The sequence below is a fragment of the Natrix helvetica genome (assembly GCF_964273705.1).
Source record: "Natrix helvetica genome assembly, chromosome: 2".
Taxonomy (NCBI): Eukaryota; Metazoa; Chordata; class Lepidosauria; order Squamata; family Natricidae; genus Natrix; species Natrix helvetica.
Window position 1 is genome coordinate 262,792,254 of NC_138552.1, and position 72,089 is coordinate 262,864,342.

The window sequence follows — 72,089 nt, forward strand, 5'->3', positions numbered from 1 at the left end:
TGTACTGTCCTATTCATGTATCTGCAGGCCCAACACATATACACATCCATCCACCCAATACAATCGGTGTGCATGCGCACACGCACTTTACTAGTACTCATACTTGCCCACCCCTTCAATCACCACTTGCTTCACCAATATCATGTTACAATGAGACTGCCAGCAGTCTTTAGAGCATTTCCCCCCATTGGTACAATGGTGACAGAATCAAGGCTGCTAAATGGGATAAGTTGCTACCACAGCAAGATGTGTGATTAATTGGAGGGAATGGTTGATCTTGCTCCAGCAATTGTGGCCCAGGGCCAACAAAGCACAGGACTTTCCATGTTTCCCTTGTGCAGCCTGTCCTGCCCTAGGCAGAAAGCTCAGTGGAGATCTCTGAATTTTATGCAAGCTCAACATTTTTGTGCTGCTAGCAAAATCCAGTAAGCCAAGTAGTTAGCATATTTAATAAAATCTAGGGGAATTTCAGCTTGAATTCCCCATTGAGACACTATGTTTTGAATCAGTAAGCTCAATTTGACAGAGTTTTTATGAGGAAAGGCAGAACGGGGTAAAGGAAAGAAGGGGAAAACAGCATATATATTTCTCTGTGTTTCCTGAAAGCTGGGTGGAATATCATGCAATCTTTTTTCCACACCCAGCACAAGGAGATGTTTTGCAATACCCTGTCCTTCTCAGGGATATGCCACCTTTTATTTAGAAAATTAAAAAGGGTTTTTTTATGTCATATTCCACTAAATGCTGGGAAGGCGACTTCTTAGAGGCAGTGGTCGCACCACTTCGGGAGAACTAGTTGTTAAGTTTCTGAGCAGTTTGGTGAACTGGGTGTTGGAACAAATCATTAGAGCTGACAACCAGTTGTTAAATTATTTTAATCCCACCACCGCTTAGAGGCCAGGGACACACTTAACATTTTGGGGAGGATAAAGCCCAAGAGGGATGATGCAAAGGAGTATCAATACAAGTCAAAACAAACAAACAAATAAATTCAAGATGGCAAGCACAACTTCACAATTAAAGTCACCTCTTTTCTTTTTCTCAAATGCATCACACATGCAACATATGTATAAAAAATGGCGGGGTGTGATCATGTGGTTGAGGCTGTCAACCTGGGGTTTTTGAACCCCTTCCCAGCAGATATTCCTAAACACAAAAGTGATCAGTCCCTGTCTTTCTGCAAATGTGGGGTATTGGCAAGCTTTAGTTTTTTAGGATTTATGCAATGTTTATGCATGTTTCCTTTTTCAAAGGGTGAGAAACAATGGCACTGATTTTGAGCAGCTGTAGTGAGGGGGGGTCTCTAGGGTCTGCAGAAAATGGGAATGAGACTAGGTATCAAGTTGTTTTGAAATGCATCCTTCAAGCACTCTGTCCTTCAAGAACCAAGATACTGGAATAACTAGCAAGCATTGGATGATAAAAATGTATGGTTTTATAAAAATTATATTATTAAAATTTACAATAGGAAGTTTCATTAATTAAGCAATGTCATCTAGTAGGAGCCATGAAGCCGGCCTCCTCTGCTACAGTGCTTACCCTCTGGAAGAGTATCTTCCCCGGTAAAAATGCATTTGGTTCCCATCTATTCTTCTTCAAGAGAATTCAATGCATATGGCTTTTCTTTGGGCCTTGGTGGTTAGCTAGCCCCTTTCTTGTTCCCTTGGGATAATCAGGCTTTTTAATATCAAGGGTTTTTTCTGTTTTTAAATTTATGAAGCCACCTAGAATTATTTATGGAGCTGGGTGGCCTATACATTAGATAATCAATCAGTTGTATTCTGTTTCAATGAATCAATATTTTGTACTTCAAAACATCTATACACAAGTTTAAACCAAATTAAGTCTAACTAAACATGCCATGAAAAAGTCCTTCCTTCCTTATTATCAGCCAACGTATTTGGGTTCAGCTGCTGTATCTAATAGGGCTTCAGAGGTACTCTGAATGATTAAAGGGTCATTGGTAGGAATAGAGAAATGGGAGAGGAAGATCTTTTTTTACTGTTGCATTAAAGAATTTAAAGTTTTTTATACTACTCTTGTTGTCACTGTTCCTTTTTTTTTAATTTCATGCTTTCCCTCCAGGAGCTGAAGGTGGTACATATGTATTAGTTCCTGCAACATTATCTACACAACAACTATCTTGTGAGGCAGGTTCTTCTCAGAGATACTATTTAGCTTTAACTCTGTGAAGTTAAATGGCTCAGTGAGGACTTGAATCTGAGCCTGTAACTACTATGCTAAACATCCTAGTTCAGTTTATATGAGTCAATAACAAAGAGGAAGATATGTCAGTCTAATTCAGGTCTGTGCCCTATTTCCATGTATTTGTTCACATATATATATTCCATCCCATTTCTGCATTTTTTGTCTATGATTATTTTTAAAACAAACACAAACTTTAGTACCTAATTATATACTTGAAAATCTATTTGTAAACATTTTCCTCTGAAAATAGAAAATATTTCACTTTAAAGTACACACTTCTAAATCTATTCTGAACTCATTTTTCCACACACACACACACAAAAGCTTTAGTTACATTCCAAGCCATGCATTGGTCTAGCAATTACAGAATCATAGACTCAGACCCTACATTAGTTGAAATTAGATTCCTCAGGTGCAAATCTTCCTAATGAAATCAAACATATTTTCATTTTCATAAAATATCCGAAAAGATTTGACAATCTGTGGGACATTGTTGGGTTATTTCAGTTGGTTGTCTCTCATTAAAGAAGAAAGTAAGGAATGTGGGAGAGTAGGGGTTTTTTTAAACAAAAACCCTTTTGCGGAACTTGTAAACTGCCTTTGTTAAATGGGCAGCATATAACTTGAATGAATGAATGAATGAAAGAATGAATGAATGAAACTTTACATTCTTTATGCAGCACCTATTTCCAAAATTGGTCAGCCTCATTCTTTCTGTGGCTCAACTGCTACCTATCCAGAAATAAACCACTGAAATAGCCATTTTCCAAGTACTCTTGAAATCACTCATAATTAATAGCAATAGCACTTAGACTTATATACTGCTTCACAGTGCTTTACAGCCCTCACTATGTGGTTTACAGAATCAGCATATTTCCCCCACCAATATGGGTCCTCATTTTACCCATCTTGGAAGGTTGGAAGGCTGAGTCAACCTTCAGCTGATGAGACCCAATCTGCCAAACTGCTGGCAGCCGGTGATCAGCAGAAGCAGCCTGCAGTACTGCACTGCGGTGCACTCTGTGCCACCACGGCTCAGTGTTATTAATGATATTTAATGTTAATGTACTATGTAATGTTATTAAAATGTGAGCTTGTTGCAATTTATAGTAACCTGGCTTACTTATTTGTTTCTTTGATTGATTGATTGATTGATTGATTGATTGATTGATTGATTTCTATAGCTGCTCATCCCAACAAGTGAGTCTGAGTGGAATACATCACGAAACATAAAAATAATTAAAATAATTAAAATAGTGCAATATATATATCCAAACCATCCAGACAGAAACCCATATTTTTATTTTTAATGTTGCCTTTTTATATTTGTGTTGTATTTGTGCTGATAAATAAATAAAGGGAGACTAGTATAGATCCATTTCGAGCTATTTAGCTCTCATCAGCTAGCCATACCCAGGTTCAAATCCCAGTAACGGTATGGCTAGCTGATGAGAGCTAAATAGCTCGAAATGGATCTATACTAGTCTCCCTTTATTTATTTATCAGCACAAATACAACACACACACACACACACACACACACACACACACACACATACACACATATATATGCCAGGAAATGTGACCCTTAACACACTATGGCCCCAGACCCAGGCACACAACCAAGCCTTAACAGCAAAAGGCTAACAGGATCCAGATGATTGGGATCATCTGGATCACTGAAAGAAGAATATTCCAGAAGCCAGGAGCTACCACAGATAAGGCACATCTTCCGATTTCCATCTAGCTGACGCTCTTTGGCTGGTGGTCCCACACACCTAACCTAACCTGCTTGACCAAATTGGATGATTAGAACCAAGTGGGAGAGGACAATCTTGGCTTTACAAGAGAAGGGTGTACCAAAATATGGCCTTTTAAAAAGTTGCTTCTTTTTTCAGTGATGTCACTTTTATACAGCAGATGTCACATTTTTATACCACTGAACTCTGGTGTGTCTACCGTTGTGCCAAATTTCCATACATTATAATAGGTCAATGGAACCTCTGCAAATTTAAAGACAGAAACGTCATTGCCATTCTTGTAAGTCAGCAGAAGTATCCCAGCGGAATAAAATCAAAAGTGTGTTTTGCCTAATCCATATGGCAATGTGTGAATTGTATAGAGATGTTAAAGAATCAGAACCAAAGCAAGAAAGCTTTGAATGTTTCCTGAGAAACACGTCAGGCTGCCATTTACTGGTCCCTCTAAGTTACTTTTCTCTATACTAACACCACCTTTTCAGGAGTTGAAGACATCTGTAGCCAAAGACTAAACCTGTGATCTTCTTTTGAAAACGGTAGCTCTTGAACTACTGAGTTAGAGCACTTCTAGAGTGAAGTTGTTTAGCATTGCTGGAGCAATGAGTCAGAAGAGGGATTAAAGCTGAGCTTCCACTCAGCACTTGATATATCACTGTGCCATGCAGTGATATTCTTTCCCATGGTCAAATTTCCAAACTACATTCCACTAAGGAAGTGGCTGTAACATTTTTTTAATGTCAGGAAAGGGCCTGAATGAACTTCTGTAAGGGATTACATCAGATGTATTTATTTATTGTTGATATTGTTAGCAGTAGTAATATATTTTGTTCTGAAGAATGCTCAGAAAATGCTGTTAATTTAGGGTCAGTTCAAGCTTTATCCCAATGCTTATTAATTGTCAAACTACTACTTTAATATATATGCATCTAAGACAATGATAATAATCATTAACTATGATCTTCAAACAGTTCATAAATGGGGAGAACATGAAGGCAACAAGTGTACATGATACATCTTGCTCCTTGTCAAATCTCCCATTCCTAATCAAATAAAAGTAATAAACAAGATAAATTGCCAAAAAGAATTTCCTTCTGTTTAATTACCACAGAAGCCATACTGTGATGGGCCTGTCCACAAAATCTGGTCTACCACTCCAAATTCATTTGATTTGAAGAACAGGCTGGAATATCCTCCAGGTATGGTTAAAAAAAGTTAACGTGGTAGCCATGATACTGCAACACAGATGAAAAATGGGTAGAATTTGATCAGTTATTGTCCTGCCATCTTAATATTTATGATTGCACCCTGCAGATGCATCTGACCATAAGTAAGATCTAGAAAAAAAGGAAACAGGCAAAATAAATAAACTATGTAACACTGTGACCCTCTAAAACAGGGGTGTCAAACTCACATCATCACAGCACTATCATGTGATGTATCCCCTTCACTAAACCAGGTGTGGGCATGGCCAACACGTGACGCATCCGGTCCATGGGGCCATGAGTTTGACAGCCCTGCTCTAAGACAATAAAAGGGACCGTACTTGATGAATAAAATTGGCCTGTATTTTAAGAAGTCAACTTATTAAGGAGATTTGTTGGCATTATTCCATGGATTCAGGGACATGGCTTATCAGCAGAGACAAGACATGGATGCCATTGTGGTGGAAAAGGCACCATTCAGAAGTGTCTTTAAAAAGGTATGCCAGACTGCCCTCAAGTGCCTTGCCAAAGTCTGAGTAGGATTCATTTCAGCTATTAATCTTATCTTGTTGGAGGATTATGCTCTGGAAAACCCGTCTTTCCATTCTCATCAACAAAGAGACTAAGGGAGTGACACAAACAAGAAGATTTAGGGTTTGCCCTCCTACTGTCACTGTCTTTTACCAACAACTAGCTAACCATTTCTTTTCCTTGAGCTGTTTGCTACAGCAGCTTCAAGGAAAAAAAAGAAAAAAAAGATAAATTGGCATTAAATCACTACCTGGAACCTGGAACCAACCAGGAGCATCTCTGACTGTAGCAAACTGGTTTACAAACCACATGACAAATTGGCTTGATTGCTAAGTATTCCTAAGCAAGTGGATCTTAGCCTTGAGCTAAAATTAAGGCAGAAAAAACCCAGATGCCCATGAAGTTAGAAAAACAAAAGTTTTCATAATTCATTGGATTTCTTCAGATTTAGGAGAGAAACCAACAAGGATCACCAATGAGAACCAAACTGCACTAGTTGTATTCACCCCCTCCCCAGTTAACTTCATTTGGGAAGTTGGGAAAAGGTGTTGGGGATCACCACTCTAGAGATCCTTGATCTGAGATGGAAGGATATATTAGGAGGATGGGTTTTAACTCTTCTAGATGGTAGTTTTTTGATATCCTAGGACACCAGAATGAAAACACATACCCATTTTTACTCTCGAATGAAGGAAGTAAATCACTTAGCTCTGGGAGTAAGTTACCTATTTATCAGATTTGGAAGGATAGCCATTTTTGGCAGTGAACAATATTAAAGAAACAGTGAAAAAATAATGGATGCCTGAAAGAAATAAAAGCAATGTATCTCAAACATACCGTACGTTGTTTTTCAAACTCGGCAACTTTGGCATAAATGGTATGGATGGATGTCAAACTTTGAAAATTTGGGCTGGCTGGGAGAAGTCAACATATCCACTTTAAGAAGTTGCTAAATCTGAAAAACATTGATCTACACCAGTGTTTCTCAACCTTGGCGACTTTAAGTCCTGTGGACTTCAACTCCCAGAATCCCCCAGCCAACTGGCTGGGGGAATTCTGGGAGTTGAAGTCCACAGGACTTAAAGTCGCCAAGGTTGAGAAACACTGATCTATACTAATCCAGAAGTGGGGGGAGCTAGGTTTTAAGGGCCCTTTTGATTGACCAAGGTAAAAGAAAGTATGAATTATGGTGGGTGAAAATGCTGTTCTAGAGAGCAGATGTGCGATAAAGAAGGTTTGTTTCCTGGGTCCTATCAATCAAAGGTCCCTAGAGCATGTCAATGGGCCAAGTATTACTCACCTCTCATTGCTCCTCCAGTCTGCTGGCAACAGCAACCCTCCTTTAAATAGTCTCCTTCCCCTGTATTGCCTTGGACTTCAGCTGGTGGAATTGCTTTGCTCTGCATCCCTGCAAAGTGTCCATGTAGCCCAATGCAATTGTAGCCCTGGCCTTAACAGATCGGAGAGGTGAAATGGTCGCTTGCCCTGGGAAAGTAGAAAGTATGAAAAAGAGACTCAGAATGGCCCCACCTTGACTTTGCTGTCCTTAAAAAGAGGCAATGAAGGTTTGAGATAGGATTTCGAGTTTCTGTTAAATACTCCACCACAATAAGTAGCATTTCTGGAATCTGTTTTTGATCTGATTTACCTCAGAGATTGACATTTATAAACAAAGGGTGCCTTTAAGGCGGCCTGCTTGGCAGTTCTGCCCTGGGAGTATGCGGAGTGAGGCTGACCTTATGGATTTTTCTAGGATAAAGGATATTGACTTTGGATAACATGAATAGGAGGTGGGTGGGTACAAACCCAAAGTCTCTATGTTTGGCTAGGGTAGGTTTTACATATACAAGAACCCTACAATTGAAGCCATCTTCAAATTTCACACATAGAGAGAAAGAGCCATAGCCCATGGTTAAGAAGCCCTGATAGAAATCATAATATATGATAAATTAATCTGAAATCCAGGACTGCAGTAGGCTAACTTAATATAATATGGATGTTTCGTTCAATGTGATCTAGCAACAGCAGAAAAAAAAATCAGAGGAAAAATCCAGCCCTGAATTCAACACACACACACACCAATTTCCCACATGATGCTCACTGAGGGCATTTGAGCTAAGTGTTGCCTCTTAAACCAACCCTTTTTAGAGGGTGAGACTGAGACTAAAATGGTGCTGGGCCTGTATAAACTATCCATACAGGTTACTTGGAAAATAAGTAAGGAGAGTTTGATAGATTTCTACTAGTATGTGTGAGTAAACTCTCTTTAGAAAATCAACTTTTCCTCCCTAATCCCTCTGAAGCAAAAGACAACAATTCTTTGTGGCCATGATAATCCTGGATAAAGATTTTTTTTTCAATCCAGTGGAAGAACCAGTATATAGTCTGAAGTAGTTTCCTCACTGCGGAGGGGGTAGGAAAACCGAGGCTGCTCAGAAATGTCACTTCAAGCTTGAACAAGTCCATGCTGCTAGCTGCAGAGCTTGTCAGAACACAGTGAGGGAGAAGCTGACAGCCATAAATCAAGTTCAAGACCTAAGAATATACCACTAAATAAGGCCTCAGTCACAACTGCTTTAGAGGGGTGCACTATCCCTGTGACAACCATCAAACTCCCTATAACTTTCTGAAAGCAGAGAACATATCCATGCCTCACCCTTTATTCTCTTCCATTCCCCTTTCAAAGTTGGATGTGCTCCAGATTCCCCCTCCCCACTTTCTTTCTTTCTTTTTCTTTCCATGCCAAAAAGCCTTTCTTCTCATTCCCTCTTCTGTGTCAAAGAAACCAGCTGAGAAGTGCTGGCTATTGATTTTTCTATTAAATAGTTCTAGTAAACATTTTGACTAGCCATGCTAACCCAATACAGATGCTCTCTTTTGCCAAAGCACTGTGTGAACAGGTCATAATGTAGTTTAAAAGAGTTCCCTGACTACGATGGAGCTTCAAACTGAACACAAAAGATCACTGTTTGCTTGCAGCGAGAGCCACCAAGTCTTTTAATCAGATTACAGGATTGGCTGGTGGGACCTATAAACAAAGCATAAAGAACACAGCTCTCCCCTGTCCTTTGTCCCCCATGTGATGTCTTACAGTTGGGAACCCTGTTTTTCTCAAATGGAAACAACCACTTCTCTTGAAACTGAATTTTCTATTACTTTAAGGATGTTATTTATTTTGTCAGAAAGTGTTCCTGTTAGGCACAAGTGACTGGGTCTATCAAGTGCCCAGAAAAGCCTTGCTGGTCCAAGATGCTGAAGCCCTCACCTTGGTGAGGATCTCTTAAAATCAAGCTGTGGTCCACCTACTGTTACAGATATGCCCTGCATTGCCTTTCTATCACCACCACCATAGCAGTACAATAGTAGAGGCTCACTTCCTGTATTCCGAGTTGGCTCAGAAATTTTAGTTTGGATCAAAGCAACAATGGGATGGGAATGGGTATCAGGAAGCCCATCTAAGGAAAGGTGATTTTGCTGCAAGTTAAGTTTATTACCCACCCTTTTAGCTGTGTGCATGACTTTTTACAGAGTGCAAGAGCCCTCTGTATACTTACAATCTGGTTCGCACATTCTGATAAGCCCTGCTTACTAAATGCATCACAAATATTCACACAACATGCTAAACTAAAAGCAAGTCAGGGCTCCTTGATGCTCCCTAAGCTTGGTTGTTTTCTTGAAGACATTTTATTACCCAAACTAGGTTATAGCAATAGCACTTAGACTTATATACCACTTTACAGTGCTTTACAGCCCCCTCCAAGAAGTTTACAGTGTCGGCATATTGCCCCCAACAATTTTGGTCCTCATTTTACCTGCCTTGGAAGTATGGAAGTCTGAGTCAACCTTGAGCCTGATGAGTTTTGAACTGCCAAATTGCAGGCGTCAGTCAGCAGAAGTAGCCTGCACTACTGCACTGTAACCACTGTGCCACTATTGCTTATCTACTTAGAATTTAGAATAACAGAGTTGGAAGGGACCTTGGAGATCTTCTAGTCCAACTCCCTGCTTAGGCAGAATACCCTACACCATTTCAGACAAATGGTTATTCAACCTTTTCTTTAAAACATCCAGTGTTGGAGCCTTTACAACTTCTGGAGGCAAGTTGTGGTAACATCATCCGTCATCACTAGCACTGATGACCTAGTTATGGTAATGAAACATCTGCAAGAAAACAGCCAAGCTCAGAGAGCACCCCTCATTTCAACCCTGAGCTACAAATATTCTGCTATAGTGGTAAAACCAAGTCACATTGGTTATGTTTGCAGAGTATACTCATTTATTTATTTATTTATTTATTATTCACACTTATAGACCGCCCCCTCTCCCGGAGAGGACTCGGGGCGGTGTACAGTCACTAAAATACATTATAAAATACATACATAAACAATTAAATTAATACTGGTGAAGGAGGTTATGAGACTGTAATCGAATAATAAATATAATACGTTAAAAGCCTATAAAACCCTTAAAACCCAATTAAAATAAATAAATCCCGGGAGGTAAAACTAAGACAGTGCCAGGCCAGCTGATTGAAATAGGTGAGTCTTTAACTTTTGCCGGAAGGAGCGGAGGTCGGTGGTGGTTCGAATGTCTGGGGGGAGGTCATTCCAGAGGGTTGGGCCCATCACAGAGAAGGATCTACTCCTAGGTGTCGCCCGCTGGCATTGCCTAGCAGACGGCACCAGGAGGAGCCCCTCCCTGTGTGAGCGGATAGGTCGCAGGGACGTGTGTGGTAGGATGCGATCCTGCAGATAACTAGGTCCTCTGCCATGGAGCGCTTTAAAGATGGTAATCAATACCTTGAAACGCACCCGAAAGGCTACAGGTAGCCAGTGCAGCTCGCGCAGGAGAGGTGTTACGTGGGAGTAACGAGTACTTCCCATAATAACCCGCGCGGCTGCGTTCTGAACTAGCTGCAGTCTCCGGATGCGTCCCAAGGGAAGCCCCATGTAGAGGGCATTGCAGTAGTCCAGGCAAGACGTCACCAGCGCATGAGTGACCGTGCGCAGGGCACTCCGGTCCAGTAGGGGGCGCAATTGGCGCACCAGGCGAACCTGGTGGAATGCCCCCCTTGCCACGGCTGTCACATGGTCCTCCATTGACAGCCGGGCATCAAGGAGGACACCCAAATTGCGCGCCCGCTCCACAGGGGACAACTGTTCGCCCCCTATGGCCAGCGATGGAGTCAGCTGGCTGAACCGAGGTGCCGGCAACCACAGCCACTCGGTCTTGGAGGGGTTGAGTTTGAGTCTGTTGTCCCCCATCCAGACCCCGACGGCCTCCAAACACCGGGACATCACTTCGACAGCCTCGTTGGGGTGGTTTGGGGTTGAAATATACAGCTGAGTATCATCAGCGTAGAGGTGGTATTCAACCCCAAAACCACGGATGATCTCACCCAGCGGCTTCACATATGCGTTGAACAGGAGAGGCGAGAGGGCCGACCCCTGTGGCACCCCACAAGTGAGTGGCCTCAGGGACGACCTCTGTCCCCCTGTCAACACACATTGCTTCCGGTCAGAGAGGTAGGAGCCGAACCACCGCAAAACGGTGCCTCCGACTCCCATCCCCTCCAACCGGCGCAATAGGATACCATGGTCGATGGTATCAAAAGCCGCCGAGAGGTCTAATAGGACCAGGATAGAGGAGCAGCCCCTATCTCTGGCCCTCCAGAGATCATCGACCAACGCGACCAAGGCTGTCTCGGTGCTGTGCCCGGGTCGGAAGCCGGACTGGCGTGGGTCTAGATAATCGGATTCGTCTAGGTGTCGCGGGAGCTGCTGCGCCACCACATTCTCAACAACCTTCGCCACGAAGGGAAGGTTGGAGACTGGACGATAGTTAGCTAGCTCCATTGGGTCGAGTGAAGGCCTCTTGAGCAAGGGTCTCACCACCGCCTCTTTCAAGGCGGTTGGTAAGTAACCCTCACCAAATGATGCGCTCACCAGGCCCAGGAGCCAGCCTCGTGTCACCTCCCAGGCTGCCAGTACCAGCCAGGAGGGGCACGGGTCCGTTAAACAAGTGGTGGGTCGCAGCCGTCCACGCAACCTGTCCAAATCCTCGGGGGCAACAGAGTCAAACTCCTCCCAGAGTGGTCTCTCAAGACTCGCTGTTGGCGGCTCGTCTGGTCCACTGACGGAGGTCCACCCGCTCCGGATCTGATCGATTTTGTCCTGAAGATATTCCCCAAACTCCTCTGCTCTACCCTGATAGGGTGTCTCCCGCACCCTCTGCGATAGAAGGGAGCGAGTCACCCTAAACAGGGCGGCAGGGCGGTTATCCGCGGACGCAATAAGAGCAGCACAATGTCTACGTTTGGCCGCTCTTATTGCCACAAGGTAAGTCCGCAAATAGGCTCTTACCTGTGTTCGGTCAGATTCGGAGTGTGAGGACCTCCACCTGCTCTCTAGACGTCTCCTGTGGCGCTTCATCACCCTAAGCTCCTCAGTAAACCAAGGAGCCCGGGTGGGTCGATGCCGCAGGAGAGGTCGCAAAGGCGCAACCCGGTCCAAGGCCCCAGTCGTCGCCCTATTCCAGGCGGTCACTAGGTCCTCGGAGCGGGAGCGGGACAAGGCTACAGGAATTGGCCCAAGCTCCGTCTGGAATCTATCAGATTCCATCAGGTGCCTGGGGCGGTACCAGTTTATAGGGTCTGGTTCCGCCTCCTCGCGGTGGGGGATAGCGCCAGGGAAGTCCAGCCGGAGGGATGAGTGGTCTGACCATGACAGGGGCGTGATGACTAAATCCCCTATTCCCAGATCACTCGTCCACTGTTCAGATACAAAAATGAGGTCCAGTGTGTGGCCCCCTTCGTGAGTGGGGCCCTGCACTAATTGGGTCAGGTCCATGGCCGTCATGGAAGCCATGAACTCCCGAGCCGCCTCGGAAGCCGCTCCCATTGACGGCAAGTTGAAGTCCCCCATGACCAAGAGTCTGGGAGTCTCAACTGCCGTCGCAGAGATTAGCTCGAGGAGCTCGGGCAGGGCTGCTGATGCATAGCGAGGAGCCAAGTATACAATCAGCAAGCCCCACTGCCTCCCTGGGCCCCAGTTCACACCAAGGGACTCACACCCGGGTATCTGAGGAACAGTGAACTCCCTCGGCTCTAAGCATTCCCGCATAACCACCGCCACCCCTCCACCCCTCCACCCTTACTCATCTTTAACAAAGGCTTACAAATTACAGCAGAGGGACTGACACGAAACATGTTACTCTAAAGAAGTAAATCTGGTTTATATATCCCACTGTAGCCTAACCTAGTGTGTCATTAAGTCTCAGTGTGATCTGTGAACCCAAGCACTGAAAACAACGTTGAAGCACAGAAAATGGCAGATACACCAATTATCAATATGATTTATATACGCCTGCTTTTCAAATATAAGCAACTTCTTTTAAAACCAGCAGTTAAACCAAAAAATTAAATGTACAGAATATTTTACTGTTGTCTTATTTAAATGTAAAATCTTAAGAAAACTCAAATGTAACACAAGCTGTCCAAAATCACTGATGATTTCCTTCTCCTAATTTTGCATTGTTGCTCATCTTTTTTGCTGTACTTTTTCAGCTATCCCATCAGGTACCAGCTCTTCTTTATTCAAACAGCCTCATCTTCAAGTAATTACATTTGTTGGGTATATGGTTGGTACGTAAACAAAGTAGAGGAAGTAATGGAAAGACATCTGGGCATATTTGCTGAACAATCCAATTGCACTAAAAGATTTTTAAAAGATCCACTCTAATAAGAAATATGCATAAATAAAGTGCAGCAAGATGAATAAAGCGAACTTGGTTTTACTTTATTTGATGTCATTTGTATAGTGCTTTAACACATCGTCTGTCGTATGTCACCATTTGGTCTTTTTATCTTTCATTCTTCTAGCCTGGTGGTTTGGGTTTCATATGCAGCTTTACAGCATTATTTGCTGTGCAAATGGAATAGATTTTCCTTTTTGTCTTTAAAAAAAGCCTATTACATGGCTGAAAGCAATAATGAATAAAACCAATCCAAAGGTATAGGCTGATGTTTGGGGGACTAAGTAAACTAAAAGGGGGGATGCAAGGGCAAATCTATAATTAAATTATATGCAAATTAGTAGGCAAATGTATTTTCTTTAGTGCATTAAAATCTATTATCGCTATATGTGACTCCAGTAGAATCAGGATTATACATTATAAAGCAGTGATAACAAACCTTATTCCTATGGCGTGCCAAAAGTGTGTGTGTGCGCTATTGCACCTGCATGTGTGCCCACACCAATTCAATCTCCCCCACGCACTCCCCCCCCTCCAAGCTCCGGAGGCTTTCCTGAAGCCTAGAGAGGGTAAAAAAGACCTTTCCCGTGATCCCGGAAGCCAAAAACAGATTGTTTCTGAATTCGGGTTAGCCCATTGGAGCCGTTTTTCACCCTCCCCAGCCTCCAGAAGGCTGAAAATCAGCTAGCCAGTGTGCGCATGCATGCGCATCACAGTTATAAAGCAGTGATGGGTTTCAAAAAAGTTTAGAACCTCTTCTGTAGGTGTAGCCTGCTTTGCGGGAGTGGCTTGCTGGCCATGTGACTGGGTGGGAGTGGCTTGACAGTCATGTGACTGGGTGGGCATGGCCAACTTGTAAAATGTGGTGAAACTCACTTAACAACGCTCTTGCTTAGCAACCAAAATGTTGGCTCATAAACTCTGGCATTTGACGCACAGAAGTCTTAAAGCTGTCAAGTTACAAGATTCTTGCACCCCTAACCCTTTAGAAAAAAAAACCCCAAGGGTACAAACTTGACAGCTTTAAGATTTGTGGACTTCAACTCCCAGAATTCCTCCTCCAGTCATGTTGGCTGAGGAACTCTGGCACTGAATTGTGCAAGTCTTAAAGCTCTCAAGTTACAAGAGACTTGAAACCCTAACCATTTAGAAAAAAACCCAGGGGTGTTCAAACTTGACAGCTTTAAGACTTTAAGGTTTAGATAGGACTCTTAGAGGTGGGCGGGGCAATTGGTGAGCCAGCCAATCAGTGAGTGGTGGGTGGGGGAAGGAAGGTGGAACCAGTTCTAAACGGCACGATACATTTGTGGAACCTCTTCTAAAGAAGAGGTTACAACTAGCAGGAACCCACCCCTGCTATAAAGGAACAAAAGATTAGAGTGTCCCTATCAACAGCCAAAGAGAGCATCCCAATCCTGATTAGATTCCATGTACTTTCATAAAAAAATTAGTAAGAAATAATAAGATGTAGCTGCTACATTTTCTGTAATATCTCCTTTTAACAAGACATTTGAGTGAATGGTACTCAATTCTATTAATGAATTATGCATTGTACAAAGAAGTCCTGTCTACATTTTTCTACAGCCAATCATTCTCATTGAATGACTAAAAGTTTAGAAGGGAAGTTTTTTCCTCTTTGTCCATGCCATTCACAATTGTATAAACCTATCTTGTACATGACTTCAATCATCACATGCTTTTTTTTGTTTTTTTAAAAAATCATAACAATAAAAGGTGGAGTCCACATTTAAGCAGTATATGACTAAGAAGTCCTCAAGGCAATGATTCAGTATGAGAATATGTAAAAAGCAGGCAAAATACTGATGAGAAATCAGCATGGTAAGCAATCAGAGCCTGCTGGAAATGTATAAAATTAACATTTTACAAATCTTTTCAAACACTGCCTTGTGACATTCAACTGGCAGCACCTGGATAGGATAATTTCTGTACATTTTGACAACCAACCAGCCACATCCCAACAAATTAGGATAGCTTTGTTCTCATGTTAGTCCTCTATATAGCTCTGAAGAGATACAAGAGAAGGATTCTGACTCTTGTAATGATCTTTCTGGTATGGTGCACTGTGTTTGAGACACATTAGCCTGTTTCCATCTTTGCCATGTAGTTCTTGTGGTTGAAGATTCTCTCTCTTTTGGATCATATATAAGCAGCTTCTGAGTGTTTGGTGACCCCTTCCTTGTGATTTCATGATTAGCAGCCCCTTCTGAGAGTGACAATGGATGTGTAGGAGATTGATTAGAAGGGTTAGGTGGTTGTCAGACTTTTCTTTTATTGAAGTAAAATCTACTAGCAGGTAGGAGCTAGCAGCTTTCCTCCAACTAGGTGAAGTGATTGTTCATCATTATCCAACAGGTTATTTTGTATATCAGAATCCAAATCCAAATCAATATCAGGGGCAAGAGAAAATGTTGCCTTTTGAGGAATATACCGCTCCAATTCTTGGCTCTTGCTTTAGGTCTAAAATGGGTTTCCTCTTGAACCACGTTGAATAGGTAAGTTGGAAAGAAGTTACACTTTCCTCTAAGTTGTTGGCAGTTAGGTCCCTCTGAAGGATAAAAGATGTCAAGGAGGGAGATTTGTTGTTTTAAAATCTGTAGTCTGTTCTAAAGCTCTATTAACTGAACATAAAATGAGTCATTGAGGGAGAGAGAAGGACGATTGCATTCTGTCTGCACTGAAGCATTAGTTTCTGTAGTAATTATCCTCTGCTCTTGGCAGGAGGCTCTAGCCTTAAGCAAGCGAGGGGAGTGAAGCTGAATCGGGGCTGGACTGGGGTATCTTTAAAAATTCTGGAAGGGAAAACACTTATTTTTGTTGAAAAGTTTTGGCCATCCTAAATATTTTATGTAAATTATATGGCTAATAAAAAAGAAGAAAGATTCCTTTAAACCCTAAACAAACTAGGCAAAATGTGATGTGTATCCAAATCAATAGGAGTTTGCTTAGCAGTTTTATTACTGCTTTCCCATGTACAAGATCCCTAGTAAACAACTATTGGTACTAGCACCAGGTTTATTAGAGCTTGAATAACTTAATCAAGTTTGGATTGGATGTCATTTAGGAGCAAAATAGCAATAGCAATAGCACTTAGACTTGTATACCGCTTCACACTGCTTTACAACCCCACTCTAAGTGGGGCTTATGAGTCAGCACATTGCCCCCAACAATCTGGGTTTCATTGGGGAATGAAACAACTGCAAGAAAACAAGCAAGCTCAGAGAGCACCAAGGACCCCTCAAATCTGGGTCTTCATTTACCAACCTCAGAAAGATGGAAGGCTAGTACCATTCTTGAACCAGTCAGAGTCAAAATGCTGGCAGTCGGCAGAATTAGCCTACGGCTCAAATGACCACAGCTGTGGAACCTGTGATTAGTTATCCTAGAGCTTTTAGAATAGTTTCTGAAGAATGAATATCATGTGATCTATCTTTTCTATTCCCTACAAAATTTATAGCAACTAAGGCTATCATAAATCTTTTTGAATGATTATGAAGGTGGGCAAATGTTGTCTTTCCTCACTCTTCTTCAGAGAGGAAGTAGATCCTTTGCTCATAGCAGCAAGCTTGGTTCTTATATAAAGGAGTATTGTACTTGAAGCTCTATGGATATCATGATGTGGTAGGAATTTTTGTTGTTTCATTGCCTTTGGTTTTTTTGTGTGTGTGTGTGTGTGTGTGCTGTTGAATACTGTCTGGGCTGTTTCTTAGTCACTTCTTACCCTTGGTGGTCATTTCCAAAGCTTTAATTTTTTTAAAATTCTTGACTTGGCTTTTTGTTTCTTTTACAGTGTGATCCTCTAAATGGAGGCTTCTACTGGGATAATTTATCATCCATTTGAGAGGAGCAACATAAATATTTGGAACACAAAGAATTGAAGCCCAAAAGATATTATCTAGATGAGTAGAAGAGATCTCAAGCCTAGGTATCTATCTGTAACCACAGACACCACAAGGATGAAACCTGTGTTGGGACATCAATCTGCAAACTACACCTGATACTACTTGCATTACAATATCACATACAAGTACATAATGGGCCAAGTTGCAAGGTGAGATTGTGATACATGTTCACTTGTCCTCCTTGCCAACTATGCCCTCTTTTTTTTGCTTACGGTAACTTTGTTTTCAGGAGATATATATATTTGTTTTCGTAGATTTTCACGGGTGTAGGTATGCTGGTTTTGTTGTATTCCTGCCGAATCGTTGAGATTGTCTTGGCAATGTTTCAGCGAGGTCTCACTTGCCATCTTCAGGCTGGGTTTTGGCCTTAAAGCTTATTCATGTTAACCCTTTGGATTAGGTTGGTAAAGAAAAACAATTACCAACTTAATCCAAAGAGAGACTCCCCCAAAAAACCAAGACACAGAACAGGACAATGGCATCACCTTCCTCCATCACATTAAAGGCACCACAGATAAAATCAGCAAAATTCTCCACAAACACAGTATCAAGACAGCCTTCAACACTGACCAAAAAATAGCCAACATCTTAAGAAACCCCAAAGACAAAATCCAGCTAGAAAACCAAGGAGTCTACAAAATACCATGCAAAATCTGCTCTGCAACATACATAGGACAAACGAACAGGAGAATAAATGCATGCATTGCAGAACACAAGAACGCAATAAGAAAAAAAGAAAACACTTCCTCCCTTTTCCAGCACCTTAAAGCTACAGGACATGAAATTAATTTTGAAGGAACCAGGTTAATCTCCAAAACAGAATACTTCAACAAGAGAATAATTATGGAAGCTATTGAAATAGAGAAATACCCCCACAACATGAATAAACGTGATGATACCTCCCACCTACCAAACATCTGGAAACCAGCCCTAGTCAACAAACGAGCCCCACCCACCACCCAGGCCGTTACAACACAAATCAGCAGCAATCTACCAATCATGATACAACCACACAACCAATCAGTCCACTTACTGAAACAAAGCCGGCACTCCATACCTCCCCCCACCAAGATTTATAGAAAGATGGCAGCTCCAATTACACTGTAAGCCCAAAACCCAGCCTGAAGATGGCGAGTGAGACCTCGCTGAAAAGATGCCAAGACAATCTCAATCTTTCATGGGAAAAGACCTGGTTTAAGGGTGGGAGGATGTGGCCGTGGGATGGGGCAGGCGCCGCCCCACCGCAGGTAGCAAAGGCCTGGTGGGAGGGGAGGAGAGAGAGGGGAGGGGGAGGCTGAAAGGTGGAAATGGCGAAGCTCGCCAGAGGAGGGGCGGAAAGGGGAAAGGTGCAGGCGCAGCCCAGCCACACATATAAAGGGACCGTCAGGACGAAGCTGGAGAGAGGCCAAACTGTTCCGCATATACTATACTCAAGAAATGAACACTATGGTATAGCATGTGTTGCTTTTACGTCCAGCAGACGGTGCTAGTTTTCAAAACAGCATGTTTTTACAAAAGAGCATGTTTTTACCTGTCACAGGTTTGACATCTATATAATATACATGTATAGAAACATGCACGTAGTCGAATGCAATGTTGTGTCAAAATTTCAAAGCAATTGGTGAAGAACTTTCAGAGATTTGAGATTTTGAACAAACAAACATTACATTTTTATTTTTATACACACATACACACAAACACACACATACAATACAGAATATATAGATTGAGAAGCATGTTACTACTTGTAGCAAGGATAAATCAAAAGAGGGTGCCTTTTGAATTGTGTATCAATTCAATATTTCCCAAAATATTGTTTTGATTTAAAATTTCCCCCTTCATGAAGGGAAAGGGGAGGGGTAGAAATCAATTTACCTTAAACAGGAAAGTGTTGCCCTTAATAGGTTGGCCCCAAATCTTAACAATAATTCAAGAGGAGGAGAGGAAGCCATCTTAAGGCTGTTAATTTGTTTGTATTTATTGTACCTATATGTGCTTGCTCAGAGATGCCACAAATGTTTCACTGTGCCTTCTTCTGTTTTATATTAACTAATAACCATATTAATACACCTGGCCTCATCAGGGCTAGATGATTACTTGCTGTGAAAGAAGAAGGAATAAGAAAACTTCATAAACTTGCTAAAGCAAAGTACCTTGTTCTCCCCATCCTCTGATTAGCATGAGGGAGGAAAGATCTGCTTACTCTCTTTCATATGCTTACAAACACCAGGAGAGCAGCCATAATCCTCTTCTTTCTAAGTGAATAAAGATCACCTGACTTTGCATGGTCAGCTAATCACTATTTATTAACAAAAATAGTATTTGGAGAGCTCCCATTCTTCTCACAAGGACATGTAACAGGAGCTTTTTCAGATAGAAAATAAGGGGGGAAGTTGAAGTAAGTACCCTCACCTCCAGATTCCATTCACTACCTGCAAAAATAGGGGAGAGAAGTCCATCCTTTTGCCTATGATTGTGGCTCTCATGAATGTTATGGCTTTGAGTCAGTCTGAGATTAATTATTACAAATGAATTTAGAGCAGACAAACCCTGCTGGGAAAGATGGAAAGAAAGAGAAGAGGGTGACCAAGAGCAAGGTGGAAAAACTTAGTTACAATACCAATGGGTGCTTCAGTGGCAGAGGATCAGGTTGGGGAAGAGATTATTTTGGAGGAAGTTCATCTATGTGGTTACTGCAAATCAATACCAATTTGATGACACATAATCAGTTAGTCAAAGCTATATAAGATACTCTTGGCCAGGAATCCTTGAAGCAATTCAGTAGGCCTCATTGTAAGAACTTGTTTGATACTGAGGAAAATACCCAAAGCTGTACTAATATGAAGCTTCTTCCTGGCATTCTGGATTAAAATCAGTTTAACAGTACATAATAGTTCAGGAACACCTATTAAGTAATTTAATATAGAAAAGCTACAAAATCATGAATAAAAATTCCAGTAAATGCTGTGACTCAAAAACATTTATTAGTAAAATCAAAATTTTTATCTTTGAACTTCTTCCTCCCACTTGAACTGTGCAATGAGTTAGATAGTTGTTTCACTTGGGCAAGCAACCTGATTATCAATTTTCTTTTATTTTAGCAATGATCAGATCTGATAATAGGTTGTCTTCAACTGTGTGAGATTCACCTCTGGTGAAGGGAGAGTTAGGATCAGATAGTAAGCATGGCCAGCTGCTTGCCAGCTATCCAAAGCCCATCCACGCAGTGTGCTTACAACAGTGTGAAGACATTGCAGAGTTTCTTGAGTTCATGTCACACAATGAAGCATCCACCTCATGGACAGTTTGCTGCTGGGGTAAATTGAAGCTGATCCAAGGGATTCCCCCATAAAGTAATGCGATCAGGGATGGACATTTCCCATTCAGATAATCCTTGGTGACTAAAGGAGGAGATTTGAGGTGATGCACTTGGGGGCAGAGATCTGCTTTCTTTGACAGGTTGGTCATTCTGTTGTGGATCCACTTCCTGCTATCTGGACTTGGTACCACTTGTGCAGTGTTTCTTGGATGTGAAGGATGTTAGAACCCTGGCTTCCAGAACCAGTAAAAATTAATTAGCTGATCAACCTAAAAAGTATGACGCTGTGATGTGGACTACCCCAACCCCTGCTGAACACAAATCATCGAATGTGTGAGTGAAAGAACTCTATTTTTGGGCCTCTGTGGTTTGCATGATAAAGCAGTTCTTTTACAGTTGGCCTTTGCTCCAGTGATGGGATTCAAAAAAAAATTATTACCAGTTCTGTGGGTGTGGCTTTGTGGGCATTGTGTGGCTTTGTGGGTGTGGCAGGGGAAGGATGCTGCAAAATCCCCATTCCCTCCCCACCTCACTAACCTGTTTTCCAGCTCTGTTCTCCTATTCAAGGAAACAAAAGAAGATCAGCTGGGAGGCAGCGGGGGCAGGGGCAGCCTATTTGCTGGTTCGCCAAACTACTCAAAATTTCTGCTAGCGGTTCTCCAAATGATCTCTGGAGGGCCAAAGATAGGGGTTGTTCCTCTATCCTGGTCCTATTAGACCTCTCGGCGGCTTTTGATACCATCGACCATGGTATCCTGTTGCGCCGACTGGAGGGGCTGGGGGTCCGGGGCACCGTTTTGCGGTGGTTCAGCTCCTATCTTTCCGGTCGGATGCAACGTGTGTTGGCAGGGGAGCAGAGGTCGACCCTAAGCCCCCTTACGTGTGGGGTGCCACAGGGGTCGGTCCTCTCGCCACTCCTGTTCAACACATATATGAAGCCGTTGAGTGAGATCATCCATGGTTTTGGGGTGGGATATCATCTGTACGCTGATGATACTCAGCTGTACATTTCCACCCCGAACCACCCCAACGAGGCCGTCGAAGTGATGTCCCGGTGTGTGGAGGCCGTACGGGTCTGGATGGATGACAACCGACTCAAACTCAACCCCTCCAAGACGGAGTGGCTGTGGGTACCGGCTCCCCGGTTCAGCCAATTAGTTCCATCCTTGGCCATCGGGGGCGTTCAACTTGCCCCCGTGGAGCGGGCGCGCAATTTGGGTGTCCTCCTGGATGCCCGGCTGTCCATGGACGACCATGTGACAGCCGTGGCAAGGGGGGCGTTCCACCAGGTTCGCCTGGTGCGCCAATTGCGCCCCCTACTGGACCGGGACACCTTACGCACAGTCACTCACGCGCTGGTGACGTCTTGCCTGGACTACTGTAACGCTCTCTACGTGGGGCTTCCCTTGAAATGTACCCGGAGGCTACAGCTGGTCCAGAACGCAGCCGCGCGGGTAATTATGGGGAGTACTAGGTACTCCCATGTGACACCTTTCCTGTGCGAGCTGCACTGGCTTCCTGTGGTCTATCGGGTGCGTTTCAAGGTTTTGATAACTATCTTTAAAGCGCTCCATGGCTCAGGACCTAGTTACTTGCGGGATCGTATTCTGCCCCATACATCCCTGCGACCAATTCGCTCGCACAGAGAGGGACTCCTCCAGGTGCCGTCCACCAGACAGTGTCGAGGGGCGGCGCCTAGGAGTAGAGCCTTCTCTGTGGCGGGCCCAGCCCTGTGGAATGACCTCCATCCAGATATTAGGACTACGTCTGACCTACGCTCCTTCAGAGTTAAGCTCAAGACCCACCTATTCCAAGTAGCTGGCCTGGCTCAACCATGATCTAACTATATCGCTCCTGACGGGTTTTTATTAGTGTAATTCAATTGAATTTATTTATTGGGGTTTTTAAATATTGTGACTTTTTAATTGTTTTTTATCTATCAGCCTACCTCCTCCTTGTATACGTCTTATATACGTCTTTGTTATATGTTTGTCCTGTCCAGATTTGTATTTGTATTTTGTATTTTATTTGTTTTATTGTACGCCGCCCCAAGTCCTTCGGGAGAGGGTGCGGCTAAGAAATAAATATTCTATTCTATTCTATTCTAACCTGTCAGAACTACCACCTCTGCTTTGCTCTTCACGGAAAATCCTTTTTTGGAAAAAAAAATGCAATTCGTTACAATAAGGAACTCAATACAAAATTTCAGCTATAATTTTTGCAGCAACATTGAGCGACTGCATTTGGCTATGCAAATCCTAAGCACAGAGGGCAGTCAAGAGAGACAAACACTCAGGGTCACCTAGTGGTCTATAAGAGAATATAACAATTGATCAAAAGATCAGCAATCGTCTTGGAAAAAATTATGTGGATGAACTCAAAGGCCCCTGCCAGTGGAACACTTCTCTCACACAGACCAACATTAGTTTCTTGATTTCTTGCTCCAAAATACTTATGAATGTGATTTACACCAATCCAGGCTACCAGTATTTTGCAGCTAAGAAAGTTAAACTCTTTGCTGCCATCTGGTGATTGCTAAGTCAATAGGTTGGCAATCCCCTTGGGGGGAGGAGAGAATAATTGATTGGAGGAGTGCACATAGCTTGCAAGCACTCCCAGTAGACATTCTGTATGGCACTAGGGGGCAGCTTTTCCCAGGGTTGATGACATTCAAATTTCAGCAAGAGAAAGCCCAATGACTGTTCTCTTGGTATCCTATGGAGGAACTGAACAGATAGCACAGCATGGTCCCATTTCAGATGCATATTGAAGGCAGCTGTGGGGCAGTGGTGGGATACGACCGGTATGCGCTGGTACGGGCATACTGGTGCCTGCTGGGAGCATCAGGTACCATTACGGTATGGTGCTCCGGAGGGCCCACCCACCTGCCCGCTCTCCTTACCGCTATTTGAGCCTATTGGGGCTTTTGTGCATGCACACAGATCATATGGCACCTGCACAATGCTCTGCCAAGTAGTTGGAGCACCACGGGTGGTAAGTACGCATGCATGTGCTGTGCGCATGCGGCACAGGTTCACATGGTGAATGCCGGGCCCTGTTGCAGCATACCGGTTGCAACGGGATCTGGAACCCACCACTGCTGCGGGGTTAAGCATGATTTATATTGAGATGATTTTCTCCTACCTCTGGGGCAAGAGGAAAGCTCGTGAGCCTTAATCAAGACAGCTTGCAGATGGAATAGAAATGTCATTTCTGGGCTGCAAAAATCTGAAGCCACCACTAGATGACAACAAACAGAGTTCTCTATATCTTTTTGTTGCCATCTAGTGGTTGTCAGGCCTTACCAATACAAAAATAAAGGCCTTGGTTGCAATGGCATTTATACTATAATAAATAATTATATTCAAGTGAATAAAAGTGACATACTAAATTTACTTTTAAAATCTGTTCTTATGGGAAGCCAGAATTCACTCTGATGCTCTGTTACAGCTGATCCTAATCTTGCTATGATACCAAACTTTGCTTGGAGTGCTTCTCTAAATTTCAGAGAAACCTGCAGAATTTTGCCTCATTCTGTTGCAATAGAAGGATTGCAGTGGGTGCTACTCAGTGGTCCATTCAGGATTAATTCTTTTTGCAGCTTGAATATTAGATACTAATGGGTTAAATCAAAGCAAACTGAGGTTTCTCAGAATATGAAATATGAGGAGTTTGGGGAAAGGCAGAAGAATTTTAATATCTTCCGAAATATTTTTTTGCAGCTATGTGTGCGTTGCACATCTCCTTGTGATCTTTAACACTTAACAGGGAATTTGCACAGACAAGCCTGACACGCCACCCATTGCCCCAAAACGAATGTGTCTTAATTCCATTTCTTACAGATTTTCAAAAAAATATTTTGCAAAACAAGGACAAAGTTCATACTTTCATCATCCGGAAAATAAGAGGAAATTTGTCAAATCTACTGTGTCTAGCTCAAGGTAAAACTCAAGAGGTCTTATCTATCAATCTTTGGCAGGTCTCAAATCCCATTTTAGGATTTGCTAATTTATTTATTCTTTAATCCAGACAATTTCTAAGATTCTGCTGTTGGGCCTCAACTCAGAACAACCTGAACCAGAACTGCAAGTCAAAACAAGAAAACTAACTCTTTCTTATTTCTCACACACCACCTGGCCTGAACTACACCCACCAGACTACCAAAGAACAGCACGACAAGCCTCAGCTTGTGACCAACTAGTGAAGTGTCTCATTCTTATGAATGACATGGATATTTGAGAAATATTTTAGCAAATGCAAAGTAGCAGCATGGCAAAGTAAGGGAATGTTGGAGTTGCCAAATAAAATGTTTGTGACAAATCTTGGGTTTCTGCTTTTAGAAAATATATGCACAACTTTTGAAGAAAGTAAGCAATTCTTCCAATATAGGGGAAATTATCAGGGAGGGAGGACATTCACCTGTAGTGAATTAGCCTATCTGCAGAAAGAGTAAACAAATTACTATTTGAAACAAAATCCTCCAATTTGTGAGGATTCACAATGCTGCTAAATAATCATGCATAGCAAATCATAGCAAAACAAAAGTACGGAACAATGAAAACAGAAAAGACTACATTGAATCAGCAATAAATAGCACCATCTTGTATGGAAAGCTTCTGTTCTTGCTGAGTTTTTCGTTTTATTGATCGCAAGTTTCATCCTATTCCATTCTGCTTGAACTGGCAGAAAAAGTTTATGCAAATATTTATAGGCATCATTATGTGTACTTCTAATATGCTTGCTTTTGAATGCAATTTCCTAATTCTACACATTTTTGGAAGCAATTGTGCTCTCAGGTATACTTTTTTTGGATAGACATTTTTCTGGTCTGTGCTACAATGAGCCTCCCCCCCCCCCTTCTCCCTGCCCCTGTTCAAGATCTTGAGTACAACTGAAGTTTTAATATTCTACCTCTCAGTGACTACAAAAGAAGTGATCCAGGATGACATGGTATAGGTGTATCTGGAGAAGGGATCTGGATGATGTCCACTAGTATGAAAAGTGAGTATTTGAGAGGTATTGGCCACAGGACCAGCACAGCCCCCCCAAAAAAGTATGTATGGCAGTATGGTCAAAGGACAGCCCTCCAAGACAGCTTCAACAAGATCTAGAGGAAGAGTGGAGTGCAAACGTCTGAATGAGAGGTATAGATAGCAAGGAATGGTTTGCCAACTACAACATTGAAAAAGTGCCTGAAGAAGCACCAGAGAGAGGTGGGCAAATAGCAACCATGGTCATGTCAACAATGAAAGAAGAGAGTTAAAAGATACCAAAGGGCCTGAAAATTCTTAAGATTGGCAGTGGCCAGCAAACTCGTCATCTGAAAGGTGTCCATTGGGATGCCCCAAAGTCTCCAAAATCTAAGCACCCCCTTTTTGTGGGTGTGGCAAGTGCAACATGTAAAACAGATGCAGGGCTTTGGAATTATAGTTGTGGCTGACATTTTACCCTTTTTAAAACAAATTACAGGCTGACAGGATTCCCTGTTTTTTCTAGTAGAAGGCCCAAGCAAGAAAGAACACCTAGAAAGTTGCTTTTGCTATTTGAAAACCTAACAGGAGATGGAAATATACTCAGAAAAAATAGAATATGGATTCAGAGGACAGATAATAGTTACAGAAATATAAAGGTAAAGTATAAAGAAAGAAATAAGACATAAGAAATATTGAAATGAAATATATAGATATAATGATAAGAATAATCTAAAAATCAAAGGACATTGGTAAAATAAGTCCAATAAATTTCCCCTCTTGTCTGTGGTCTATACCATCCTATTTTTGTGCTTCGCATTTGCCCTTATCATTAAGGGCACATTGGTATAGACGGCATATATGCCCCATTCTAATTTCAGCAGCAAACCAGCAAATTATAATTGTACTATTTCCCGCCAGTTGTTATCTTGAAGGAAAATGAAATGGGTAGATCAAATCTCCAAGAGGCTTAGCCCACTTATATAAAAATTAAACAAAAAATATAGAAGAGAGGAGAAATCATCACACCCAGACACTTCCAGAAATATCATAACATCACCTCCTATCTACTCTATTTAGAAACTCTCCCTCCGTGAAAAATTGGGCAAGGCTGACAGTTCATTTTTCAAGCACAGCATCTTCTGGTACATTTCATTGAGTCCTGACCATGTTAGGATCTGTAATGACAGTGGTTAGATTCATACATCACAATCAGAATAATGTGAGCTTGGTCTTGGCTTGAACGTAGCCACACTCAACAAATTATGCTAAAAGCAGCCTTGGTTTATTATCTCATGTAATTCCAACCAAAGGGGAAATGAATCCACTGAGAAATGACAGACTATTTGTAACCTCTTACAATATCTAAAGACAACTGAAAATGACAATACTTTGGGGGTGCTTCTACCCTTGTCAGCTATGAAGTTTCACCATGTCTTCTGCAGCATCCATTCATTACGAGACAATTTCAAATGCAACTTGCTTTTACATTCTTCTTAAGAGCCTGTTCATAGCAATATATGATTAAAAACCTTGAAGGTGAACTTTGATTAGAAATATTCCTGAATTAAATGAATGGATATATTATTCAAACGTTAATGTATCCTGTTGTGTGGATCTTTTCCCTAATTTTATATGAGAAGAAACATTATACAGAAAGAGATATTTCCAAGAAAGGTGCTCTGAACTCATAGGATGCAATATTATCTTTAACTCAGTATATAATTGTGCTTCCATTCAAAAATCAACCATGGGAATAAGGAATCCAACTCATTTTATGCATTGCTGCCTGAAGCCTTTCTCCTTAAAACAAATTACAGCAACTTCTATGCAACTCACACTCAAAAGCTAATTCTAACCCTATAGCTAAACTCTGAAATTAAACTTTAATCTAGGATATAAATAATTTTTTGCTTGTGATCGGGTTTAGTGAGTCCAGGATATAAATAATTTTGTGCTTGTGATCGGTATTAGTGAATTTCTTCAGTCTTCTCTTTGTTGTTGGATTTCTCCTCCTCCCATACAAAATTGGAAAAAGACAATTTTAATTTGTGTCTTGGCTTAATACTAGAAAAAAGAAAAGAAGAAAAAATGAAAATGTCATTGCACAGTGCACAGTACATTTTTCCTTCACTTAGACCTAAAAATAATAACTTACCTGTGCTTTTTCCCTCCATTTTTCCAGGAAATTAGGAAACAAAGGGTTTGGTGGGGCAGGTTGGGGAGGTGGGATGAGTCCTTTTGCAATTTAATCCAAATTAATTAGGCAGCATATCATTAACAAACAGAAGGGAGAAAATAAGTGCATTCAACAGGCCTTTTTTTTTTTTGTCTGCCTGGAATCTACACTGTATATCAGACATTAATACGATAGAGTGGGTCCAGAGATATTTCATGAGAAGAGTACTCCACTCCTCTGCTCACAATAAAATCCTTTATGCCACCAGGCTCGAAATTTTGGGCTTGGACAATCTGGAACTGTGCTGCCTGCGGTCAGATTTACACATAGTACACAACATTGTCTGCTACAATGTCCTACCTGTAAACGATTACTTCAGCTTCAACCTCAATAATACATGGGCAAACAATTGATACAAACTCAAGGTAAACCACTCCAAACTCAATTGCAGAAAATGCAACTTCAGCAACAGAGGGGTCAATGCCTGGAATGTTCTTCCCAACTCCGTTGTTACATCCTCAAATCCCCACAGCTTCAATCTCAAACTGTATACCGTGGACTTCACCCCATTCCTAAGAGGTCCTTAAAGGGGGAGTGCATAAGCGCACAAGCATGCCTACCATCCCTGTCTTAGTGTCCCCATTTAACTGCATCTACTTCCTTTGTTCATGTTTATGTTCACACCTATTCCTGATACCTTGTACATGTTTGACAAACAAATAAATAAAAATAAAAAATAAGGAGAAGCATTCACCAATTTATTTATTTGCTTCCATCGAAACATTTGATACAGCATGAAAAATCATAAAGAAAAAAATGGCTTTATATCAAGTGGGATTAAAGATCCAGGATGAGGAATATTTTTTTGCAGGTAAGGATGACAATAATGATTTCCCAAAGTCTTCAGGGAACATAGCAATACCACTGTTCATTGAAATGCATGGATCAGATATTTTGGATACATTTTTCACATTGGGAAGACCTTTTAAAGGAAACAGTAGGAGGCATAACTTAACTTGTTTTTCTTCTTTCCCAGTGCTTATTTCTACATATTGTTCCCAATTTCAAGTTTATGATCATATCAGACATCAGGAACTGCAAAAACAGGACTGGGGAGCTGTGTGAGGCTTGTGTTTTCCAAATCTGATTTTGTTTCCCACTGAATGACCCACAGAATGAGTGGCTTTCCAGCATAAAAATATTTTCAAACTCAATCAAGAAGCGACTTGTCTCCTGTGTTACATAGTGATTTAGTTTTGGAAAATTGTAATTTGTACTCCTTTTTTTCAAATTCTTTGCATTGATACAAGTTATATTTGCAAATTATTGTATCCTTAAACAGTACATTTCAGTACCATTTCAGGCTGTTATTGTATAATAAACACAATGATGCATTACAGATTTTCTTTCTTCAAGCAGAATCACACTCATACTATTTTCTAATTGCATTTGAAGAAAAGAGAGATATAATGTAACATCCATCAAACTTAACTTCCTGATTTCATCTATAAATATAAAAGCCAAATACCACTCACTCATCATCACAAAATCTCCAGAACCGTAAAGTCTACAAACTTGAAATTTGGCACATATGTTCCTCTTGGCTTCTAGGTACTTGCTAAGAAAGGATTTTTCGAAATGACCATCAGATCATTAATATTTCTTATACAGTAATTAACATGCTCTGATGCTAAGGAGTTCTACTCTCCCTCCCCACATGAAAAGAACTCTGTTCCAACTGCCAGTTGCCTCACATTCCATTACCTCAGTTCAAACTGACAAACATTCCATTCCTTCACTCAGGAGTGGTCTGGGACTCCTTACAAAACTAAACGTTGGTACCTCACCAAAATGTCTACACCTTTCACCTATGGAACTGCTTCTGGACTCAAGGTGGCAGGAGCAATATTTCGTTATGAGTTTCAATCAATGACCACCACTAAGCCAATTGAACCAGAGTGAACCAGATTTCTCCTGCATTGCCTGATTACATAGTTTCGTCGCGAAGCACGGGTATCCAGCTAGTGCAATATAATGCAGAGGTCAGGCTATAATAAGAAACAAAAGTAGCAATATAATCAGAATTCACCTATTCCATTCCTCTATTTTAGAGTTTTTCAAATTTGTCAATTTTAGTTTGTGTGGACTTTAACTTTTAAAATTCCCCAGCCAAAATTTTTGGAAATTGAAATCCACAAATCATAAAATTCACAAGTTTGAAAAACATTGCTCAATTTCCATCACCTAGAAGCACCAAAGCAAATGAGGCCAGAAATAACCATTCTACATTGAGCTCAGATATGAGGGATCCTTGATGCTCTCTCAGTTTCCTTGTTTTCTTGCAGACGTTTCATTACTCAAAATAGGTAACCTCATCAGTGCTTGTAAGGAGGGTAGTTTGCTGTCAATTTATATTCTGCCCTTAGAGATTCTTTGGTAGGGCTGTTTGCTGTTGGCTTCTTTCAGTTTATTGATTGGGGTATTGTTCACTTGATTGTTGGTCTAATATTAATCCTGGAGTTAATCTATGCTGATCTGGGTACCGATTGCAAGTGGAGAGATGCTCAGGTCTTTTTGTTTCCTTTTTGGCTGGTTGATTGTTTCATTTGCATAGTCCATAGATGTTGTTAATATTTATGTGTCTGTTGATGGCTTCTAGATATTCCCTGGCATTTTTGGACTTGGCTTGGTCTACCCCAATCAAAAAACTGCCAAAGAAGCCAACAGTAAACTGCCCAACCAATGTTGGAAAATTTTCTTTTTCTTTCTTTCTTTTTCTTTTTCTTTTTAGTCCTAAGTGCCCTTTTTTAAAAAAATGTGGGGCAAAGCCTTTGAGAAAGTTTTTTTTCTTCTCCTCAATATTTACTTTTATAAACTTTCTGTTATATTTCCACTTTCTCCCCATTTCCCATAAACAAAGTGTTGTCATTATGTTTGGTGGCATGGTCAGCTAGATGTATAGACTGGATTTGCATTTTTATCAATCTCTTGAGTCCTTCTCAAGGACCTGGGATATGCAAATGTTGATGTTTGAGGGTGTTAAAGGCATCATCATAGGATGCAAACTGTTGCAAGTAAAGCTACCTTTTGCAATTGATTGGTGATTTTGTCAATGCTGACATTATTATTATTATTCCAAATGAAAAATCTCAGATTTAAAGCCTTGCATATCTGCATTGTATTGTAGATTCCTTTTAAAACTTAACTGCTTATTTTTACATTAAGTGAAGTGACGTAATCAAATGGTTTGGAACTGTAATATTCTCAATAAAGGAGAATCATGTTTCGATGTATTTTATATACAATTATTTTATGATAAATAGTGAAGTATTGTAATGGGAAATGATACTATTACTGTCATTAACCAACTTACAGCAAAATGCCTTTTTTGTTGTTTGATGTTCTTGTTTACAAGATGAATGAAGCTTTCAATATAATTCAGAATTCAACCACCTTTGTCAAATCCCTGGTTGTGATATAAATCAGATTGAATATTAGAAATAAATGGGAGGTGTATAGCATTTGTGAATATCTAGAAAATCTTATAGTAGATTAAAATACAAACAAGTCTTTGTATATCAACCGTGCTCAACAATTGTTACAGTGTATTAAAAACAGCAATAGAAGTGATACTTAAGAAAAATAGAATAAACTACACTGTGAAAGTCACAATTTCCATTGTTTTCAGAATTCTGTTTGTAAATTAAAAATGTGAGAATCTGAAGGAACATTTCTCCATGCACACATCCTGAGCATAGTCATTTTCCCCACTGCCACTAAACCCCGGAGGTTTGCGCAGTAGTTGTCTCCCAGTGGGAGCGACAGATCTCCTGCACAGATCACATTTGCTGTGTTCTTCCAAAGAAACGGGCAGGCTGCCATACCATTAAAGCAATTATTCGTACTCTCTTCGATATGAAAGCATTAGATTCTGTCCCTTGGAATGGTGTACCTCGAGGGATCAAAAATATAACAGCTCTATCTAGACAGAGAGGGGGAGGAAGGGAGGAAGTGTTGAGGAGGGAGGGAAAGGGAGAAGACTATGAGACAAAAGTCACTGGTCTGTAAAGAGTTATCAAAGTTCAAAGTGTGCAGAACTGTATCTTGCAAAGTTGATGCAGCAATTCTGCCATCTTGCAAGAACCTGTTCAAGATGCTCTGATAAGTCAGAATTCATGGGAGATTACCATACAGCCCCTGCCAAGCTGCACTGCAGCACGTGTAATAGATACGCTCCAGTACTAAATCCTAAAAGGCTCCTGCTACATCTGTCAAGCATGCCCTGGAAAAGCACCTTCAGTTCAGATGTTATCACTGTTCTGCCTGCATCACAAGATTTAGTGTCCACCCTGGAGGTTGCTTTGGCTGCGCAGTTTTCAGGGGCAAAACAACAAAGAAGAAAGATGAGAGGAGATTGGGGGGGGGGGAGAAAGAGATGGAAGAGAGGAGAAAAGAGGTAGGAAGGGAGCGAATAGAAAATTATTTTTGCTTATAGCAAATGGAATAAGATGAAGCACTGGTGGATGGACTAGGTTCCCTTTTCTCCCTTGCAGAGAAAATTCACAAGTCTCGATTTTGCAGGTGTTCTCAGATCTTTAACTAGGACATCTCAGAACTATGAAAGAAGGAAAATAATTTGTGCCAAATAGCTCTTTCTTCCAAAGATAAGGAAAACCTCCAAAATGAAACATAACTAACAGTAGATTTACAGATGAGGATCATATATGATCAAATATTAACATTTGATAACTCACTAGGAAACAGGCTGAAAATAGTCTTGGAAGAAGGAAAAAGGGAGATGGTGTCTAAGATCTGTTTGAGAACAGCAACATTTTCATCATGAAGCAGTCAGGCAATGCTGGACTTCAATCAAGGGATCAGATAGCAGGAAGTAGATGTGGTGATAACAATATCATGTTTTACCTTTTTTCCTCACTCTTGTGTTCATTTCTATGTTCATATCACAGCCTTCCACACTACTTCAATGTTGTACTATAACAAGTAATGTACGTGAATGGGCTTGTGACTTTCAAAAAATCAGTTGTAGTGAAATCTCTCCATACCTGGATGTGGTCCTGTGTAATCTTTGGTAATAACACATCATGGGAATTCCCCCAAATGTAATCCTAAACATATCCTAAAATATTGACGGCATTCATTTTCAGTCAGAAAAGAAATCAGGAAAACTAGGTACTGCTTAAGTAGAAACTACAACAAATATGAAGGTAAAATAGTGCAAAGTAGATATGATTAATTATGCAAGAAGATCAAACATTGGCAACATTATTGCTAAATCTCTGGAGGAAGGTCTAGGATTCTACATGCAATTCTGGTGCTGTATTTATATACAGTCTAGCCATCAGCAAAGCCAGCAATTACTTTATCTTTCTTTCTTTCTTTCTTTCTTTCTTTCTTTCTTTCTTTCTTTCTTTCTTTCTTTTCCCAGATGCCTCTGAACCCCTATATCAGGGGTGTCAAATTCAAGGCCCATGGGCCTGATCCAACCTATGGGGTGCATAGATCTAGCCCGCAGGGCGTCCTAGCAACAGCGAATGACCCGCCCATGGTGCCTCTGCATGCAGCCCTCCCCAGCTCTGTTTTCAGCCACAGAGACAAAATGGCCTCCTGCAGCTCTCTGCCAGACAAAACAGAGCTCCCCGCTGGCAGAGGCCTGCAGGAGGCCATTGTGTCTCTGTAGCTGAAAACAGAGTCTTGATGAGCCGTTCACAGCCTCCCCCAGCTCCATTTTCACTGGCAGAAGGATGTAGGAGCCTCGACAAGTGAAATCGAGCTGGCCACACCCACCCCATCTATACCCAACCTGGCCACGCCCATCCCCAGCCACCCAAGGTCAAACACAATCCTTATGTGGGCTCAATGAAATTGAATTTGATACCCCTGCCCTATATGATTGAAATAAAGATAGAGCATTAAGAAGGAAAGAACGTCTGCAACTTTATCCTACAATGTGCCCTGAGTTTTGTTTTTGCTGGTGTTCAGAGAAACGATTATACAACTAACAGATGGTTATTTTGAATGAAGGAGCAATGCTGAGTAAGGAGCAAGCAAGAGAAGAAATTCAGTAGTGTGTCCACATGGTTGTTCAAGAAAGCACCAAAGGAGATCTCACCTCTCAGGAGAATGCAATGCTGTTGTAAGTATGCAAGATATTTTTGCTCTAAAAAAAAAGTAAGTCAAGGGGCCATGGCCACTCTTATGTTTTTAAAAATGAGCCCATGGGGGGAGGGGGTTGTGCAGAAAAGGGGAGAGAAGGACAAATGGCAACGTCCCTGTAAATGGCTTTCACAGTCTTAGCTCTGAGCCTCCAAGAAGCAAAACATACCTGTATATGTTTTAGATTTTGAAAATATACATCTAAAATAAGCCTCAATCAAGTACTTTCAAAATCTATGCAAAAGAAAACTTATCCCCACAAGGCCCTCTGGCCCTTGCATTCATAAGTTATTTCTGCATGTTTGCTCGGCTTGATGCTGACATAAATCTTCAACTAGTTCAAAAATGAAAGGACTTTGATTCTGACCTTCTGCTGTCAAAAACGGCTACTGTCAAGAATAATCTAAAACAGCTTCATAAGGGCTGTTTTAACTGATTAATCTCTGAAGGTCACACAATCTGTTTAGACTATCACACATCGAAGCCACTTGCTGAATATCTGAAGTTGTCAAGTCCTTGTTGGCTTTGCACTGGAAAGCTCTAGAGAGCAGCTATAAATAATTAGCAGAGTTAAAAGTTCAGTTACTTTAGGTAGCTGTTTTCTACATCTTCCAAGGATGAGTTGTGAAAGCACTGATATATAGCCATTGTATCTCTTAAATAATCTAAAAACAGTGGCCACAGTAACTATGGCATAAAATAGAAAAATTGAACAAAAAAAGTGCTTTTTCCATGTGTCTCTGGACCTCACGATATGGAAGAAAGTTGGGACTATTTTGTTTGGTCTATAACAGGGACGTCAAACTCAAGTTGTCAAGGTGGTGTCATGTGACATCTTAATTTCCAGACTCACCCTAGTTGAACAACAGAAAAGATGATCTAAAATTATGGCAACCAGAAAGGTCTCGTGTCCAAACCTAAACATAAGCAAATGCTTCTTACAGCTGAAAAAGCTTTCATTTCTAAGGCACCACATAAAAGAACACGATCTGAGCCCACATTCAAAAAAGGTGGAAGCTATTATAAGGCTACACCTCCTAAAATTCTTTTTAACTTGAGAATTTTGTATTATAATTGTACTAAGTGGCAGAGATGTTGCATTCTTGAAATAAGTTGATTAAAAGAGATCCCACTTGACATAAAATTGCCCTATCATAGAATACGCTAAGTCTAAACTCTTTTTTAGTGAAGAAATCTAAACTAGAATTTATCCGATAGATGGATATCTAGCTTCTCCACATATAAATTCAATGAAGAAGAGACTGACACCTCTCTGGGCAATACATTCTACAAGGTCTGTTAGGTCAGAAGGATCTCAACAGACTTGAACATTGGGCTCTATATAACAAAATGAAATTCAGTAGTGAGAAAAGCAAAGTTTTTCACCAAGGCAAGAAAAATCAATTGTACAGGTACCGACTAGGTGAAACCTGGCTCAGTGGCAATAACTGTGAGAGGGATTTTGGAATCCAAGTGGACAATCACTTAAATATGAGCCAATAGTGTGTGGCAGCAGCCAAAAAAAGCCAATGCAATCCAAGTCTGCGTTAACAGAGGGATAGAATCAAGATCACGTGAAATATTAGTACTGTTTTACAAAGACTTGGAATACTGCATCCAGTTTTGGTCACCACAATATAAAAAAGATGTTGAGACTCTGGAAAGAGTGCAGAAAGAGAAACAAGAATGATTAGTGGGTTAGAGGCTAAGATATGAAGAACAATTGCATGAATTGGGTATGTCTAGTGAAAAGAAGAACTAGGGGAGACATAATTGTAGTGTTCCAATATTTGAAGGGCTGTCACAAAGATGAGGGGGTCAAACTATTTTCCAAAGCAAGACAGGAAACAATGGATGGGAACTAATCAAAGACAGAAGCAACCTAGAACTAAAGAGAAATTTCCTAACAGTGAGAACAATTAACCAGTGAAACAACTTGCCTTCAGAAGTTGTGGGTGCTCCATCACTGGAGGCTTTTAAGAAGAGACTAGACAGACATTTGTCTCAAAAAGTATAGGGTCTCCTCCTCGAGCAAGGGATTGGACTAAATGACCTCCAAGATCCCTTCCAATTCTGTTATTCTATGACTTCCAGGAGGTCCCCTGTCTTAAATGTAGTCATCCAATTCACCTGATGGGACCTTGGAGGTATGCTTTTTCAGTGGTCAACTCAGCCCTTTGAAATAGCTGAGGGATCCCTGACTTTTGGCCTTCTGGATCTGGCTCTTAACCCAAATATTGGTCTAAAACGGGCATTGAACAGGGAGGCTATTGATTTGCCAATGAGGGAGGAAGGAAGAATGTGGCTTTATTTTAATTTTGTTTATATCACTTGCTGTGTACCACCCAATGCTAACAGGTATGGTATGTCTTGAGTGTTGTTTCACAAACATGAAAGATAACACAGATCCAAAAATTGTTCCATCTCAACTGAGAGTATGCCACAACAGAACAGACAAATAAACAATTCTCAGCATATGTTTATGGAATTAAATCCATAGAGCCATTGAATGAAACATTGGGTTGGATCTAAAGGCAAGTCAGTCCACAGAGAGGACCATCATGCAAACCAGTTCCCGAAGTTAGAAATCTATTCAAAGTTAGGGGTGTTTAAACACAGCATTGAAATAAAACAATCAAGCTAGTGTAAGCACATAGAACATACCCTACTACTTTGCATTCAGTTTGGTGAAAGAGTCTTTGCTTTACAAATTCTTTCAAAGGTTTTTTGCATTTTTGAATTTTGAAGACCTCCCCCTCCTCCCGTGATTCAGTTAACTTTCGAAGAAACCTTAATAGAAAGGTCCTCCTATTTGTCTTTTCTAATAGTGATGCTTCTATTAGTGATGCCCTTGAGAAACATTGGGGCATTTTTTGTCCTTTCCCTGAGAAATTTAGAAACATTGTTCTCCTGATTATCTCACCACAAATTGGATGGAGAATTTCAAAAGGACATTTTTGCCCAAGACTACTAATAGCACAATCCAGAGCATTGCTAGAATCTGGCATTGCTTTGGTGTGACCTGGAGATGATAGGAAAGCCAGAAGATTAGCCAATATAATTGTCAGAGGGAGACCCATACCAGAGTTTGGTAGAAGAATATTACACCATCTTTTGGTACTCAACAGAATTACGTTGCTTGCCACAAAGGGAATTAATACACAGATCAGGTTCTCATATAAATCTCAGCTGACCTTGACAGCTTAACAGTCACCATGAGAACTTGTCATGCAGCAAGACATGCTGTATGAGAAAAATAAGTATGAAATCTCCAAAGTCATTGTCTTCCTAGTAAGAGCATGCTGTTTGGTTCTGAACTAATATGACTGAAAACATCTACAGTAGACTTGTAGTGACCATCAGTAGCAAGTTGGGGGAACAGCCCATTTTGTTCACCAGCTTTTGTTTATTGTTGAAATCCCAAGAAGAGGAAACAGAAGATGATCTGTGTCACCCTGGCATATTAACAACATTAAAAGCTTTTGTCTGCATGACAGCCAAATGAACATATAGTGTTGTGGACTGGAACAGTTACATTGTAATGGCTTACAATGCCCCCCTGTGAGGAGAGAATGCGTCATTTTTTAGAACTATTTGATTCACTTAATATATACAGGCTGATGCAAACTGTATATTAAAAACATGTAAAATAGCTTCAATAAATTTCAAAGCAAACTGCCAATTTCCCTCCTCCTTTCCTTATTTTTTTTTAACTTGTCTTCTATGAAAGACTGGTTTTAAAAAATGAGCTATGTTAATGACACGTGTAAGCTTAGTGCATACAAAATATTTTTTTCTTTCCCTTTTTTTTTAATGGCCTACAGAAGAATTTTTTTTGCATCCACACAATGCTTCACAAGCTTAACGCTGTTCGGTTGCTATGAATCATCCCTGCTAATATATTCACAACAGACGCAGACCAACTGCTGCTATCAAAGGACCTGCTTGAATAACTGTAATAACTGGAAAATTATTTTGATAGCCTGAAACAATCTTATATATCACAGAACTTTATTAAAATAATATCAAATCAAATTAGCCTGTATCCCCATAATGAATTAAGTAACAGGTTATGCTGATATTAATCTCAGTTAGCTTGCAGGCATTGTAGCTGGAACACTTAATAAGTTGGTCCCCATTGCGCGGAACAGGGAAAAAATCCTCGAATACTCTGTGCTTATTCACAGAAAAATACATCAAAAGGCTCTCTCTAAATAATATGCCCATTTTGTGCCTTTGGTAAAATTATTCATAAGGCAAAAAGGGGGAAAAAAATATTCAGCAAATCTCCTGAGAATTCTGATTAGCTGTTGACCTGTAGAGGAAGCTGTTTTTCATAATCCCCTAAACACTGTCTAATTCTTGCCTCAATCAGTTCTGGAAATGTTGGATTTACCTTAAAATAATGTGATGATATTTTCTTATCATCTTTAAGTGAATCAGGCAGTTACAAGATGCTTATGCTTCCTACTTTGCTACATTCTGTAGCCTACCTCAGATTTACACCACCGCCCCTTTCAATCTTTGATCCAAGGCAATTTATGGATGTGCTGGTATGTGGGCTATGTAGAAGATGTCATTCTACACACTTGGGTATGTGTATGTGCATGTTTTCTTAATGAAAAACTTCTGTGTGTGTGTGTGTGTGTGTATGTATGTGTGTGTGTGTGTTTTAAGGCATGCAGCATCATTGAATTATGTGTTTTTTTCCTAGATCAGAGAAATATGGGACACAGGCTTTTAAAAAATATATTTATTTTCCAAATATGATAATTTCGATGTTGCTTGACACTGATGTAACTATAGTGATGCAGCTGGATAATTTTAGATTCTGAACTTAATTTTCTCCTAGGTAGCTCCTTCCGTTCTTCTTTCAATTTTAAGCGGTAACTGTCACTTGCTACAATATGCGGTCTTTTTATATTTGGGGATACCTCTAGCCTTTTTTATAATGATATCATTATTGATACATATATATTCCTAGATTAATTTAAAAATAACAGGAAAATCCAGAGGTCATATGGGGACTGATTGATTGCAAGTATTTATATACTATATATTTCTTTCCTTGTAGGTAGCAAGAATAAAAACAGGGAGAAAAAAATAAAACATATAAAACCCATCACAACCCATCACTGCTCTTCAAATTACTATCATTTGGGCTATTCCTCACTGAAGGCCCTACAGATCTATTGGCATCAGAAGGGTTCTATACCAATTGTAATTCCATTATGCTTTGATTCCTTCTGTATCTTCTATCAAATTCATCTTTCTACCATATCCAGCCCACACAGCTTGTAGGTACCAGATCAAGAGATGATATACATGTAGATGATATAGATATAGACAAATAGAGATGATAGAAATAGAGGAGAGGAGAGGAGAGGAAGAGAGGGAGGGAGGGAGGGAGAGAGAGAGAGAGAGAGAGAGAGAGAGAGAGAGAGAGAGAGAGATTACAACATATTGATGTTGTAATCATCCCAAACAGATTATTTTTGTTAAAAAATTTCTCCCAATAACTTCATGTACATTAGATGTTAAAGAGAATAGAATAGGAGACAGGAGTGAGACTAGGGCACCTAACATTAAAGTGTTCAAGGGTTTGAATTCTCCAATCAACTAGAACTGCCCACTCAGGAAGGAGCAAAGCTACATCATTGCACCCAGTCCCCAGTCTTCGTTGGCAGTCCAAAAGGATGTTATATCTATACTTAAATATGCATATTCAGATTTTATACATGGAAATAAATTCCATTCCAACTTGGCTTTTCTTGCTAAGTGAAATTCAGGTAATGATATTTGATATACCTGTTAGGGATGTAACCCTAGGCTTGGCTTGGCAATGTATATTAAGCTATGATTATGTTACTGTTACTTTAAATGCTTAAGAGATATAATTGGTTTGTTACCTCAAGCAGCTATAAGAGGGAGCCAGAATGGCTGTTAGTTCTCTCTCTGTTTTGTTAGAAGCTAATCAGGTGTATTTTGAGGCATTGTGGTTTGTTACTGTTAGCTACTTTGTGTGCTAGACTGACTATCTTGATAACTGAATTACTGAACCATGTATGACTTGGACTGTTAACCAGACTCTGAATTCTTCTATATTTCTACATAGTAAACTACTATATTTTATACTATTCAGTGTCTCTGTATGCTGGTTTGTGCGTGTTATTCCATATCACTCTCATTACACTTCTCTACATACTCACTCTTCTAACGGGGAGCTTAATTACTTAACAATACCGATAAATATGTTGGCCATTTTATTCTTTTTTCAGCTTGCCTTTTTTCTGTAGACTCATGGAGAGTTACAATACGTTCACTGAAAACAATCTATCAGTGCACACTATGGGCTCAGAAGTCAATTATCAGTGTAAGAATTTATTCAAGATAATTGGTGAAGAGCAGGGAGCAGTGATTACAAATACAAATCCTGATCAAATCTGTATGAATAGACACATATTTGAGATTTAATCACTGAGGAAAAGATCATGAAAGAAGTAACACTTTTGACTAATACTTTGTTTGCTTGTAGTTAACTGTATTTTACTTCCATCAATTTATTATTAATTTACAGCCCTCTCTTGCTCTTAAATGTAAAATACTATAATAATTCAGACTCACAATAATCCTATAAAATTGAATAGGTCACTTAGCCACATGAACCTTTGAGTCTACCTTTCCAAGACCAAGCAGATGCTAGAACTGCATTTTTCTGTTAATATTTTAGCTGTCTTAAAGAATATTTATGGTCATGACCTCTGGAATCTTAAAGAGGATCCAAATATTCTAATATCAAATCACAATGGACTTTCATTTATTGATCTCCAATCCAAGCACTAAAATATGACAGATTAATCTAAAATTTATCCAGGGGAGATTATAACTCATACATCTAGTCAAAATCCAGCAATCTATTTTATTCAGCTGCAACTTGTCAGAAATCAAGCAGAGGAAGTTTGGATAGATCATTAAAATGTAGCAAAACCAAGTCTACAAGTGAAGATTAGTAAAAGTTAATTTGTGACGATATAAATGATGTTACCGGAACTCATAGAGAAAACTCCTTTTCTCTAGATAACTCTAATGTTTGTGAACAGTTTAAAAAATCAAAAATTCTGTATAGATTCTAATAATTTAGAAATGTTCCTTTCTGGAACTAGCTGAAATAGCTGAGGATTTTCACTATGTAGAAAGGTTTTGTATACTATAGTGCTGGGATGGCAAACCTATGGCACACGTGGCAGAGGTGGTATGGAGAGCCCTTTCTGTGGCACATGCAGTCACCAGCTGCTCTTCCAGGTTCTGTTGCACACATGGGCACCGGGCAGTTGGTCACTTTTGAGTTCTGTCCAGTGCACATGCACACAATGGAACCCGGAAGAGCATCTGGCCTCTGCGTGTATGCGCACCAGCCAGCTACTTTCTTCAAGATTCTGGCACTCCAGCGTGCGTGCATGTGCGCTCCACTTTTGACACTCAATGCCGTAAAGGTTAATCATCACTGCTATAATGGGACAAAGAAATTTGATAATGTTTTACAGGTTTCACCTGTACAGGTACAAAATTTGGAAGTGTTACAGGTATCACCTCAGCTAGGTCAGGCAATTGAAGGAGGCAATGACATTTCTGCAGAATTCATAAGCTTTCAGAGGTTTCTATAAACACAAAGAGCTAAACTGATCCCAAATCAAGGTCTCATCTTTATATTCCTGTGATGACAGGTGTCTCCCAGAATTCTGTTGCCAAGTTGAGCTGATCAACCTCTATCTCAGAAGTTACTGCAAAATAAAAGAGACGGTAGGTGGTTTTTCATCAGTGGGAATTCATGCTTTGCTTATTGCATTCCAATTATTTCCCATATTTCTCCATATTCCCAGGATGATCACAACAGAAACTTTGCTATTCCATCTTGCATGCCATTTTTTTAACTCATTGGAAAAATAAATGCAAAGAAACAATATGTGGTGGACTAAAACCTGCTAGAATCTTGATTTTTGCATTGGTCAATTGACCACAGATCTGATTTTCATCCTTATCCATTTGCATGTTTACCTTCAGGAAGTAGCAGTGAGTTCCCAAGACAATGTGAGCATGTTTTTTGAGGTTGGTTAGTAAAATCCATGGCTGTATATAAGTGCTCAGACTTGAGCTTGAGTCATCATTCAATTCTATCACACTGGCCATATGTGGCTATCCTAATGTCTGATTTGATTTCATTATTCTTTGGCATAGTTTCAACTATTATGGATCACAGTATTGGTAGAAATGCATCTATCCCTATTGGGGATCCTTTATACAGCATCTCTAGAAGATAGAAGTCCTCAAATATTACCTCCATAATTCTCAATAGAGAAAATAAAAACAGAAAAATAAAATGGGCCTTATCCAACAAAATGAAATTTAATGTGGAGAAAAGCAAGTTTTACACTTAGGCAGGAAAAACAAAAGGTACAAGTACAGATTAGGCAAAACCAGGCTCAAAAACAGTAACTGTGGACAATCCTAGTGGACAATCACTTAAATATGAACCAGCAATGTGAGGGAGCAGCCAAAAAAGCTAATACTTGGTTAAAAGCTTGGTTGTATAAACAGAAGCATAGAATCAAAATCACATGAATTATTAGTAGTGATTTATAAAGTTTTAATAAGATCACACCTGGAATACTGCATCCAGTTTTGGTTGCCACCGAACAAAAATATGTTGAAACTTTGGAAAAAGTGCAAAAAAGAGCAACTAAGATGATTTAAGGAGACTAAAACTTATGAAGAAGAGTTGCAGGATTTGGGTTTGCCTAGTCTAGAGGGAAAAAAGGGCTGGGAGGATATGATAGCCATATTCCATTATTTGAAAGGCTGCCACAAAGAGGGGGGGATCAACTTATTTTCCAAAGCACTAGAGGCCAGGAAAAGAAGCAATGGATGGAAACTAATCAAGGACAGAAACAATCTGAAATTAAGGAGAAACTTCAGAACAGTGAAGACAATTAACCAATGTAATAGTTTGCCATCAGAAGTTGTGGGTGCTTCATCACTGGAGATTTTTAAGAAGGGACCGAACAATCACTTGTCTGAAATGGTATGCAGTCTCCTGCTTGAACAGAGAGTTGACTAGAAGACCTCCAAGATCCCTTCCAGCTTTATTCTGATAGATTGATTGACTGAAATCCCAGTAAAAGAATTGCTTTCTGTTTACCAAGGGTAGAGAAACAGGTTTGTGAAATAATTTTGAGGTTAGTCCTTCCTAATGAGCTAGAGTATAATTTTTAAATAGTCATCATGTAAAAGAAATATATCCAAGACCAAAAACTAGCACATATAAAAGAATAGAGAAAAGGCAATATAAAATTCAATAGTGTAAGTTGAGGTTCTACATTTAGGTAAGAAAAACAAAATGCACAGCTACAGTATATGTGGTACCTTGCTCAATAGTAGTAACTGTGAGGGGGATCTTGGAGTCCTAGTGGACAACCATTTAAACATGAGCCAGCAGTGTGCAGCAGCTGTCAAAAAAGCCAACACAGTTCTAGGCTGCATAAACAGAGGAATAGAATCAAGATCACGTGAAGTGTTAATACCACTTTATAATGCCTTGGTAAGGCCACACTTGGAATACTGCATTCAGTTCTGGTCGCCACGATGTAGAAGAGATGTGGAGACTCTAGAAAGAGTGCAGAGAAGAACAACAAAGATGATTAGGAGACTAGAGGCTAAAATATATGAAGAATGGTTACAGGAACTGAGTATGTCTAGTTTGCTGAAAAGAAGGACTACGGGAGACATGATAGCAGTGTTCCAATATCTCAGGGGTTGCCACAAAGAAGAGGGAGTCAAGCTATTCTCTAAAGCATCTAATGGCAGGACAAGAAGCAATGGTGGAAACTAATCAAGGAGAGAAGCAACTTAGAACTAAGGAGAAATTTCCTGACAGTTACAACAATTAATCAGTGGAACAACCTGCATCCAGAAATTGTGAATGCTCCAACACTGGAAGTATTTAAGAAAATGTTGGATAACCATTTGTCTGAAGTGTTGTAGGGTTTCCTGCCTAAGGGGGTTGGACTAGAAGACCTCCAAGGTCCCTTCCAACTCTGCTATTATATATTCATATTCATATTATACACATGTGTGTGTGTGTGTGAGAGAGAGAGAGAGAGACTAGAAATCCTTATGGACTTTTTCTGTAAAAACAAGAAAAATGAACTTATGATTTATGGTTTTGATAATTAAATAAGAAAGATTATAGAAAGAAGAGAGTCATTATGTAACTTTAGACAGAAAGGTTACAATACAATTGCTATGAAGAATGTCAGAAGCCACTTCTTTAAGTCTTTTTGCTTTTCTTGCTCTTTCTTCTTCCATTTTCTTTTCTCTATTTTTTGTTTCTTATTTCACTTTTAGTTTTTATGTTATTTTTTCCTTATTTTTTACTTTTTCTGTTTTAATTCAATGTACTACTTATTGTTCTTAAAACTTTTAATAAAATATAAAAATTATATTTAAAAAAGGAAAGAGACAGAATTGCTGGTCTCCACTCTGCTTTCTGATCATTGTTTTTGCTTTTATGTTTTTCCAAAGGATGAGTATTTCCCTCATGAAATTCAAGTCCAGAATAAAAATGCAACTTTCATCTTAGGCCAAAGGCTACTTGGAAGAGCCATGGTTTGGCACGGTGCCTGAATCTATATAGCATCTCACTGAACAGACTTCCCCGAGGAATGCATTTCAGAGGATCAGTGCCCTACTATTGATAGAACCTCACCCAGTGACAGTATCCAGGGAAACATAATATGCTTTCTTCCATTCTGCATCATCACCACCAAAAGTCCCACTTTGGACACCAACAGCAACTCAGCATTCTGTGTCCTTGCTCCAAATAATTCAGCTATACTTTTGACTGAATAAAGGGGGGGGGAGCAAGGGAGAAGCACAGCCCTGGGCAAAAACCTACACTTGGCTTGTACAAAAACCTCCTCTTGAGCAGTCCACATTGGAATATTTTGGGTTGGTGCCCCATTAACATTTTTTCTTCTAAATATTCTTGTGCTTTTTTTGTAAATGTACAAAACTTGAAACCACCCCAAGCCTATTGATATTCTTCACTTTTTCTAAAGAGGGTGCTGTTTTATGTCATGCAAATCTATGCATGGAGATAAAATCTCATAATCTTATGTGTAAGATCCCCATGAGGGTTAACCAGGAGCAATCCTGATCTATTAGAGACTGGTGTAGGGCACTATCTCTCCAATTTGTCAATGCACATGGATGGTGACTTGAGAATAATTGATGAGAGATAACATCATTAGTTACTACCCTCTGGAAGTGGTTGCCAGCCAGTTATGACAGAACAAGAGGTAAAAGTGGGTGTAGCCTTAGAAAGCATCACCCTATGCTTTGGTCTATGTTTTTGTGTTTGTGTGAATTTATTGTAAAATTTACATTCTAGTTTTTGGTTTTGGATCATCTCTGGGGCTATATAATTTTAAAGCATAATTGACAGGTTAAAAATTCTCAAGCACATCCATGTATCCCCAGAAGTCCCTAGATCTTTTAGTTAAGTACTTCACACATTCTCTGAATGACCAGAAAATGAAAGAGTAAAGGCCAAGTTAAGAAGGCAAGGAAGAAATAATAAAGAAGAATCTGTTGTTGTTTTTTTAGTATAACTGCAGAAGACAGTGCTACACTCAATGGGCTTTTACCATAAAACATGAACGCTGAGGGAGAATAAAGGAGAAAAATCACCAGTAGGAATTCTAGGACCAAGGCTGTATAGACATGTTTAAAAATATATTCAGGAATTCATTAAATATATGTCTAATTAAACTTAAGATGCCTTACAAAGTACTGTATTTCAAGAAATTCCATATTCAAAAACTGACCAGATCTTCTGACTAGATCTACTTTGCTCCAGTAAATCTGCTGCATTATATCATTTGGACCAGTCCCTTAAATAGTACATAGAAGCTAGCCATGGTTATTTATTTATTTCCTCGCCTTGCTTTATATCCAATAGAAATGCCACTGGAGCTCCTGTCCCTTACCACACACTCATTTTGCATTGGTACTATTTAGTTCTGTGGATTTGGTTTTGCGGTTTTATGATTTCTGAAAAGCTTTCTGGACTCCATAGCAAAGGAGAGCTTCTTGGATTTGGATGAAATCTGCCTTGAGCAGGGAGGTTTGGCCTTTTCCTTCCGTGAATGAAGCTAAACTGTCAGACTATTTATGTTACAGTAGTGATTTAATAGTGGAGCTATGGAGGCCAGAGAACATGATAGGTTGACCAAAGTCATCCAAACATGGAAAGGTTAGGTTGAGGGTCTGGCCAGTTCTTTGCTCTTAATCCAAGAGCTTTATAGCTTCAACTTTTAAATAAGCCCCAGTGGTTTAATGTATAAAGGAAACCAGCTGGCATAAACATGACCCAACGCGAGTCTAAGATAACAGTTCACTTTTGGCCAGTTTTTATTGGGATGAGTAGTCAGAAGAGTATTTAAAGTCTTAAATTCACATAGACAGAAGTAAATACACTTGACCTAAGGCACTCCTCCAAAAGGTCAGGTTAGGTCAACTTAATTACATTATGACCCAATAAAAGCTAATGAAAGGTTTTACAAGATTCCATTAAAAGGTCTTCTTGTCTGTAATCATGTCTGGTACAAACCAAGAGTCTGAAGCGCTGTTCAACCCTTTCCAGTCAAGGAATTTAACACTCTTAATATGGTTTAAAAGGTGCTGGGTTCTTGGTTACACCCGACTTTAACCAAAGACAGTGTTTTCGAACATTTAAGCTGCTTTTACATCTTCCCCTGCAGAGCCCTTTGTAATAAACTACATTGTATTATTTATTTGGCTTTGGGTTTTTTTAATTTTCCCAAAAAAAACCATGTTGGAACTTTTATCACCCCACTATCTTTAAAAGCAGAAAAGAATAATTTAGAGTGAAGAACTTTCAGCTCAGAAACTGGGTAAAACCAGAAAGAAGTAGGGTTGTGGGGGAGGTGTAATCTAAATTCCTGCAGAATATTTATTTGCTCTTTTTATTATTAATTGCTAGCGTTCAGGTAATGAATGCAGTAGAAAATCTGAGACTTATAGGGAATCTCCTTCCCCCATTCTTAAAATAATACTATTTCCAGAGTGGTTTGAGATAAAAATAGCAGCTACTAATCAAAAGGGGTTTCCTACATGAAAAGAGCCAAATACCGTAGTTCCAAATTTTATGCAATCATATAATTTTAGAAGAGAAAAAGGGAGTTTATGGCATTATGCCCACCCCATTCCAAGGCCACCTCCATGCAGGTATCCAGAATAAAGCATCCCTGTCAGATGGGGCTGGACACACAATGAAATGGAGTTCATCTTCCTGGGAAATTGGTTCCATTCTCAAACAATTGTTGGTTAGGATTTTTCCCCTAACATTGAACCAGAATTTGCCTGCTAACTTAATTCTTCTGTCTTACTTTTGAAGATGATAGGAAGCAGGTCTTGGTGTTTTTTTTCTTCGGGACATTCTTTGAGATATTTGAAGAGGCTTTTCACATCCCTCGCCTATCAACATTTTCAGTAATGCACATCAGTACAACATTCCTGCAGAAGGGAAAGAAAGAGGCAAGTGAACTGAAGCTCCACCAGCACCAATAAAACAATCTGAAGCATTCTACAATGCTGGAAAAATTGTTACCTTGCAATTTATATGGGAATTCAAGTGGAATTCATGAAAGGTTAGATAAGGGAGATAGGGCAAGAGAAGATTTGGTTTCATAATCAGCCAGTGGCAATATTAACAGAGCTTCAAGAAATATAGAGTCAGTATAGGGATTGCACTAAGATTAGAGTGTGCATGCATGTGTGGGTACTCAAATCACACAAAATAATTTTCAGCCCTCTCCTTCTGCCCCTTCTTTTGAGTCCTTTCACAACTTAGAAACTAGAACTGACTCCCTGTGGCTTCCTTTTCCCATCACCCACCCTAAAAATCAAAATAGTAGGTCACAAATGAATAGAGAGCCAACAAAATGAATAGTCATGAGCCAATTTCAAGAGAAATCAGCTCATTACCATGCCAGGGGCTGATCAAACCAAATGCTCACAGATCTCTCTCCAGCAAGCAAGGTGCTGTAGGCTGCATGCATCCTTCTGCCATCAGGAAATCTCACAGTTTTAGAATTAAAAGAATCAAAATAAAAGTTGTGGTTGGCATCCGCAGTCCCTCTCTGTGTCTTTTTCTACCTGAGTTGGAACGCGCTATTGGTAATTACAAATTTAAGCAAGAAAAGGTGGCACAGAAAAGGCCTGTTCTGGTGCTCCTTCAACAGAAGTTTGAAATTAGATCTAGATACCCCAGAGACAATGCTTTGTTCATGACTAAATCTGCCTTTCCCCCAAAAAATAAAAGAAGCAAAATAAGAAATATGCCTTCTTTTAAGTTACTGATCTCACTGGTAGGTTATAGGGAAAGGCACAGTCACATGTCGAATCATCTAGCAGAATGGGACTGTAATAGTTTTATTTATTAATTCTTGGTTTTGCTCTTCACATCCATAAGATCTTTTTGTAAATCATAATCTGGATTTAGAATTGTTTCAAAAATAAATAGTAATAATGTTATTTACAGTAAGGGTGGGTAATATTTTTTAGATTAAAGGAGTCCAATGGAGGGTAGTATTCAAAAAAAATAGATCAAGTCAGGACAAAAATTACTAGATTTATTGAAAAGATGATGAGTCTAACCATAAGACAATCATTCCAAAAAGATTATTGGACAGGAAAGAATCTGTATACATACAAAGATGTACACTACACTGCTTTCTTACATTGACAGTTAGGGTATGACAAACTTAGTAGGTATGTGCGCACTTGGGCAGGATTGAAATTGACTGTTTTACAATTAAAGTAATAATGTGAAGTACTCCCTTTGTAAGATTAATTGATCCTTATCTGCATATATACCCAGACACCATTCTCTCACAAAAATTTCTTACACACATTGGATTCAATTGGATAAGCCTGCTTTCACAATAATAAGTCTGATCAAGTCCAATGGAGTCAGTAGGTCTTCATATCAAATAAGTATATTTCAGATTCTAATCCTGTTCAGTGCTACTGTTCCATCCGTGCATAGAGGGTAAGTATCTGCAATGGGCAGCTTCTCTATCCTTGGAGACTATTTAACAGTTGGAGGAACTTGGTTTTCCTGAAACATCATTTGTGAAACCGTCTATGGTTGGTACAATTTCTTTCAGACATTCACCATCTATTTGGGGAGAATGAATGACAAGAAAGAAAATCATCATTGGATTGATGCTGGCAGTTTCCCCTTCTTCCTCCTCTGTTTCAACTACTTGATTTCATTATTTGCATCTCCTTCCACCTTCAAGTCACTCTCCTTCAGTAGTGTCTTTCTCTGTTGCTATTTTCTCAGCAGCAAAAGAAGAGCAGGGCTGTGTACCTGCTTTAGTAGCTGATCATCTCTATTCTTGTTTACATTTCAACCATTTGTCCCAAAGGTGCTTCTTCAGGAGGCAACTGGACTTCTTGTCTTTTCTTTGAAGACATTTTGCTTCTCATCCAAGAAGCTTCTTCAGCTCTGACAGGATAGTGGAGAATAATCAGAGATGAAGAAGCTTCTTGGACAAGAAGCAAAATGTCTTCAAAGAAAAAACAAGAAGTCCAGTTGCCTCCTGAAAAAGCACCTTGGGACAACCATGGCCTGGATGACCGAGAATCTCTGCCGAATATCAACCACCTGTTTTTTAATTTGCTTCTAACTCAACTACTTTGACTCTCAACAATTGAAGTTATTACCATCATCCAGATGGCACCAAGAAAGGTATGTTTTATAGGAACAAAATCTTGTGTTGCCTGAAGTTTTAATATTTGAAAAACTCAAATCCAATGAGAATACATGTCCAATATGATTGGCAGAAGGGGAAGAATTTGAACATACAATTTAGTTTCATGTAGATTTTAACTTTAAAAAGGCAAATTAAAACACTATTCAAACAAATTGGATTTATAAATGACTCTGACTATGCTAGATTATTAGGGCTACATTTCATTTGGGATCTTTCCCTAGCAATCAGCACAATCATCCTCCAGCCTTCACAATATTTAACTGCTAACAACACACACAGATGCAAAAAGTGTAATCTTAAGAGGCACAAACTCAAAGAAATTCTATAATATGAGTTAAAAAGGTAAAGGTAAGGGTTTTGCCTGTACAATCTTGTCCAATTCTAGGTTGCAGTGTTCATCTCATCTCAATGAGGAAGCCAGTGTCATCAGAAGACACTTCTATGGTCATGTGGCTGGCAAGTCTATAACTTCCCAATGAAATGGTACCTATTTATCTATTTGCATTTGCATACTTTCAAAGTGCTAGATTGGTAGGAGTTGGAGCAAGAATGGGAGCTCACCCTGTCATGTGGTGCTTGGGTCTTGAACTGCCAACCTTCTGATTGACAAGCCCAGCATCTTAACCACTAGGCCACCATGCCCCACTGTGATACAGATTATTTTGTTTTAAATTAAGCAAAGTTAGAATTCTATGGCAGATATTTCACAATTTGACTGGTCCTTCAGGGATTATACCTTTCCAGCACAATCCCATTATTTAGAAGCCACGGTGGTGCAGTGGTTAGAATGCAGTATAGCAAGCTGCTTCTGCTCACAGCCAAGAATGTGACCTTGACCGATGTTGACTCAGCCTTCCAGCCTTCCCAGGCCAGTAAAATGTGGACCCAGAGTATTGGTCCAATATGCTAACACTTCAATCTACACAGAGTGCAGTAAAACACTATGTAGGGATATATAAGTCAAAGTGATATTGCTATTGTTTAAAAAACAAATATAATATTTTTAAAGAGTAAATCCCACCTAATATGTCGCCATATGAACTAGTTGCTGCTATTTTACCCCAAGGCAAGCTATTCTTTGGGCCTCTCTTGAACTTGCTGAAGGAAACAGTTGCCTCTTTGTACTGATCTTCTACAAGTTTGTAAAATGGGGATAAGAACACCTGCCTACCTCGCAGGAATGTGTAGGAGATGAAGATAAATTAAAATGACCACAAGGAGGCCTGCTCAGTGTTCAGTCACATATGCCTACCTTTATGTTTGTGCACATATATGCACATAAAATTGGCACTAACATCTTTGGCTGGATTAAAATCTTATTAACACTAATAGAAAACAGAGAGTGCACTTAAATTTCCAAACAGTGTTGCTTAAGAAAGCTTAGTGATTTCCTCAGCACACCTTTCAACTCCTCCAAATTGTTGCATATTAAGTTAATATATTCAGAAATAGGACTCAGATTCTTTACACTACAAAAATACCCTACTTTGAAAATCTGTCTGTATAGGAAATTATTCCAAACAAAAAGCCTGTTGTTTCCAGGAGAGAGAAAAAAGAGATGAAGGAAAAAATACCAATTCCCATCTGAAAATATGTAAACAAGAAAATAACACCAGCTTCCATTGTTAGCTTAGTTTTTCCGTTGCTTGGCTGTAGAGTGGTTCATACCCAATACCTTGTGATCAATTCATTTGTGCATTATTTATCACAGACTGCATTCTCACATACTGTTGGAACAAATATTCACAAATACTAAAAGTGTGGCTAGCATTCCAGCTGGGAAAGCAAAGCTCTCTATCTTCAAATTCAGATGAAATTAGGTGAAAGCTGTAGGCCAGCTAGTTTCCTTTGGTTGTTTGCTTTAATTGGGTGCAAAAGATCATTGTTGCATGCCATGTAATAGTAGAACTTGAAAGCATTTGGAACGATCCATATCAGCCTCCCATATTTGTTGCTGCTATATTTATATTGTATCTTTTCTTTGAATGATCAAGATGTCAGACTTATTAACTCTCCTTTAAGTGGGCCAGTTTAATCTACTACTTAAGGTAGTGACCTAGAAACCAGAAGACCATGAGGTCTAGTCCTATCTTAGGCATGAAAGCTGCCTAGGAGATTTGGGTTAGTTACTCTCTCTCCGCCCAATTCACCTTACAGAATTTCTGTTGTGGGGAAAATAGGAGAGCAAAGAAGCATTATGTATGTTTGCTGCCTTGCCTTCCTTACAAAGTAACAAAGTTAGAATAAAAATCAAATAAATAAATATAATTGTTTACAATACCTCTGTGAAATAAGTTTGGCTGAGGGCAAACTACTTGTACCTGCACCATCAAGCTCCCAAATCTAATAGCTTAACCACTTAAAGCATCTGTCTTTAGTGTAGCAGAACTAATTACATGGTAGCTAGCAAGAAAAATTCTTTTCTTTGAATAAGGGGATAACTTTTACCTGCTAGTCACAAGTATAAAAGCAACAAGAGTAAACTTCCAACAAATGTAAGTCTCCATTAAGTATGTATAAAATTGTAGTCTTAGAAAGGGATATAAGAGATATACCTTCAGAAGTAATTCCAGTGAAATATAGCCCAGCCTTATAGTCTTAAAATGAAGCTTTCCATGGATGCTTAGACTGTGGTCCTGTACCCATTTATCCAGGTGTAAGCCCTGCTGATTCATGACTTCTGTGTAGGAAATATAGCTTTGCAGTTCTGCAAAATATTCTCCTGGGTTTAATTTATAGGTAGAAGTTAACCATCAGTTTAATTGATGTAATTCTTTTGTTGCTGTTAAACTCCAAGATCTTTCTTAGAACTTTCAGGCGATTCCCTTGGTTACTGAAATTTCACCTCTGTTTTCTCTGCCTGCTGTTCTTTCCTCAATTGATTATATTTACAAACAACTGCTAAATAGTAAGTCTGATTGTATTTTAAAATTATATTTTTTTACAAAAAGTAATGTCAATCAGACAAAAGGACAAATTTTGAACATATTAAAATGATTTTTAAAAATAGTAAAAGCCAATTATTAACAATGCATACTTATAATTTGTTAGATCCACCCGAAGATAATTCCTTTAGTTGAAGCACTTAAAAAGAAAGCTGATTAAATAAAGCATCCAAGCTTTTTTCGATACAGTTTTCATCTTTTCCATTTTTTGCCCTAAAGGGCAGGTATTTCAGGTACGAAAACAATCAGTTTCTAAAACTCAAAATGTGTTGAAGTGTATGTACCAGTACATACTTACCTTATTTATGAGCCAACCTGATTTGCAACCATGTTGTATAAAAACATATTTTCATAAAGTGTTCTGTTAAACCTAACAAAAAAAAAAACGAGGCCGTTTTCAGCAAACACTAAAAAGTTAGCTATTCATCATGGATTGTTCCAACTGAGACCTAAATAAGGCAGACATCTGTCAGCAAAACAGATCAGCTCCCATTGGTGAATAGTGGACCATAAAGGAAGCTTATTTTAACATTTCCAGGATAATTGTCTTGCTTCTCTTTCCACAAATATGAGCACAGCCCTTTTCAAGAGGAGATGTCATAAGAAAAAGAGTGGTGGGTCAATAGCCGGTCCTCAAGGTCAGGAGCAGTAAACACCTGCTTGTTCTCACATAACATCTGCTTGGAGGAATAACAAAACAGGTAAGGCTTTTTTGACCCAACACAAGTCACAAACTCTTTCACAATTTGTACAAAAACCAGTGAAAGGAGGGACTTTTTTTTCCCTCTGCCAGGCCCCCAAAGGTCAAGTTTCATTCCCCTTCCCCAATATTGTACTTCTGAAAAGCCTAATTGGGACCTTCAAGAATCCCAGGTGACCATACACTGTTTGTGCCCTGTCACTAATTGAAAGCCAACAAAATGAGGCCTCAAAAAAAGTTGGTCTTAATAGAAGGAACCAGTCACCTTCTTTTCCCCATCTGTCTTCTTTATTTCCTCTCCATTATGCCTTTTTCTTCCAAAGCAATGAAATAACAGAGAGATCAATAGATATTCTGTCTCATTGCCTCATTCACTCACTCCCACACAAATACACTGTTTAATTTCCATTTGGGTGTAGTTCTGAAAGAAAAGAAATTCACTTGGCCTTTCCCTGTCCCACCCATCAGGAATAATTAATCAAAAGTAATTTTCACCCCTATAAAATAACTGTGTGCAAACCTGAGTGGTTATCTTTCACAGATCATACGTGAGAGTCGAATGATGACAGAGTGGCAATTGCACCATATATGCATGCGTGATGTCTTGCTATATTAGAATGAAACTGCTGCTCAAAGGGGTTAAAATTTGACCAGAAATGCAAGTGAATTTTTTTATGAAAATGTATGCATTTTGCAAAATGCAAATGTAGCAAGAAGACTACATTGTGCCTTGTGAATTTCGATAGCGAGTCTAATCTTGTTTATGGGATGCAAGAAACAAAATTCAAAAGTCTGTAGCCGAAGTTCACTCAAGCAGATACAGTTGTGTTGTAATATATTAATTTGGGGGCAACAAATCTTTTTCTATCAAAGCCTGTTTCCAAGGTTCCATGACATTGCACTCTGCTGTTATCAAGAAATAGAAGACAGAATAGAATTGTATAGATTAAAAGGTGACTTTGTGCATTTCCCAACAACTCCACATTAAATAGCAGTTGAGAAACTACTGGGAGAGCCTTTGCTAATCCAAATAGAACATTCTGGATTAAAAGAATCAAAGGCACTTTTATGTTACGCTCAGGGGTGTGTTCCAGCAGAGACTACTGCTGCTTTGCTCAGGGACACGGCCCGTGCATAGGCGCAGTACAACTAAAATTGTTCTGCGCATGCACAGAAGCAAAAAACAAGTTGGCGGTGCCTACAGCGCTGCTGGGAGAATTGGTTCAGGGGTGTGGCAGGCCTGGGTTGCTGCCGGTTCCAGCCACCCAGGCCACCAAGCTACTACTGGTTTGGCCGAACCGGTCCAAACTGGTAGAAACCCTCTACTGATTACGCTTCTAATATTAATGGTACCTCCAAACGTAAACCAATAAGGTTATTCCTTTGAAATGAAGAGTTGCCATTTTATATGGAAAAGGAAGGCTACCTAAACAACCATATTGATGTCTTTACTTTAAATTCATTATTCTAAGAATGCCATAATTCAAAACATGAGAACAATAGTTTTCTTTCTCACTGTTTTCCTTCATCTTGTGTTTCTCTCAGGTATAGTACCCTTGGACACATACAGAAGCTATTATTTAAGTTTGCATACAGCAGATATGGAGCAACATAATCTCTCCATGGGTTTGTCTGCTCAATTTCAGAATGAATAAGAGAATAGTTAATTTCCTATCCAGCCAATGTGGTGCTCAGACCCACAGCCTTGGCATCATTAACACTACATTCTGACTAACTGAGCCAGACAGCCTAGCTGGCCACTGAGCTAGCTGGCCAGCTGCCATCATTATGGCCACTTGCTAACAAGTAAACATTATTTGCTAGCAAAATACCCATTATGTTGGCAATAGGCCACAATCGAGTTTAAAAAAAACACAGTGCCTTTAATATGACACACTTAAGCCTCTTCCTAGTTCTCTCCATTTCAGTATTAATATGGGTGATTGCCTTTTGCACTTCCCTTGGTTTTGTTGCTGGTAGAATAGTATACTTCCATAGTTGCTTTGATTACCAATAGCCATGGGGTGGGTTCTGGCTTCTGTTACTGTTGGTTCACTCAGGGACGCGTTTCACATGCGCAAGCGCAGTAGTAAAAACAATTGCTTTTGTGCATGCGCAGAAGCAAAAAAGCAAGATGGCGCCGTCTACGGCACCACCGATAGAAATGGTTCAGGGGCGTGGCTAGCCAAGTTACTACCTACTCAGCCGAACTAGTCCGAACCGGTAGGAACCCACCTCTGCAATTGCCCCAGTGCAGAACACTGTGTCAGGACTGCAGCCATGCTGACTCCACTTCAGCATTATGAGTGGCAGGTTTCATCTGCCACTCAATTCTGTCCTAGCTGGTTATATTCAAGGCAGATCAACAGTTGGTGTAATGAGGTGCTAACTGACACTTGCAGGGGGAGTACCAGAAGATTTAAAGCTGCTTAGAATTGAGGCTGACTGTCTGATCTCAGCAGAACAAGAGGAGCCACCAGGAACTAACAGGGCTTCTATAGTCAAAAGGAAAGTGGTGATGCAAACCCTCCTGGTCTTTACACCAATTCTGATAGAGGAAGGAAATTCCTCATTAAACAATATTAAGCTAATTTGTACTGACCATACATGAGTAGAATAAAAACACTGATGGTCGGGATTTGAATTATGTATTATAGATACGCAACTTTGTGCCACTGATTATAGTGATCATGATGATGATTTTACTTCATCTATCTAGCATGTATTATGACAATTGCTGGCCTGAGGCTGCCTTGGTCAACTCAAGGCAGCAAACGTATATCCTACCTCCTATTATCCTCATAACAATAACCCTGCGAGATGCATTGGGCTAAGAGAGAGTGACTGTCACAAAATCACCCAATCAGCTTTCATGTCTAAAACTGGACTAGAGCTCAGTCTCCTGGTCCCTAGACCAGAACTTTATCCAGTTAAGGTTAATTGGCAAGAAATTCAGGATATACAAAAAGATAGCAACATGGTGTATAAATCATTTGTGGAACTCACTGCCATAAGATACAGCAATCGCCATTGGCACCAAAAGCAAAATAAGAAGAAGTCACAGTTACCAGTTGTCACTATAGTAGCATGTTGTTTATGTTCTTCTAAATACATCCATGGGAAGAAGCAGTAGAAGAAAGAAGAAATTCATGGAAAGTAGAAGAAAGCTTTATTGAGCATGTATCATATTGTGGCAGTTGCTGGCTTGGGGATTTGAGGACTTAGGAAGAAGATAATGGATGTGTGCAGAGAGAGTGATAATGTCAGTTAGGTAGCTTATTAGAGTCGGCCATGTCTTACAGTTGTCAAGTGTGGTGCGCAGAAGCAGATTGGGGTTACTGCCAACTAGTAGTTAGGCTGGGATATCATTGCAAGGTTGGTAAGATTACATACATACATACATACATACATACATACATACATACATACATACATACATACATATTCTGGGAGTAGGATGGCAGGATGTAGGGGAGGATCAATTATGAAAATAGGGCAGGCAGTAACATCTTGGTTGTGGCCGGCAGAGAAAAATAAGACTGGCATCTGGGTGTGGGTTGACTATAAGGAAAGTGGTGTATATGCTTGAAACCAAATCCTCAAGATTGTCCTCATCTATCTGGATGGGATACTCAATTTGGCATGTATCATGCCAAAGGAAAATTTTCCTCTCTCAGACATGGGCTGACTTGAGTTTCAAGAGTGAGCTCAGCCATGAATTCACAGCATTGGGACAGAATAGATGCTGTTAGCTGGGAAGACTTAATGGTTTGCAGAGGCACTACATGGCAGGTAACTTGATATGAGAATGTAAAATGTCAAAGAGGGAAATCCTTTGAGCCCCACCTAACCAGAGAGAGCTGAAACATTCTCAACTACTCTGGGTCTCTCAAATTTTATGAGGAATGTGAATAAAGAATGGAGAACAGCATTGTTGCATTTCTAAACTGCTCAATAATCAAAGTGAAGAAAAAATATCAGTTTAGTTTAAGTTAGGAATTATATTTTATATGTATTATTCATGGGCCATTAAACCCATTCCTTTTTGATGCAAGGATGCACAACAGTTGTACCTTGAATATGTGGCCTGCTTGCCCTACAAAGGAAAATGAAGAACAGCAATATCACTTAGATTTATATACTGCTTCACAGTGTTTTACTGCCCGCTTTAAGTGTTTTATAGAATCAGCATATTGCCCCCAAAATTTTGAGTCCTCCTTTGACCCAACCTCAGAAGGCTGAGTCAACATTGAGCCAATGAGAATCGAACTGCCAAACTACTGGCAGTCAGCAGAATTAGCCTGCAATACTGCATTCTAACCACTGTGCCACCACAGCTCTGGGTATTATCGCCATAGTTACATGTTGTTTTTACTTATCTGGAGACTCATGGCACAGTGTAAATTTTGTTTATCTACTTTCTACTTATATATTAATCCATACATACTGGTGTATCCACAGTGGGACTTTGATTGCATAACCATTGCTCCCATCTTTACGTTTTTAACATCCATCTCTGGGCATGAGCTGTGATGATGCAGTGGTTAGAATGCCTTACTGCATGCTACTTCTGCTGACTGCCGGCTGCCAGCAGTTTGGCAGTTCAAGTCTCATGGGCTCAAAGTTGACTCAGCCTTCCGTCCTTCCAAGATCAGTACAACGAAGACCCATATTGTTTGGGGCAATCTGCTGAACACTGTAAACTGCTTAGAGAGGGCTGTAAAGCACTGTGAAACAGTGTATAAGTCTAAGTGCTAATGTTAAGTAACTACCTAAATCAAAGATTAGCTGCCCAGACAGGAAGCCCACTGCGCAAAGTACTTTGTACTGTATAACGGCTTTAAAATGTACTTCCTCTCCACTTTTATAACTTCAAACTTCATACTCAGATTGATTCTCTTCTCAAAACTCCTGATATTCCCCATCAGAGTGCTGCCACCACATCCAGTTCATATTATGAAAACAAGAGTTCTTATTTTGAGAACTTCTTAACTGTTCTGAGAATCCTCCTTTGCCAAGTCCTTTTTAAAACCTCTAGATGAGATGAGTGACACATAAATGTAATAAACTAACAAATGTCTCTGTTATAATATTTTTCCACATGTTCCACAAATTTAATTCTTCTAGAAGAAACCCATTTATTTCTTTGACCTGCTTTGAATTGGTTGTGTATATTTCATCTTTCATAGATCTCTAGTTAGACCTTCAAATACTTGTAAGAATCAAGCAGCTACAAATCAATACATACATGTAGTGATATTCACTACACAGTGCCTCAGTTAACAACAGCGGTCCCAACCCAACTTCTACTTAAAAACTTTTCATAAAAAAGAGCTTACCAACTTCTAAAGCAAACTGTTCCACTATCAAAGAGGTATCATCAGGAAGCTTTTCCAAATATTTACTTTTGTGTTGTGTCAACAAAGCAACAAAAATGTATGTCGCCTCTTTCAAGTACATGTTAATTCTCCAAATATTTAGAAACAGCTCTCTGATTGTCATATAATAAAGACTGAGAGGATACTCTTAGGTCAAAGAACAGTGATGGCGAACCTATGGCACGCGTGCCACAGGTGGAACGTGGAGCCATTTGTCAGGGCACGCGAGGCACTGCCTGTCAGCTGTCTCCAGTCCCCTAATCATCTTTGTTGCTCTTCTCTGCACTCTTTCTAGAGTCACCCTTTTTTTAAGCCATTTTTCGCGAAAAGAGCCTCCCCGCCCCCCCCCCCCGGAGACCCTCCGGAGGCTTCATGAACTTCCCTGAAGCCTCTGGAGCGCAAAAAAACGGCCCTACGGGCAAACCGGAACTTTGGGAACAGACTTCCGGTTTGCTCGGAGGTTCGTTTTGACTGCTCCGGAGGCTTCAGGGAAGCATCCTGAAGGTCCCTGAAGCCTCCGGAGGGCTTCTGGGGGGGCAGGGGAGGCTGTTTCCGCCCTCCCCAGGCTCCTATAAAGCCTCTGGAGCCTGGAGAGGGCAAAAAAAGCATGTAAAAATGGGGGGTCGCGCCTGTAGTGCACGCATGCGCCCTGGGGGGGTATCGCACATTGCATTATGGGTGCAGCATGCCTGCACACTACCCCCCTGTGCTCCCCCCATTTATGGCACGCGAGCCAAAAAAGGTTCGCCCTCACTGTCATAGAAGATACAGAAAACTTGTTTTTAATATTAAGACCATTGGTCCATTCAAATCAATATTGCCTGCACTAATTGGAATTACTCTTTCACATTTTAGGCAAAAAAAGAAAAGAAAAATGGCACCATTCTGGATGAGAAGCAGCATGGAAGAACAGGTGGAAATTCCTTGAAGGAGACAGTGAGACTTGGCTGAGGTTGATAGACTCCTAAGAGGCAAGCCACTGCTGAATCTAGTTCTATACCACTTCCTGTCACATAAACCCAGGCCTCTGAAACTGACTGAACCAACAGGGGGCAACCAACTCTGTTCACAAATAACCATCACACAGATGGTTTCTATTAACAATGGTTGACTGGAGAAAGGCTGTAGGATGAGTTGGGGGGGGTTGCCCTCTGGCTTGCTTTCAGCCACTGTCTTCACCCTTTCAGGCTGGAAAGCATGCAGAGGCTGCTATTCAGAGACAACACTTGAGCCTCTCCCAGGTGTCTTCATTTTACTTAGGCTTGCAGATCAAGTCTCCTCTGACATGTCTCAGCTGGCCCGCCTCACCAGACATGCCAATCAATTAACAAAGGGAATGTTTCTTTGTATTCTTCCCAGACCGGAACCATTTTAGCCTGCTGTGGTTTTTCTTTGTCCAAGAGGATTCCAGTCAATTATGCTACATTTTCCAAGATGATTTATATGACATAAGATGATTCTGTAATACAAAGAATGATGCAGCATGATAGAAACATAGAAAGCTGCCTTAGACCAAGTTCAGTAGCATTTGCTCTGATTGGCAAGAGCTCTCCAAGGTTTCCGACTGGATGTTTTCCCAGCCTTTCCTGTAGCTGTTGTAGATTAAATCTGGATTTTTCTCAAGCAAAGTATGGGCTCTACCACAAACAGTTCTTCCTAAGGAAAGGAACCAGTTTCTTTCTTTCAGATGCATTTGTTTCTTATTAGATTCCAATATATTTTTCTGCCTATAATTCATTCTTCTTAGTTTATTTATTTGAATATCTTTAACAGCTAACACAGTGCTAAAACCACAGTCTTGTGTCAGGCCTGCAGCCATATTCCTTTTGGAACTTTGGCCTATCACACTTTCTGTTATTCTGCTATGCCTTTTCTATTATGGGAAAATGGAAGGGGGGATTGTACAGAGTCAGATGTTATGTAGCCAAAACAAAATTCCTTTGAGAAAGCCAAGGTCATCCTTTGTCTCTGCACCTCTGCACCTGACTGGAACTGGATGGGTGGAAGCTGCCAGCATGGCAGTGGAAGATTGGACCATGTGATGGGTTTGTGGGTGTGGGGCAAGATCTTGAACTTTCAACTGGGTGGGGAAGCTTTCAGATTCGGGTTTTCCCAGATGTGCCAACATGGCTCTCTTAATAAATTGGAACTTTAAGGAATACTTTTGTTATGTACTGAAGTTCCCTGCCATAGACTTGCATTGCTGACACCTGATTGGCTAAGACGCGAGCAGCCTGCTGGCGGGAGAAATCAGCTACCTGATTGGTTAAGTGTCTGACAGCTCAAGTATAAAAGAGCTGTCAGCTGTCATTGCTGTTTGCCGGTTCGAGGTTTGCCTTACGTATGAGCTGTTTGTCACTGTTAATAAAGGTTGTGTTAGCTTCAACCTGCCTTGCCTCAGTCCCTGTCTGCCTCGTTTTCCCTACAGAACAACTTTGCCTTGGACTCTGATTTAATTTTGGATGCTATTTGGAACCCTGACGCTGTGTATATAACAGCGATGGCGAAACTTTTTTGGTTCGCATGCCATAAGTGTGGGGAGCACAGTGGGGTCGTGTGTGGGCGTGCTGCACCCATAATGCAATGCGCGACCCCCAGTGCGCATGCACGCACTACAGGCGCAACCCCCCCATTTTTACATGTTTTTTCGCCCTCCCCAGGCTCCAGAAGCTTTATAGGAGCCTGGGGAGGGCAAAAACAGCCTCCCCCACCCCCCGGACGCCCTCCAAAGACGTCAGGGAAGCCTCCGGACGGTCCCTGAAGCTTTTGGAGCGCTCAAAACGACCCTCTGAGCAAACCGGAAGTCACTTCCTGTTTGCTCGGAGGGTCGTTTTAAGCATTCCGAAGGCTTCAGGGACCGTCCACAGGCTTCCCTGATGCCTTTGGAGGGCGTCCGGGGGGGCAGGGAGGCTGTTTTTACCCTCTCCAGGCTCCTATAAAGCCTCTGGAGCCTGGGGAGGCGAAAAATGGCTTTAAAATAGGTTGAACTCAGCTGGCCAGGGCGCGCATGCATGCTGGCCAGCTGACAGGGCAGCGCCTCGCATGCCCTGACAAATGTCTCCTCATGCCACAGGTGGCACGCGTGCCATAGGTTCGCCATCACTGGTATATAATATGCAAGTTCAGTTTAAACAACAAACTTAATAAACATCATTTGCATGTCTGCTAGCCTGCTCTTCTTAAGGTTTTCTAAGTACCCAAGGATATAGCAAAACCAAAGTGAATCTCCTTAAGAATTTTCTTTTATAATGCTGGTGACATCACAGAGAAGACCATGTTCTTTATTTTAGTTCTTTATAATGAAATAAATTGGAACAACTCTTTCAGCTATGGAAGTCCTTACATATATCGTCTGATTGTGACTCTTGCAACAATCCTGTAAGGCAGGTTTGTGCAATTTTTTGGTTCAAGGACCAAGATTGATTTCTATTTGACGTTTTTTGGGGAACAGGCCTGTTAGGTCAATAATTGGCATATAATGAACAAGCTGGGTTACAGAAGTACCAAATATTTAATTTAACTGAATTATAATTTAATATTTAATTTAACTTAATTTGGAGGTACTTTATCAAATTAATATGATATTTTTCCATATGTTTAATAAAATTCACACTCAAATGTGAATATTTGCAGATGACACCAAGCTGGCAGGAATAGCCAACACTCCAGAAGATAGGCTAAAGATACAGAAGGATCTTGACAAACTTGAACATTGGGCACTATCTAATAAAATGAAATTCAATGGTGAAAAGAGTAAGGGTCTACATTTAGGCAACAAAAACAGGGTACAGTAGAGATGATACCTTGCTCAATAGTAGTAACTGTGAAAGGGATCTTGGAGTCCTAGTGGACAACCATTTAAATATGAGCCAGCAGTGTGCAGCAGCTGCCAAAAAAGCCAACACAGTTCTAGGTTGCATAAACAGAGGGATAGAATCAAGATCACGTGAAGTGTTAATACCATTTTATAATGCCTTGGTAAGGCCACACTTGGAATACTGCATTCAGTTTTGGACGCCACGATGTAGAAAAGATGTGGAGACTCTAGAAAGAGTGCAGAGAAGAGCAACAAAGCTGATTAGGGGACTGGAGACTAAAACATATGAATAACGGTTGCAGGAACTAGGTATGTCTAGTTTAATAGAAAGAAGGACTAGGGAGTCATGATAGCGGTGTTCCAATATCTCAGGGTTGCTACAAAGAAGAGGGAGTCAAACTATTTTCCAAGGCACCTGAGGGTAGAACAAGAAGCAATGGATGGAAACTAATCAAGGAGAGAAACAACTTAGAACTGAGGAGAAATTTCCTGACAGTTAGAACAATTAATCAGTGGAACAGCTTGCCTCCAGAAGTTGTGAATGCCCCAACACTGGAAGTCTTTAAGAAGATGTTGGATAACAATTTGAAATGGTATAGGGTTTCCTGCCTAGGCAGGGGGTTGGACTAGAAGACCTCCAAGGTCCCTTTCAACTCTGCTATTGTATTATTGTATAAATTATCTTTAGTAGCATGTTTTTAATGGTCATATAGCAAGACTGGCCATATGCTAACATTTCAGCAGCCACATCCAGCCCTGAAGCCCCAGGTTTGTCTGCCCTCATAAGCTTGATCTGTATTCTTATCTATTGTCAGGGTTCCAAGTAATAGCCCCATAGAAAGCAGAAGTCGGAGGCAAGTAGATTCCTGAAAGAACAGCTTTATTAGAGATATCATATTGGCACAAACTGCTGAAAACCGACTCTGAAAATTCCTGGGGCTTTCACCTAATTAAGTGAAAGTTCCCCCTTCTCCCAAACAATCAGTCACGTTGTCCAATCAAGGTGCTGGCAGGTTGCCTGGTTACTTCACCCCTCCTTCTCCAGCCACCTGTTGGAATGTCCTTGGTTCCCACAGGAAACTATTTTGTTTCGGATACAAAACCGCCATCTAAATATGGTCCCCCTCCCTATCCCTTCTTCGCATTGTGGCAAACCTGAGGCCTCCAAAATGGCCCCAGCCAGGTTCACTTCAGAGTTGACATCTGTTATAGAGCAATGGAGGACTGAGACTGAAAGAGTATGGATACCAGATTCATGAGCAGAAGTGAGATTTTAATTGGAACATAGGGGCCATTACAACGTGATCCCCAACTATCCTTGAAAGGAAGCTCCTTACTGATGTTTCCTTTCCATTATGCTTTGTCCTTTCTCTCACCCCACAGAGACAAATTGCAGCAATGAATGGTATTGAAGAATCAATTGTATTTCAGTCTGGTGGCCCAACTACATCTTCAGTGCTGCCAGTAAAAAGACTTCTGTCCATCTGACAAAAGTCAGGAGAAAGGCAATGCATAAAGGTGTCTTATCTCCTTAAATTACGAAAGGTGTCTTATCTCCTTTAATAATGTTACAATTGCATGATCCCAAATTTTGCTGTAATTGCATAATCCCAAATTATGCTATAATTGCATAATCCCAAATGAACATGGAGTTCATTTACTATAGTGTTGAGATTTTTCACAGCATTGTTAGTTCATCATTTTCTTAAGGCTGATTTCATAAAACAAAGAAAATAAAATGCACGTACAGAAATAGACACACCTTAGCGAAACCAAGAAGCATTTCCATATTTAATAATTCGAGTTTGGAGCCAAGTCATATCAAAGAGCAAAATATTCAATATTGTTAATTCAGTTTTGCAAAATATATTCTTAATTTAAAAATGATTTTGCTCCGAGTATAGTGTAGTAATAAAGCAGTTATTGACCAGCTCTTATTGATTGTGCAGCCCCCGGGCAAAGAACACTGACCTTGCTCACTCTCTTATTGCTTACACTTTCCCTGGCCTTCTTCATCTATGCCCGCTCAATAATATTATTATGAATGTATATTTTTAGCAAAAACTCTCTGTTACGAGGTTAAGGCTTCCTAGTGATTTTCCTTTTCTTTTTGTCATTTTCTGTAGTCTAGAGCAAAACTACTGGAAAAAGGTTACTGGACCATGGCACAGAGTCTATAAGCAGAATCCAGCCATTTCAGCAGAATCCAGGGGACTTTTAATTACAAGCTAGCTGCAAGGAATGAAGGAAGGACAGAATTCTTGTTACCTTTACTTGAATTTTATTCCTTCCTTGCCATCACTCCCAATAAATTATTTTTTTTCTTAAACACCTCTACCCATTTTGTTTTATTGTCCCTTGCACTTGGAATTACTTCCAGGAGTACCAAGGATTGGATGATGATGATGATGATGATGATGATGATGATGATGATGATGATGATATGATGATTGATTGATGGTTGGTTGGTTGGTTGGTTTCATCATCCTTTGCTATTATTATAGGACCTTTCACTGCCTGGCAAGGCCAAACCAAGAAGTAGACAGTGAGCTTCCAGGAAACAGAGAAATCATTGGAAATCTACTTCTTGCTTGAAGGCTATTTTGGGGGACAAAGGCCAAGGGAGACATCTCTGCCATGACCATTCACTTGTCTACCCACAAATTACTTTTGTAATTTTTTGCCCACTATTTAATTTTCCCACAGTTTTCTGCACTGGTGCTAAATTTTAAGCACTAAATCATCACGGTGAAGTTAAAATAAAAGGTGGTTTACCAGGAAAGTCACTGCCACCATAAATCTACATTTTTTTAAAAAAAATCCAAATGTCAGTGTTCATTGGTCCTGCCAGAGTATTTGGCACCAGCAACTGCTTGATCTATAGGCATGATACATAAAAGAGCTTTATAGGCCTGTTTTCAACTACTTTCTTATTTGCTGCATTCTCCTGTGGTTATTTGTGGTATTTAATATGGCTAGAAATGCATTCTTGCTTTTCAGATATCCCTCAGATGTTAGGTGTCAGCGTCTGTTTCGTTATTTGCTTTCGGCTGCCATTGAAATGGGGAGGGGGTCTGGTATTTGGGAGGGGAAGTTTTAGTGCAGGAGAGATTGTAAAAAGGGAGTTTAGGTCTCACCGTCTACTGCGCATGCTGGAAATTAGTACTTGGTGTCGGTCAAGGCCAACCGTCCGCATATCTTCCTGATGATGCTCCTTGAAGATGGAACTCACATGACACCTAAGGGATTTACAGATTGGACAGTGGTATGAGAAAGAGAAAGGAACTCCGAAAGGAGGAAAAAGGTGGTCTACAAGCAAGCTCCGGTCTACCACCTGCTACCATTGCGGAATGGAGGGGCACCGGGCAGCAAATTGCCAGTCCAAGATTGGCCCAAAGCCCTCTGCCAGGGGGGAGAGGAAGCCAGACAAACAACCTGGGAAGAGAAGGGACACCACCATGAAAGGGGTGGAACCTGTTGCACAATCCCCTCCCATCCCAAGAGAAGAAGAGCTGTCCTCCTCATCGGGGAAAAGTGAAACCGAATCTGATGACGATCGTCTGGTAAGTTCCCGATCGGGCCCCATGACCAGTAGAACTTAAAGTGCCCTGTACTGGCACCCAAGCAAAAATGCTGGCCCTTTTAGACTCGGGATGCACATGTTGCATTGTTAACCCAGAAGTGGTGGAAAAATGGGCTTGAAACTGAGAACTTTGAAAGTCCCCATTGCTTTTTGCCAGCTAGATGGGTCTATAGCTGGGGGGCTCCTGCCCATTTTGTGACTGAACCTATAGATGGGAGATCACCAGGAAACATTAAGTTTCATTGTGGCACTGGGGATGGACCAGCCTCTCATACTGGGCTTACCCTGGTTACGTAAATGGAACCCACACATCAATTGGAAGAAAGGGTAGTTGCGCACCCAATCCACTAAACCTCCTGAGGGAGAAGGGAGGGTTTCTAATATTATCAACGCTGAACCTAACCTAGAGACCGCGGTGCAGGAAAAAATTGAGGGGGAGGAGAAAATCCCAAAGGAATATTGGGACCTAAAGGATGTTTTCAGTGAAAAATCCTCTGATAAATTACCCCCTCACCACGCAATCGATTGCAGCATTGAGATCCATCCAGGAGTAATACTTCCAAAACCCCAGATTTACTCAATGACCCCACGCGAAATGGAGGAATTACGGAAGTTTATTGACAAAAATTTGAAAAGGGGGTTTATTGAACCTGCTAGGCCACATGTGGCCGCCCCTGAATTGTTTAAAGAAAAGAAAGATGGCTCCTTTTGTCTCTGTGTTAACTACAAAAATCTTAATAGTGTGTGCGTGGAAAATATATACCCCCTCCCTCTGATGAAGGATATGTTGGCCCAATTGGGTAAATTGGGATATATTGTGAAATATTCCACAAGATCTTGTGGAATATCTTGCAAAATGCAATGCATTGGTATTTACTAGTTTCAATATCATCTAGTGTTGTGTGGAAAGCCATAACAGTTGCTGAATGCTCACAGATGATTTTGCATGAGTTCTTCTCTAATGATAATAAACAATAGTGTATTGCATTGTTATTTCTGGCCACTAAAAGATTATGGCTGATACTGCTTGTTGAATAAAAACAGTGTTAGATCTGATTGCATCTCTTGAGTAGCAGAGTCTGTAATAAGTCGCAATGCCTTCAAAATGAAGACATGTGCAAGATGACATCACCATGCAAACTCTTCAGTTATTTGCATCATAAGTTCTGATGTCATCAAGATATAGCATTATTTCCCCTTTCCCGCTCCATGGTTGCTGTTGTTTTTGAGTCCTGTCTTTTGTTGTGTCTTCAGCTGGCTGAAGATAAAAGCTTGTATGTGTTTAGCAGACATTTTAATCCTCCCTTTCTGGCTCACTCTCAGAGCTCTTACAGACAATCAGCCTTTCTGTCTCCCAATCTTCTGAAACCAGTTTAAAATGCATCTGTGATTAATCTGAGTGGTTTTTATTATTTTTTAGATCTTTTCAGACATCAGGAGTCTTGAGCACACTTTAAAGTTTGCAAGCCTAGAGCTTAGACAGGACTGCCAACTAGTCAGTGTTCACTCAATGCCTCATAAGTAACTGCAGTGAGAGCTCACAATGTCCATTCATATAGCACAGAGAACTAACAACCAATCAAAGCTAACCCACTGGCCAATCACTGAGTATCTTGTCTTATTCGATAGATCTCTGGCTAAGTTCACAACCATTCACTTTTTTCACAAAAATAAGATTGGTAATATTCCCACATTTTCTGAACACATTTCCATTCTCTTTCCAATTCCTAATCATGGTATGCTTTTAGCATTTAATTAATTAACCATGATAACACATGGTTATCATGACACAGATAACCATTATAACACAGACCATTCCTTCAAGCCCAAGACAACAAAACATTATAATTTCTGAACAGTATTTCTCTTTCCAGTGATACTATATCTGCGGCTTAGGGATATATCAAAATTGTTCACCACCACAAACCTGTGGCTACAATAATGCTTAATCAATGGTGGGGCTAATCTGGCCTTATTATGCCTCTATCTAGAACACATTTAAATCATTTCTAAACAAAAATGAAGAGACAATGCTGAAACGATAGCCTGAAGACCAAGCCACTGGATCAATTTAAATCTGTGGCTTTAACTCATGACCCAAGATATTTATCAGAGACCATAATAGCAAGTGAAAACATTTTTTTTTTACTGCAGGTGAGAAAGGGTATGCTCCACATACTATTTCAGAACTAACGTAGATATTATTCTAGATGAATGTTAGATAAACATGGGAACAAAACTTTGATTATTCAAGATTGCATTTACAATAATGAGAGATAATTATTTAATGGTTTCTCTTATGTACAAAGTCTGCTTACAGCAATCTAGAGCCATGGTTGTGCACAATGGCAAGCCTTATTTCATTTGTCTGAGGTTTGTCCACTTTTAGATGACTTTGCCCACACCCAAATGAATCTGGAAAGCACAAAGAGTTTCCTGAACAAACAAATTGTGCATGCTTATTTGCTTGCACTCTGTCTCTCCTAGTGTGAAGCTGAAGTCAGAGCTCTAAAACCGCTATGATTCCCCTCTTTCCCAAACTATTCTGGTGAGGATTAAAAGAAAGTCTTTTAAATGATACTTGAAAGACTGCAGCCAATTCATCATGAAGGACCATTTCACCTATCATGTAGCCCATTGTATTTTCTCAAAATCCATCTCTTCTGAGCTGTGATTTCAGACAGATTTGTTAATTACTTTTGGAAGTGGAACTTCTTTAAGTGAGTGATAAATAGGAATTTGGGGGCCAGGATGAGTTTACAAGGTAGCCTATATCTTTGAATATTGGGTATGTTTTTGTTATGATTCCTTTTGTAATTTGAACCCTATGGAAATTTTTAAATGGCAGTTTGTGGTATTTTCAAGTTCCTTTCGCCAGTTATTCTATAGTTGCCAAACTTGAACTGGATGAAAGTGATCAAACTATAAAGATTTCTTTGGAAGAAATAATTTAAGAGCTAAGAATCACAGAGAGAAAAATAACAAACAGTAAATAGGATTTATTTAGCTGTGTGCATATCGGGGTGGGTTGTTGCCGGTTTTACTACTGGTTCACAACCCACACGTACGTGCGCTGTTTAATGTAAATTGTTATTTGTGCATGTGCAGAACAATGTACAATGAACTGCGCACAAAAACCAAAATGGAGGTGCCCCAGCGGCGGCAAGGAAACTCGTTCAGGGGTGTGGCAGGCCTGGGTCACTGTCAGTTCTGTGACCCAGGCCTGAATTCCACTACCGGTTCAGCCAAACAGGGCCAAACCAGGAGCAACCCACCTCTGGTGTGTAGGTATGTATGTATGAAAATGTATATGGCCTCCGAACTCACTCTGGATGACTGTGGCTTACGAAGATAAAACCCCAATCAAAAAACCAATCACCCTCCACCTGCCTGAAGATAACAATCAGATGAGCACTTGATGGGCTCCATATCAGTGGGTCCTCAGGCCCATTGGCAGAACCATGCCCTTGAGAAAGAGTGTCAAAGTGGGAGGAGGATAACTTATCTCTGCAGGGGTGATGTTCCACAAGGAGGGAACCATCATGGAAAAAGCCTTTCTTCTTTGTCCCACTAGATCTGGGGTGCCAAACTGGTGGCCCACAGGCTGGATGTGTCACACGCAGGCCACACCCACCCCAGCTCCATGAAGGGAAAAACATTGCGATACGTCAAGTGACAGCAAAGTGATGCCACAGGTTTGACAGCCGTGCACTAGATAGACCTCCTTAGGAGAGGGGATCCATAGCATATTGTTTCACTTATGGTCTGCCATATACAGCTGGGATGATTTCACTCAGTGGCTTCATGTAACTGTTAAACAGAAGCGGAGAAAGTACTTAGCCCAACAGGCCCTTGCAAAGCCAGGGACAAGGGTCACGCCTCTCACTTCCTGTCAGCACTGACTGTGAGCAATCAGAGAGGAAGAAAGGGAACCAACAAAAACAACGATTCACCACCACCCCACTCTCAACTCCCAAAGTCACAACAGAAGGATGTCATGGTCAATGAACATGCTCTGGCATTTAAAAACAGCAGCCTAAAACCTAGACCACCATAGACCTGTGACCAGGTAAATGAAGGGGGTGAAAGAGAGCAGAACATGTTCTGAGACCAATGCTAAATACTGCGATGGTGTTCCCATGAGTGTCCTCCTCCTTGTCTCTTGCCATTTTCTGTCACCCAACACCACTGAAATACACTGCCCTGATTGCTTTCCTCACCAGCCCTTTCATTCCCCATCCTCAACGTTCTTTTATTCTATCTAAAAGGAGAACCTCCTGCAAACTCTCAAGAGGAAGTTGTCCAGCAGGCACTATAGCAGTTGCTCTTAGTGCCTTCAAACCACCAGCCCTATCCACACTTCAGAAGAGAGCTCACATCCGACATTCCCTTATCCCCCAACACACTCACTCTCCATCCATACAACAAACAGCACCCTGCCCAGTTGCTCTCACTCACCAAGCAAGGAGCCATTTTCCACACCCCCAACTCTCAGCCAGGGGAAAGCAACAACCATATAGTCACCTCATTCTTACCCAACTTTTACTATTACAGAATATGTTGCAGTGGGGGGGGGGGAGCTAGGAAAGTTTTTTTTTTGTTTTAGTTTGTTACACACTTGATGTATAAATTGTTAAAGGCTAATTATAAAATAAGCAAATCAAAAACTCCAGGGCTTGTTTTTGAATAAAACTGCACCACGGGGTTTTAAACCTCTAAGGAACAATGTTGTGCAAAAGCAAATGAGCTCTGATACAAACTTTCTTCTTTCTGTGGACCTTCACCTAGACACAAAATGATCCAAATATTTGAAAGAAAATGCAGATGTATATGTTTTTTTATCCTGCACTCTACCCTTTCCCAAACTAATATTCCTTTTTCTACTCTCATCTTTTGAAAAAAAGAAAAGGAAAGGCATCCTTTTAAGTTGAACATTTTGCTGTTTTAATAAGGAAAAGGATGGATGATTCAATTCCAGTGGTTTGATTATCATAGAATCATGACAATGGAAGGTACCTTGAAGACCACTACTGCAACCAATACTCTATGCAGTGTTTTTAATGCTGGTGGATGCCCAGTGGTTAAACAAAATGGGCTGAACGAGGTTAAAAGTCAATGTAAGGCCACACTTACCAGGCTACAATTTAGGATTCTAATTTTGAGAACTAGTTTATAAGCAGAAATCTTTCCAATTTTCGAACATTTAATTGATGTAGGATAATATACAATAGAACATGATCTGTTACCGACAGATCTAGAAAAGACATACAGTAGTAAACATGTTCTGAGCAAGGAAACAGGAGGCTAATATGACATGTCGCACGGCACATAGTTGGAAGCAAAACAGTTCTTCCTTATTCAGTACAACCATTCTCATTTGGAACAGAGAAATCTCACTTAGTGTCTCTAGCAGGGAGTGACTGTAGCAATTATACCAGATGGAGATGTCCAACAGTGTTAGCTATCTCTGGCAGAGAATGATTTGAATTATACAAGGCTTGAGCACTGAATCAGTTTGAGAAACCTAGCAGGTGCTGTAGAGGACTTTTGAGCACCAAAGGAGCCAGAATTTGATGAAATGGGCCAGAATCAAATCAAAACAAGAAGAGGTGTTTAAGACCAGCAGACACTAGTAAATAGCTAATGCATTGTTAAAATCAGCCAAAGCCTCCTAGGTTTAAGCTATTTTGTCTATAAATGCCACAGATAATGTAAAACCAGGACGTTTGGACCAGAGGTGGGTTTTAAAATTTTTTAGAACCTCTTCTGTAGGTATGGCCTGCTTTGTGGGA

General features: G+C 40.3%; 1 long non-coding RNA gene across 1 annotated transcript; it reads right to left on the reverse strand.

Annotated features, from left to right (window-relative positions):
* Positions 1 to 27,590: 27,590 nt before the first annotated feature.
* LOC309387509 lies at positions 27,591 to 59,873 on the reverse strand. Its single transcript, XR_014174603.1, has 3 exons — positions 59,779 to 59,873; positions 47,481 to 47,607; positions 27,591 to 27,728 (listed from the first exon to the last, which is right to left on the reverse strand). It is a non-coding gene; the product is annotated as an uncharacterized lncRNA (long non-coding RNA).
* Between the last annotated feature and the right edge of the window lie 12,216 nt (positions 59,874 to 72,089).